The sequence below is a fragment of the Bos mutus genome, chromosome 17, assembly GCF_027580195.1.
Source record: "Bos mutus isolate GX-2022 chromosome 17, NWIPB_WYAK_1.1, whole genome shotgun sequence".
Classification (NCBI taxonomy): Eukaryota; Metazoa; Chordata; class Mammalia; order Artiodactyla; family Bovidae; genus Bos; species Bos mutus.
The window spans coordinates 48512227-48584315 of record NC_091633.1 but is presented as its reverse complement, the minus strand read 5'-3'; positions in this window follow the sequence as shown (position 1 = coordinate 48584315).

The following is a 72089-nucleotide window of genomic DNA, read 5'->3' as shown; positions in this document are numbered from 1 at the left end:
TTGAACATCCCTCTTGCTTTCACCTTCTATCTCTGGTTTCCAGTAATTGCTTCCTCATCTTGCTTCTTTGGGCCCAGTGTTAGTTATAGCTCTCAAACCATCTTTTTCTAGCCCAGTGGTACTATAACCCTCTTGATTGTTTGCCTACATGTTTACCTAATTTCAATATGTCAAATTCATTATTTTATTAAAGTGCTCTCAACTCTACAGTTGCTTATTCAATGATTAACTTCTTAGGCTTTTAATTGATATAAATATATTAAAATATAATTGCTTTTATTATGTTGCACTATCTTTGCTATTTTAATATATGGAATAGATTTATTATCCTTGGGTACATCACCATATGATGTTTCCTGTACATAGATAATATGTATCATACTACGTATTTTATGCAATGAGTTTTATTTCTTCCTTGGTAAGTGGCAAAAGTGGTGTGAACTTTTTTCATGGCCAAATAAATTTAGTACTGTGTTTATAGGACTTCTCTGTAGCTCAGATGGTAAAGAATCTGCCTTCAATGCAGGAGACCTGTGTTTGATCCCTAGGCCCCTGGAGAGGGGAATGGCAACCAACTCCAATATTCTTGCCTGGAGAATTCCAAGGACAGAGGAGCCTGGTGGGCCATAGTCTGTGGGGTTGAAAAGAGTCAGACACGACTGGGTGACTAACACTGCAACTACTACTACTGTGTTTATGTAGTTTCAAAAATTGTGTAATTCTGTGCAGGTAGAAAATGCTATGTATTTGTAATCACTCATACAATAAATAGCATTTCTATAAGAAATATGTAAGAAAGCTGAAGCCCAAGAAGTTTAGGGCTGAAACTTCTGAAATCACAGAGCTAAAATGGATATAAATCTATATAATAATGTCCTTCTCATGTACGTGTTTTCTGTTTTCTTTGAAGTCCTGTGCAATCCTTGATGTTTTCAGAATCTCCTATAATATTGTTTAATTAATTTCTTTCAAAATATTCTTGCAAGTTTGTTTTCATAATTTCTGGAATCATTCACTACCTATGACTTGAATGCTTATTCTTGCACTGCTGACTTGCCAGAAGAGTGCTTAACTAAGACTTCCCCTTTTATTCCTTTCTCTGTTAAAAAATGTGCTACAGAATTAATGTGATCAAGTCTATGCATACAATCCTTCATTGAATTGACACTTTCATTTTCCTCTGACTACCTCTTATTTTATATTCATGTGCTAAAATGATGCTTATCTTTGATTTCAATATTCAAAGATCTGATCTCCTGAAAATGATGCTGTCACTTGTTACTGAGGCACCTCTGATATTGACTTTTTGAAACCTTTTAGTGCAAAATCAATCAGCTCAAAAATACTGCTACTCAGGAAATACAGACTTTTATTTTAATGTTAAAATTTTAAAGTGTGGTGGAAACAACTTAAGTTGTAGAAATAGTTACTTATTTTAAACCATCAAATTTAGTCAGAATTATAATTATTCTATTTCACATAGTTGAAAAAGTAATCCACTTATAAATTTACTATCACATATATCTTTTAATATTTTAATATATATAAATAAATGGATAAAAATGCTATATTCCTCTAATAAGTATTCATATTTGAAAATATTAGTTTATCATTGATAATAGTACAAAAATTATTAATTCATAATTATAAACCACAATAATAAAAGCAAAATAACACTGATTTATTTTAACTTTTAAAAATATTTGCTATCTAGTCCAAGGAGTCTGCTTCACATGGTTTTGAAGGAAAATCAGTGCAGCCCACACACCCCATGTTAGCAGTATTTTGGGACAGTTATTAGAAGAGAACACATGTAGACAATAAAGAACAAATTCACAGCCAGGTCTCTATGTAGGAGCTGATTTTCCTGAATCTCTCCTGAGACAAAGGACAGAATTAGTTGGCCTTTTAAGCATTTCAAAGTCCTTTGGTTTGTGCTTGTGTTGGAGCAGGTGAAGGAGCAGTCCTGTTACCTTTGAAGGCATATTCTCAAGATTAAAAAAAATAATAATAATTTTTGTCTACTATTTGCTTTAACACAATGTAGTGGTCTGTAGTAACATTTTCTTTAAGTCAGTTTATCTTCATCAAAGAAAGTTTTACCTGTGTTCAGTAGTTAACTCACATAGCTAATACATTAGTTGTTGTCTAGTTGAAAAGTCGTGTCCGATTCTTTGCATCCCCATGGACTGTAGTCCATCAGGCCCTTTAGTCCATGAGATTCTCTAGGCAAGAATACTGGAGCAGGTGGCCATTTCCTTCTCCAGGGGATCTTCCTGACCAGGGATCAATCCCATGACTGCTGCATTGGCAGAAGATTCTTTACCCCTGAGCCAGCAGGGAAGCTCCAGTGCATTAGTATTTCTGATAAAATTGTGATCATTATAACTTCTTGAACAGAATTCAGAATGGATGTGACTAAAGAAAGACATTTCAGAGAACTTTGGTTTATGTCTTCAACAAAGTGCACATTTGAGATGAGTCATCTTGTTTTTGAAATAAAACATGTCTTAAACTCATCAAGTGTAAAATTTTGAGATAAAATTATTTGATTATAGTTTCTACTTTTATTTCTAATGTAAGAATAAAACAAAATTGGGAAAGAAGTAAAAAAAGAGTTTCTAATTGTGCTAGTGTTTAATGATATTTAAGAATGATTTGACTTCCATTATAAAAAAATATATAAGGCTTTTTATTATTGTATGTTTATCTGTTCTCAGTGTGTGTCTGTGGGTGGAATGGGTGATACCATAATGAGATACAAATACTTAATTTATTAACTTAATTCAGATAACAATATCTAAAATACACCCCAACTATAATGGGGACATGCTTAGATTAATATATGTATAGTAACCAAAAAACTCCATGTTCTTTCATCTCTCTGGATGCTTTTATCTGCACTGAAATGCTAATTCTGAAGTTTTAGGAAAAACAGAAAATATGGAAACTCTCAAATTCTCATGAATTTTCACATGAGAAAAATCATTATTTTTACTAAAGATGTCTTTTTTTTCTGTTAAGGGCTGGGCTCCAGTGGAACTTACAATCTAAACTGAAAATAAAATGCATTAGACATTCAGAATATTATTACAATTTCTTTATAACCTCCTTTGTTCATTTTTTGCTTACACAAGTGTTATTTTGAGCATCATTTGTATCTCATGTGCTATGCTAGATGCCAGGAAAATAAAGAAAAAGATATTTTTTGTTTTGCTCCAATGGCAGGAAATGGTTATATACCACCTATTAGAATATCTTGTGATATATTTCACAGTAGAAAATAATGAAGTAAATGAAACAGATAAGAACAAGAAAAGGCTTTCTAAATGAGAAGTCATGCCTGGTGGTGAGAAATTGGATGATCCTTTTCTAAGAACTCAGAGGGCTTATCATTTTTAGAAGGCAAACCTCAAGAGAAGTTATGTGAGAAGAGGCAGAAAAGAAAGGTAGAGGCCTGAAAAATCTCATGGTCTTGAATGACAAGCTGAGTCGTGTTCTTTGTCCTGCGGAAAAAGAGGGCTCTATGAAGGATCTGTGGAGAAGGAACTGGCAACCCACTCCAGTGTTCTTGCCTGGAGAATCCCAGGGATGGGGAAGCCTGGTGGGCTGCCGTCTATGGAGTCGCACAGAGTCGAACACGACTGAAGCGATTTAGCAGCAGCAGCAGCATGAAGGATCTGAAACACAGAAGAAGCATCATCAGGTTACTGTTTTGGAAAGACTAATCAGAAGGCAGCATAAGGAATAAAACTGGCGTTGAAGTCATAGTAGATATAGACAACATAGAAGGTATAACAAAAATTGAAGCTGGTGATAATGAGAAAGGAATGAACTAGAGTAGAGAACAGACATAAGCATTGACTGTTTGAGCTCTGGGTTAAAAAATAATAATTCAGGATGTTGGCCAGATTTCATTTCTGGGTAACGATGCATTCAAAAGGAGAATGAGTATAAAAAGGATCTTATTTTGGGGATTTTTGGGATCCTGAGAAATGAATCTAATTTTGTGTACACTGCAGTGCCTGTAAGCAATTGAATGCCAAGTAAAGATCATGAGAAAGTTTTCTCAAGGATAATCTACTTTTTCAGAGTGAGGGAAAAGGACTAGACCATGAAAACTCAGATTTATTGTGGCTGACATAAGAAGGTATTTAAATAGGTATTAAAAGTCTGTAAAGCTGTCATGTCTATTCCCAGGGACCACATAGGAGAATAATGCTTAGTAAGAGGCTCTTCTTCATTTGACTTTAACTCCAATATGTTGCAAGATAAATTTTTCTGATGCAAGCTCTGCTCGTGTTGCACTTTGGTTAAGAGAAACTTTTAATTTTTTTTATGCCATGTGAAATACAGAGTTTTGACACTCCAGGCTATATCATGGCTTTCAAACCTTATCTCCTTCTAGTTTTTTCCACATACCATATGCTACTGCACAAATGAAAAATAAGCTATTCCCCGAATAATCAGTTAATCTTCTCTCCCTGATCTTTTGCCTTTGATTTAAAATTCAGTCTTTATAAATCAACCATTTAAATCTTCCTTGAATGTGATTTCCTTCTTGGAAATGCCTTAGTTTTTCCCAGTTGCACTTGTTCACTCCTTGCTTTAACACCACTTGGGTGTTGTTTCTCCCTGATTACTTATATGTCATAAGATGTGTGCTATGGTTATTTTTGTGCATTTACTCTGTGTCTTTACCATTATATCAAAGTCTCTTTTGGAGAAGAATGCGTGTTTTTATCCATTTTGGCTTTCCCTTCAACACTTTTATCATACTATATCCTCAATAAATATTTGAAGTATTGAATTAAATATAACATAGCTTATATTTAATTGAAAAAATAAACTTTGAATGCATATTCAATATCACCTAATTTAAATAATGTAATATCTTGAGCTGGAAATATTCACTTTATACATAAAGATGTGAGAACCATTTTTACACAATTATTTTGCCATCTCTGTATCATATTTATCTGTTTAAGTAAGATCCTTTAGTGATAAGAGTTATTGGCATTTGAAAATTGAGAATGAAGTTTTTCATAGTGAGAAGTGAAAATACTTATTCTATTCATACATTGCACATCACATTATAGGTATCAATATGTACATAGAATATATGTTTTATTAAGTAGTGAAGTTAAACTGGAAACTATTTATTTTGGAGAATAGATCACCAAAACTTGATGCAATTAGAAAAACACATACACCATAATCAAACAGAACAACTTTAGATTCCTTGAGTTAGGAGAATGAGTGTAAGATTTTTACTTCTTTGAGTGATAGCATCCTCATGAATAAATGCATCATATCTTGCAAAAAAACTGTGAGGGGGGAAAACACTATAATGTGGCAATAAATAAGTAACATTGGTATGTTAATAATATCATTATTATTATTAATTCCACTATTATTTCATTACTATTACTAATTCCATTATTAATTACTACCACTGTTGCTACCACAGTTGTACTGACATTGACATTGAAGTCGCTTAGTCGTGTCTGACTCTTTGTGACCCCATGGATTGTAGCCTACCAGGCTCCTCCGTCCATGGAATTTTCCAGGCAAGAGTACTGGAGTGGGTTGCCATTTCCTTCTCCAGGACATCTTCCCGACCCAGGGATCGAACCCATGTCTCCCACATGGTAGGCAGACGCTTTACTGTCTGAGCCACCAGGCATATATTAATACATTTGTACATATATATTCAAATTTAAGGGTCACAAGAAAAATGCTTATCTTTGAAAATAGGATGATAAATGAAAAGTGACTAGCAAACTGATCAATATATGTCAAATATGTATTTAGAACATAATCATGGCCTGTTTTTTTGGTTTTTTTTTTTGCATTTCAAGGTATTCCTTAACTATATTAATGCATAATTATCAGAAATTAGTAAAATTATTGCAGAAGAGCACTTGGCTTTTAAAAAGTATATATTTTAAGAAAATGCGTCATTTTAAATGAAAAGGATAATACTATAGCATCACAAATTGAAAGGAAATTAAGCAATCCAAAACACAGTGAAATCATCTTATAAAATTTAAACATTATTCATTATAAGACAGTTCCTATTAGCTAGGGTGATGTTTGGTTTGAAATTTCTAAGTGGAAAACCTAAGATAACACATCCTTAGGAAATCCAAAGTACCATCTATGCCTCTGTAAATTATACATTGTGTATCCAGCTCCAAGAAACTGCAGTTCTGTCTCAAAAGATTCCTCCCATAAGGAATGTTTGAAGCCCGAAAGCAGAGTTACGCTGAGATAATGTCAGTTTAAGTCCAAACATTTTAAAATGATTCTTAAAGAATTAATTTTTTTATAGTGCTTTACTTTCATTCTGGTCTTCAAGAATTTTAGAAAAGATCAAATTGCTTTACTTAAAATATTACAAAGTTTTACTTTGTCTTGCCATTTTACCTTTATTTATTTATTTATTTGCCCTTTCTAATCCACAGAGTAAAACCTGTTCTATCTTGTTAATTCAACAATACAGGAAAGATCCCCTCAAAGCCCTCTTCTCTTCACTCTTAGTTATATTGTTTATCTTTGAGAAAGCTCATAGGTGTTATTGTTCAACTGAAGAAAATTTATCAGCTAACATTTATAAAACACTTTAATAGTACTAAAGTATTAAATATAGACAAATGCTAGGTAACTTTAGGTATTATTATTTCTTGATTTTTCTTCAAAATTAAATAAAGAATGAATATATATATGTAACAAATCGTCACCATATGTCACTATATGAAGTCTAGATAAAACCAAAATTTTAAGGAAAATTAAATTTTAAAATATCTTTGTGTCTCTATATAGCTCACATTTTCTTCTGAATTTTGCTATAGTAAAATAAAGTAGAGATGTTGTTGTTGTTGTTTTCTGAATTAAGTTTAATGTTTATTTTGAGTTATAAAAATATATAAGATTATTATATGCTCAACTACTTTAACACCAATTAAATGCCTGTTAAAGTTTGTAGATATATGATTATATTTTGTAGGTGTTTATTATTTTAGGATTTGTAACTTCTTTGAGCATCACAACAATCTTGTCATATAAGCAGGGCAGATGCATGATGGTTTTCTAAATGAGCAAAATGTGTCCTGTCAAGGTAAAATTTGAAGGAGACAACATGTATGACAAAGCAGAAAGCTCAGAGCCTATGTGTAGCAAAATTTCAGGACATCTTAGAATTAATTTCACCTATGGTCTCAGTGTAGCATTTGGCCTTTAAGTTTCCTATATCTTTATTTTTTTTTTTTTCTATCATATAATGTACCCCACTCCAGTACTCTTGCCTGGAAAAGCCCATGGACGGAGGAGCCTGGTGGGCTGCTGTCTATGGGGTCACACAGAGTCGGACACGACTGAGTAACTTCACTTTCACATTTTACTTTCATGCATTGGAGAAGGAAATGGCAACCCACTCCAGTGTTCTTGCCTGGAGAATTCCAGGGACGGGGGAGCCTGGTGGGCTGCCGTCTATAGGGTCACACAGAGTTGGACATGACTAAAGTGACTTAGCAGCAGCAGCATAATGTAGTTTTGGAAACTGTCAGGAGGAATAAAGATGGATGTAGATAAGTAATCAGATTTGCAAGTAAATTGAAAATGTGGCCTACACTAATGAATTTATGGAAAAATATATATTTATTTCCTTATGAAGAGGTTTTAAAACATTGAAATTACATATCAGAAATGACAGACATTCTTTACCTCTTAAACTGTTGTTGACATAGTCAGGAGATTGACATGAAATAAGTAGGTTAACAGCCAACATTGTTACAGTCATTACTGTAGAATGTAAATAAAATACCTCAGTTGATCTCATTCCTCGGTTCCTATGGAGATTCTGAAAGGATAGACTTCTAGTTGCTACAGCTTCTTCCCAGTTATGCAGTTGGCATATTTTAAGGATGATGTAAGTTACAGATGTACACATTCCTTTTCATTTTAATTTCTTACTCAAGCTGATTTTTTGTTTAAAAAAAAATAATGAAAGTCATAAGTGTGTTTTTTAGCACCTTTATTTTTTTCTATTTTCTATATTTGTTCAAGTCATGTAGTCGGGGCCTCTCAACTTTCTCAAATCAGAGCACACATGGAAAATGATGGCCGCACCTTGTGCTGGAGGAAACTGAGAAGGTTTTTGGAGGCTGGAGGAAACTGAACTGGGGCATAGCCCTCCCAGGGTTCCAGCGGCTCTCCCCAGGCTGATTAAGAGAAAATATCTCAGGATATTTCAAACCCATTAAAAAGCACCAGTTCAGAGTTGTGAATTGATCTAAAGATGTAGGATTTGGAAATTTCAAAACAGAGGTTTATATCTAGGCATAGTCACTTACCATGTGTATCAGTCAGTTCAGTCAATCAGTCGTGTCCGATTCTTTGCGACCCCATAGACTGGACCATGCCAGGCCTCCCTGTCCATCACCAACTCCTGGGGTTTACTCAAACTCATGTCCATTGAGTCAGTGGTGCCATCCAACCGTCTCTTCCTCTGTCGTCCCCTTCTCCTCCTGCCTTCAATCTTTCCCAGCATCAGGATCTTTTCAAATGAGTCAGTTCTTCCCATTAGGTGGCCAAGTATTGGAGTTTCACCTTCAGCATCAGTCCTTCCAATGAATATTCAGGACTGATTTCCTTTAGGATTGACTGGTTTGGTCTCCTTTTGCAGTCCAAGGGACTCTCAAGAGTCTTCTCCAGCACCTAGTTCAAAAGCATCAATTCTTCTGCCCTCAGCTTTCTTTATAGTCCACCTCTCACATCCATACATGACTACTGGAAAAACCATAGCTTTGATTAGATGGACCTTTGTTGGCAAAGTAATGTCTCTTCTTTTTAATATGCTGTCTGCTGCTGCTGCTGCTGCATCGCTTCAGTCGTGTACGACTCTGTGCGACCCCAGAGACAGCAGCCCACCAGGCTCCCCCGTCCCTGGGATTCTCCAGGTAAGAACACTGGAGTGGGTTGCCATTTCCTTCTCCAATGCATGAAAGTGAAAAGTGAAAGTGAAGTCGCTCAGTCATATCCGACTCTTCGCAACCCCCTGGACTGCAGCCTACCAGGCTCTTCAGTCTATGTCGGTCATAACTTTTCTTCCAAGAAGCAAGCGTCTTTTAATTTCATAGCTGTAGTCACCATCTTTGGTGATTTTGGAGCCGCAAAAAATAAAATCTGACACTGTTTCCAGTGTTTCCCCATCTATTTCCCATGAAGTGATGGACCCAGATGCCATGACCTTAATTTTCTGAATGTTGAGTTTTAAGCCAAATTTTTCACTCTCCTCTTTCAACTTCCATCAAGAGGCTCTTTAGTTCTTCTTCACTTTCTGCCATAAGGGTGGTGTCATCTGCATATCAGGTTATTGATCTCTCTCCCGGCAATCTTGATTCCAGCTTGTGCTTCATCCAGCCCATTGTTTCTCATGATATACTCCAAATATAAGTTAAATAAGCCTGATGACAATATACAGCCTTGATGTACTCCTTTTCCTATTTGGAACCAGTCTGTTGTTCCATGTCTGGTTCTAACTGTTGCTTCCTGACCTGCATACAGATTTCTCAAGAGGCAGGTCAGGTGGTCTGGTATTCCCATCCCTTTAAGAATTTTCCACAGTTTGTGGTGATCCACAGTCAAAGGCTTTGACATAGTCAATAAAACAGTGGTAGATATTTTTCTGGAACTCTCTTGCTTTTTTGATGATTCTACGAACCCCTCCCCAATCCATTTCTGGGCCCCAAAGTGGAGGATGGGCCTGTGAGATCTCGGCTGCTAAGAGAAAATGAGACATGGGAAAAAATGCAACCAGAGTCAAAGCTCAAACATCATTTTCTTCAACGCTTGACTCTGGTGTAATTTTTAATGTGGCTCTGGTTACACAGTGTGAGTGTGGCGACTATGCAGCGTGGGAGTGACTGTGAGAAGATACCCCACGTCCAAGGGCAGAGAAGCCCCAGCAAGACAGTAGGAGGGGTGAATATGCATTTAGAGTCACATGCCATACCCGCCAGAAATGCTCAGAGGCCTCAAACAAACCTTGTCTGCACCAGGACCCAGAGACCCCACAGAGACTGAGACAGAACTGTGCTTGAGTGTCTCCCATGGAGATATGGGTCAGCAGTGGACTGCCACAGGGGCAGGGGCTCTGGGTGCAACAGACTTGAGTATGGTATAAGCCCTCTTGGAGGAGGTCCCCATTAACCCCACCATAGAGCCACCAGAACTTACACAGGACTGGGCAACAAACTATTGGTGGGCACAAAAAGAACCTTGTGCACACCAAGACGCAGGAGAAAAGACCAATGACCCCACAAGAGACTGACGCAGACTTGCCTGAGTGTCCAGAAGTCTCTAGCGGAGGTGTGGGTTGGCAGTGGCCTGCTGCAGGGCTGGGGGCACTGAGTGTAGCAGTGCATGCATGGGACTTTTTGAAGGAGGTCACCATTATCTTCATTACCTGCACCATAGTTTGGCCCCAGATAAATAACAGGGAAGGAACACAGCCCCACCCATCAAAAGAAGATTGAATTTAAGATTTACTGAACATGGCCCCACACATCAGAACAAGACCCAGTTTCCACCTCAGTCAGTCTCTCCCATCAGGAAGCTTCCATAAGCCTCTTACCCTTCTTCATCAGAGGGCAGACAGACTGAAAACCAGAATCACAGGAAACTAACTAGTCTGATCACATGGACCACAGCCTTGTCAAAGTCAACGAAACTATGAGCCATGCTGTGTAGGGCCACCCAAGACAGAAGGGTCATGGTGGAGAGTTGTGACAAGGCCTGGTCCACTGAAGAAGGGAATGGCAAACCATTTCAGTATTCTTGCCTTGAGAACCCCATGAACAGTATGAACAGTACTATCTGTATGACCTTAAACAAATAACTAACTTCTCTGACTCCCAGTTCTTACATCTATAAAATGGAAGTGATGTGGATAACTGTTTGCAAGGGTGGCAGTTCTGATGGTTTGATCAGAATGTGCATTCCTTAGCAAATTACTTGACAAGTCTGAAGCCCATGATTCGTTTGGCTTTACCTTGGGGCTTCCCTGGTGGCTCAGCAGGTAAAGCATCTGCCTGCAGTGTGGGAGACCCGGGTTTGATTCTTGGGTCAAGAAGATCCCCTAGAGAAGGAAATGGCAACCCAATCCAATACTTTTGCCTGGAAAATCCCATGGATGGAGGAGCCTGCTAGGCTATGTCCATGGGGTCCGCAAATATTTGGACACGACTGAGCAACTTCACTTTCACTTTCTTTAACCGCCCTACCCCATGTAGATCTGTTTGGAACAGATTGAGAAAACAATGCTATGCATCTATGGAGAACTCTAGGCCAGGAATGAGCTAAGTCATGAAAACAGTAGATGAAGCACAAAAGGGAAGCAAGTATGTTTCATCAAGGCCCAAATGAAATCTGTTTCTTCAATAAGAACAAGTTATTCCTCTGCTTTTCATTCAGGCTGATCCCAATTTGATGCTCCTGCATTTGGTTCTAAAGTTTCTGCTCTAGGCTTCTGTCAGCTCTTAACTTTATTTGGCAACTGAAAATCAAATCTCTTTCCTCTGGCAATAGAGCTTCCCCACTGATCTGTCTTTGATACTTTGATAATGTTGCCTTTGATAATTTTAAATAAGGAAAGTATTATTTTCTATAATTTATTCAGTCATCTATACCCTCAGTTTATAATCAACAATGGCCTTGAATGTTTGTAAAGATTTGCTCGGTGAGCTCTATGATATTTGTAAAGTGAAGGGCAAATGCACAGGAAATGGAGAAGAGGAGAATTATAGAGCTCAAGGAAGTTATCTAATTTTATCAGTTCATTCACAAACAAGATACTGTGTCTTATAGGGTAATTATTTACTAAGATCATGTGACTATTGAATGGCAGAACAAGGCCTGAAAACCAGATCTCTCATCTCAGTGAGCAGTGCCTTTTCTCCTGTTCTGTGCTTGTCTCCCTATTGGTAAGTTTTGTCCCAAAGGAAGTTTAGAAAATCAAGTTGGCTTTACAAGGTCTGTCATCAAAGGGCCACATACCTCTGGACTATAGAACAATCATAGAATGGAGGATAGTATCCTTACAGCATATTCTCTGAATTTGCAAAGTAGAACAGAGGAAAACACACATTCTCTTTGCAATTGTAACATCACAAGTTCATAACATTTTTATTGAGATATAATTGACATTGTTTACATCTATTTCTGCTTCATTGACTATGCCAAAGCCTTTGACTGTGTGGATCACAATAAACTGTGGAAAATTCTGAAAGAGATGGGAATACCAGACCACCTGATCTGCCTCTTGAGAAATTTGTATGCAGGTCAGGAAGCAACAGTTAGAACTGGACATGGAACAACAGACTGGTTCCAAATAGGAAAAGGAGTACGTCAAGGCTGTATATTGTCACCCTGCTTATTTAACTTATATGCAGAGTACATCATGAGAAACGCTGGACTGGAAGAAGCACAAGCTGAAATCAAGATTGCTGGGGAAATATCAATAACCTCAGATATGCAGATGACACCACCCTTATGGCAGAAAGTGAAGAGGACTAAAAATCCTCTTGATGAAAGTGAAAATGGAGAGTGAAAAATTTGGCTTAAAACTCAACATTCAGAAAACAAAGATAATGGCATCTGGTCCCATCACTTCATGGGAAATAGATGGGGAAACAGTGGAAACAGTGTTAGATTTTATATTTTGGGGCTCTAAAATCACTGCAGCCATGAAATTAGAATACATTTATTCCTTGGAAGGAAAGTTATGACCAACTTAGATAGCATATTCAAAAGCAGAGACATTATTTTGCCAACAAAAGTCCGTCTAGTCAAGGCTATGATTTTTCCAGTGGTCATGTATGGATGTGAGAGTTGGATTGTAAAGAAAGCTGAGCGCTGAAGAATTGATGCTTTTGAACTATGGTTTTGGAGAAGACTCTTGAGAGTCCTGTGGACTGCAAGGAGGTCCAACCAGTCCATTCTGAAGGAAATCAGCCCTGGGATTTCTTTGGAAGGAATGATGCTGAAGCTGAAACTCCAGTACTTTGGCCACCTCATGCGAAGAGTTGACTTATTGGAAAAGACTCTGATGCTGGGAGGGATTGTGGGCGGGAGAAGAAGGGGACGACAGAGGATGAGATGGCTGGATGGCATCACTGACTCGATGGACGTGAGTCTGGGTGAACTCAGGGATTCTGTGATGGACAGGGAGGCCTGGCGTGCTGAGATTCATGGGGTTGCAAAGAGTTGGACACGACTGAGCGACTGAACTGAACTGAACTGAACTGATGTTTTGGGTGTAAAACATGTTGATTTGAAATATATATTGCAGTATATAAATGAGTACTACTTTCCGTTCAGTTCAGTCACTTAGTCATGTCCAATTCTTTGTGACCCCATGAACCACAGCATGCCAGGCCTTCCTGTCCATCACCAACTCCTGGAGTTTACCCAAACTCGTGTCCACCGAGTCGGTGATACCATCCAGCCATCTCATCCTCTGTCGTCCCCTTCTCCTCCCACCCCCAAACCCTCCCAGCATCAGAGGCTTTTCCAATGAGTCAACTCTTTGCATGAGGTGGCCAAAGTATTGGAGTTTCAGCTTCAGCATCAGTCCTTTAGATGAACACCCAGGACTGATGTCCATAGGATGGGCTGGTTGGATCTCCTTGCAGTCCAAGGGACTCTCAGGAGTCTTCTCCAACACCACAGTTCAAAAGCATCAATTCTTCAGCACTCAGCTTTCTTTACAGTCCAACTCTCACATCCATACATGACCACTGAAAAAATCATAGCCTTGACTAGACGGACCTTTGTTGGCAAAGTAATGTCTCTGCTTTTGAATATGCTATCTAAGTTGGTCATAACTTTCCTTCCAAGGAATAAATGTATTCTAATTTCATGGCTGCAGTGATTTTAGAGCCCCAAAATATAAAATCTAACACTGTTTCCACTGTTTCCCCATCTATTTCCCATGAAGTGATGGGACCAGATGCCATGATCTTCGTTATCTGAATGTTGAGCTTTAAGCCAACTTTTTCACTCTCCTCTTTCACTTTCATCAAGAGGCTTTTTAGTTCCTCTTCACTTTCTGCCATAAGGGTGGTGTCATCTGCATATCTGAGGTTATTGAAATTTCTCCTGGCAACCTTTATTAACACCTGTATTATGCCATACAATTATTTCTTTTTTTATGCTAAGAACAATTAAGACCTGTTTTCTTAGCAACTTGAAGTTTATAATAGATAATTGTTGAGTATAACCTCTATGCTGTGCATTAGGTAACCAGGACTAATTTATCTCTTAGTTGCAAGCTTGTACCCTAAAATAACATTTCCCCCAATATTTCATATAGTATCAGCAATGTGAATGGAATACATGGTACCTGTTTTTAAGGGTTATATCATAATTCAAGTAGGAAAAGGAAAGAATGGTGTAAGAAATACCTTAGGTAGGTCTACCATTAATTTGTGTCATTCATTTGTTATTTACTATGTCACTCACTGTATTAAACTGTTTGCACAAACCTCATCCAATAATCACAACATTCCAAACAGGAGATTTTAATGTTGATCTCATTTTAATAATGAATAAACTGAGTCAAGATGGAGAGGTGAGAAGAGAGACTCCATTTTATACAGATGTAAGCAGTTAAAGTCAGACTTTGGACCCATGACTGTCTGACTCCAAGTATAAAGCTCCTATTCCTCTGTATACTGTGTCACCAACGTTGAAATATTTTAAAAAAGCCTCAGAGAAGAATCAATTTGAAGGTTGCATTTTATTCTTTTCTAAAAAATATATCATGTATTTTTCCACAGTCATTTTTATACATTGATGTATATTTCTTTTGTCCCTTGAGTGAGCCATAACATTCTGAATCCTTGTTGAATAACCTTCACAGTTATTTCAGACAAGTAGTAACACTACTCAGCCACTCAGTCTAGACATAAGATCTATATGTGCCACACTTTCCTCAGTCTCCCTATCTATTGGGTCATCTTTATCCTCTCAGTTCCTAAAGTGGGTCTGTATAATTCATTTATCAATGCACTGAGTTACAAATTACTTATCAGTGATCAAGACTGACACTTTATGATGCAAATTTATCAGAAACGTATAAACAATAACATTTTCTACACTAGCAGAACCTGTGCTTGAAAGTAATTTGTAATAATTTTTATTTCTTTAAGTTATAATTTACTTTCAACAGAAAAAAAGATTTTAAAAAATCAGTTGAATCTCATATTAAAATAAAATACACTAATATGGAAACCATGTTTATTTCTTGTTAGTAGATTACCAGAGATATTACTTTATGCTGTGTTAATCTTTGTATTTTCTAATCATATATTATTAATTTTATATTACATTTATCACCAGAAAAAAACGCTTTAATATTTTTAACTTTCAGTACACTTCCCTTCAAAATTGAACTTTTACTCTCTTATCCTCTTCATCCTTCCTCTCTTCCTTTTCTTTTTCCTTTTCTTCTGTTTTTCTGTGAAAAACTTTGTCTTGATCTTGGCTAATGAATAGAGGGAGCCATAAAAAAATACATGATAGACTCATGTGACCATAAGAATATGAAAAAAAGTACAACCCTAAAATCAAAGTAGTAATTCTGTACTGCCATATTGGTATAGCATCAATTAAGCCTTTTCAAATATCCATGTTGAAATGATAGTCAAGCACATAAATTACCAAGTGAAGAACATCTTTTTTTTTCTAAAAGAATCACCATGGTAGAATTATAACATGTATTACACTATTTAAAATGTCTCCAAGTTCTTAAGTAGACATTTTATTTGGAAATACACTCTAAGGAACAGAAATGCATGAAATGGGATCACTAGATAAAGTAATTATGGAGCAAAATATCAAAGGAAAGGAGCTGCTTGTGAAGTGGCATGAAACTGATGAAATCGCAAGCACCCTAAGATTATAAGTGACCAAGCGACGATAGTTTTAAAGTCTTAACAATGAGTGACAAATAGACTTTCTTTGCTGAGACACTTCTATTCAGATGGGAAACAAAAAGGGGTTCCAATCCAACCAAACAATAAGAATGACTAAAATATAATATGAGAGAATATATTAAGATAAAGGACAATAACATTGAGAACAAATCTGTAAAATGAAGTGAATTGTAAGATTTCCAATCTATATAGTAAATTAACCCTGTAGAGTCAGGTCATTTTGCAGTATATTTCAAAGGTAATACATATTTTACTTGAGTGACCAGATTTTACAAATTACATAGGGTAAATTAACCAGATAATTGTGAGTAATAGATTTTAATACCTCTAAGAAATAAAATGATTGTTAAAAGGTTTTAAATGCATTTAGTCATCTTGCTTCTCTTTTGATACTTCAGTTGGCTACGACTGCCAGAGAAAAAGAAGCAAAAAAAAAAAAAAAGAAGAAGATAATATGCTTATTCTGTAGGGTTGGTATCTTGAGTGGCAGTAACAATCTGAAAAAAAAATCATAAAGTTTATTTTTCCTTTATGAATAGCTCCATGGGGTCGCTAGGAATCGGACACGATTGAGCGACTTCACTTTCACTTTTCGCTTTCATGCATTGGAGAAGGAAATGGCAACCCACTCCAGTGTTCTTGCCTGGAGAATCCCAGGGATGGGGGAGCCTGGTGGGCTGCCGTCTATGGGGTCGCACAGAGTCGGACACGACTGAAGCGACTTAGCAGCAGCAAAGACAAAGACTTGGTTTACTGATAGCAATATGGATTTTCATATCTAATGGATGATTCAAATTTTAAATTTCCAAAAAGTGTTTTTCCACATTGATAAATGGTGTGACTGTGCATCTGGTTCTTAAAAATAGAAACCTGGAAGTGATTCCTGACACTTTTTTCTCCCTTACTTCTTCCTCTAATGCAATTAGATTCTTCACAAATTTTCTATGGCTAAATCATAAATTCCACCTTTCTTATACAAGAAAGTAATAATGCTTGGAGACCTGTGGTGATAGCCTTCTAATGTGTCTCATTATATATATATTCCTATTTTTCACATGAAAAAAAATTAAACTATAGGATGTTCCTGGTCAGTCACATCCAGCTGTTTGCGACCTGATGGACTGTAGACAGCCAGGCTCCTCTGATCATGGGATTTCCCAGGCAAGAATACTGGAGTGGGTTGCTGTGCTCCCCTCCAGGAGATGTTCCCGACCCAGGGATTGAACCCACATCTCTTGCATCTCCTACATTGGCAGGCAGATTTTTTACCACTGTGCTATCGAGGACTTAAAATACTTCAATGTGTTTCCTTTGTGCACAGAAAATGTGAACGCACTGCAGTGGCAGACATGTCCTTGTCTGAACTGACCCCTTCCTAGGCCTGCATCTCATCTTGAACCCAACTCCTTTTCTCTCTCTGTGGACAGCCATACTGTCCTCTTCTCAGTGTTGAAAACTGGCCAGTCTCTTTCTGGCCTTGGGCCTCTGTGCCACACTGTTTCCTCTGTTTCAGAATTTCTCTTTCTTCCACTCCCTCCACACCTACTTACTCCCCACATACTATCTGACTCCTCAAATGACTTTCCCTTTGCCCACTTTGTGTTGCTGAAAATAGCAACGGTGGATAACAGTGTAAATAGAATGTTATTGTCTTGAAAAGAAATGATTTTTTGATACATATTACCACATGGTGAACTTTGGAAACATTATGCTAAGTAAATTAAGCCAGACTGAAAAGGACAAATGTCATATGACTCCACTTAGATGAGATACATAGAAACTGAATATAGTAAGAGTTACCAAGGGCTGGGGAGGAGAGGAAGGAGAGGTAATTTTTCATGGATACAGTCTCAGTTTGGACTATGGAAAAGTTCTTGGTGATGGTTGCATAACTGTGAATATATTTAATGCCATTGAATTGTACACTTGCTAAACATACATTTATGTATGTTTGATTGTTGTTTATTAAGTTGTGTCTGACTCTTCTGTGACCCTATAGGCTGCAGCCCACCACGAACCTCCGTCCACGGAATTTTCCCAACCACAATACTGGAGTGGGTTGCCATTTCCTTCTCTAGGGGATTTTCCCGACCCAGGGATCCAACTCACTTCTCCTGCATTGGCAGGTGGACCAAGCCACCATGTTTTACCACAATTTAAAAACTCTATAAAATCACAAACACTTGTAATTTTCTCTCTCAGTAATCTTTACCCTTATTAAATCTATCATGGGGAGGGAGGAGGAAGGAGGGTTCAGGATGGGGAACAGATGTATACCTGTGGCGGATTCATTTCGATATATGGCAAAACCAATACAATATTGTAAAGTTAAAAAATAAAATTAAAATAAAATAAATAAATAAAATAAAATATTTGGTTTATCATTATGGTGGTGGTTTAGTTGATAGGTCATGTATGACTCTTGCAACCCCCTGGACTGTAGCCTCTCAGGCTCCTCTGTCCATGATGACTCTTCAGGCAAGAATACTGGAGTGGGTTCCCATTTCCCTCTCCAGGGCATCTTCCTGACCCAGGAATCAAACCCTGGTCTCTTGCATTGCAGGCAGATTTTTTACTGAATGATCTATGAGGGATCTTCATTTATTCATTCAGTCAGTAAATTTTTCCTAAATAAACCTGTAAGTCACATGAGAACAGTATTTTCTGAGTTGTCACCTGTTTTAAATTTCCCACTGTCTACTTTGTGCTAAGCTCAATGACTAGCATCAGTACTTACTGAATGAGTATCTGATAAACAAATGGATAAAATGTACATCTGTGATATAACATAAGGTATTTTTAAATAAACATTTTACTTTAGGGTACTTTTAGACTTGTAAAATATCCCCACGTAGTCCTCACACACTTTTCCCTACTGTTAATGGGAAATATATCACCATGGTATATTTTTCAAACTAAGAAAAGCAACTTTGGTATATTTATATTAAACTCCAGACTTTATTAGAATTTCATTTTTCACTTTTTCACTAACATCTTGCTCCGTTCCAGGGTCAAACTAGGAAGATGGTACTTTTAATGATACTGATGCAGAGTGATAATTTTCGGGGTTACCATAGTAGTTGTCCTGAATAATGTTATAACATCATGAGGGAAAGAAATACAACTATACATCATATCATAACATGAATATATCTTCCTTCACTACTCTATTATGGAATTTTTGTTAAATTAACTAGACAATTAATTTTGTTAATTGTATAAATTATATAATATTATATTCTTCTTTACTTCTGAATTGGTATTTGATTGTTTATTTATAGAAAGAAAAAAACTTTCTTTTAACAATTTCCCCCGAAAAAATTCCACCTGTGGAATTATAATTTAGCATATAACACTAACTTTTTTCTATAATTTTTTTAATGTATTTCTTTTGTGCTCACAAATTTTAAGAATCCCCTAAACTCTGGACATATGTAAAACAAGGATATACTCTATTTCACAGTACTTTTATCCTCTTCTCCATTGTGTACAATTTAAATATTTGCATTTTGATATCCAGGCACCACATGCTCTGATTCTCTCAGATTGGCAAATGCTCATTCGAGCAAACAGGTGCAGGAGGATCAAGCAGCAGTAAGATGTCACACAAAACCAAGAACAGTTTCCAACAGCTGGACACGAGTTCAAAGACATCTGAGGGATCAAATGGACTTGATATATGTTAGAGACAAATGTCAATGTCAGGTTTCTTCTAAGAAAAAAACAAAGCGTTCTCTCAAACATTTTCATCTTTAAACAAAAAGCCAGTACCAGTTGGATATTTTATATGTTTGTTCAAACATTTTTTTTTCTTTTTAATTTATTTTTTTATTGAAGGATAATTGCTTTACAGAATTTTGCCATTTTCTGTCAAACCTCAACATGAATTAGCCATAGGTACACGTATATCCCTCCCCCCCTTTTGAACCTCTCTTCCATCTCCCACCCCATCCCACCCCTCTAGACTGATATAGAGCTCCTGTTTTACTTTCCTGAGCCATACAGCAAATTACCATTGGCCATCTATTTTACATATGGTAATGTAAGTTTCCATGTTACTCTTTCCACACATCTCACCCTGTCTTCCCCTCTCCGCATGTCCATAACTCTATGTCTGTTTCTCCACTGCTGCCCTGTAAATAGATTCTTCAGTACTATTTTTCTAGAATCCATATATATACGTTAGAACACAATATTTTTCTTTCTCTTTCTGATTCACTTCACTCTGTGTAATAGGTTCTAAGTTCATCCACCTCATCAGAACTGACTAAAATGTGTTCCCTTTTATGGCTGAGTAATAGTCTATTGTGTTTATGTACCACAACTTCTTTATCCATTCATCTGTTGATGGACATCTGGGTTGATTCCATATTCTAGCTATTGTAAATAGTGCTGTAATGAACAACGGGATACATGTGTCTTATTTAATTTTTGTTTCCTCAGCGTATATGGCAAGGAGTGGGATTGTTGGGTCATATGGTGGTTTTATTCTTAGTTTTTTAAGGAATCTCCATACCATTTTCCATAGTGTCTTTATCAGTTTACATTCCAAACAGTGCAAGAGCTTTCCCTTTTCTCCATACCCTCTCCAGCATGTATTGTTTGTAGACATTTTGATGATGTCCATTCTGACTGGTGTGAGGTGATATCTCATTGTAGTTTTGATTTGCATTTCTCTAATAATGAGCTATGTTGAGCATCTTTTCATTTGTTTGTTAGCCATCTGTATATCTTTTCTGGAGAAATGTCTGTTTAGGTCTTTTTCCGACTTTTTGATTGGGTTGTTTGTTTTTCTGGTATTAAGTTGTATGAGCTGCTTGTATATGTTGGAAATTAATCCTTTTTCAGTTATTTCATTTACTATTATTTTCTCCCATTCTGAAGGTTGTCTTTTCACCTTGCTTATAGCTTCCTTTTCTACCCAAAATCTTTTCTTTAATCAGGTCCTACTTGTTTACTTTTTATTTCCATTACTCTAAGAGGTGGATCATAGAGGATCTTGCTTTGATTTATGTCATCAAGTGTTCTGCCTGTGTTTTCCTCTAAGAGTTCTATAGTTTCTAGTCTTACATTTAGGTCTTTAACCCATGTTGAGTTTATCTTTGTGTATGCTGTTAGGAAGTGTTCTAATTTCATTCTTTTACATGTAGCTGTCCAGTTTTCCCAGAACCATTTATTGCAACCATTTATTATCTTTGCCCCATTGTATATTCTTGCCTCCTTTGTCAATAATATGGTACCCATAGGTGGTTGGGTTTATTTCTGGGCTTTCTATCTTGTTCCATTGGTCTATATTTCTATTTTTGTACCAGTACCATACTGTCTTGATGACTATAGCTTTGTAGTATAATCTGAAGACAGGAAGGTTGATTCCTCAGGCTCCATTCTTTCTCAAAACTGCTTTGGCTGTTTGGGATCTTTTGTGTTTCCATATGTATTGTGAAATTTTTTGTTCTAGTTCTGTGAAAAATGCCATTGGTAATTTGATAGGGATCACATTGAATCTGTAGATTGCATTTGGTAGTAGAGTCATTTTTACAATATTGATTCTTCCTACCCAGGAACATGTATTATCTCTCCATCTGTTTATGTCATTTTCATTCATTAGTGTCTTATAATTTTCTGTGTACAGGTCTATTGTCTCCTTCAGTTCAGTTCAGTTCAGTCGCTATTGTCTCCTTAGGTAAGTGTACTACTAGATATTTAATTATTTTTGTTGCAATGGTGAATGGGATTGATTCCTTAATTTTTCTTTCAGATTTTTCATTGTTAGTATATAGAAATGCAAGTGATTTTGTATCCTGCAGTTTTGCTAAATTCACTGATTAGTTCTAGTAATTTTCCATACTAAATACTATATTTAGGGTTTTCTATGTACAGTATCATGTCATTTGCAAACAGGGAGAGCTTTAATTCTTCTTTTCCAATCTGGATTCTTTTTAATTCTTTTTCTTCTCTGATTGCTGTAGCTAGAACTATGAACTATGTTGACTATGTTCCAGAACTATGTTGAATATGTTCCAGAAATATGTTGACTAATAGTGGCGAAGTGGATACACTTTTCTTGTTCCTGATCATAGGGGGAAAGTTTTCAGTTTTTCACCATTGAGAATCATATATGGTCTTTTAAGGTAGGTTCCTTCTATGCCTATTTTTTGAAGAGTTTTAATCATAAATGGGTGTTGAATTTTGTCAAAGGATTTTTTCTGCATCTATTTAGTTGATCATATGGTTTTTATCTTTCAGTTTGTTAATATGGTGTATCACATTGATTGATTTTCATATATTGAAGAATCCTTGCATTCCTGGAATAAACCCAACTTGATCATGGTGTATGAGCACTTTGATGTGTTGCTGAATTCTATTTGCTAAAATTTTGTTGAGGATTTTTGAATCTATGTTCATATTGACCAGTAGTTTTCTTTTTTTGTGTTGTCTTTGTCTGATTTTGGTATCAGGGTGATGGTGGCCTCATACAATGAATTAAAAAGTGTGCCTTCCTCTGCAATTTTTTGAGAGTTTTAGAAGGATAGGCATTAGTTCTTCTCTAAATGTTTGATAGCATGCTCCTGTGAAGCCATCTGGTCCTGAGCTTTTGTTTTGGGGGGAGATTTTTTATCACAGCTTCAATTTCAGTGCTTGTAATTGGGTTGTTCATAATTTCTAATCCTTCGTGGTTCAGTCTTGGAAGATTGAACTTTTCTAAGAAGCTGTCTGTTTCTTCCAGGTTTCCATTTTATTGCCATATAGTTGTTCATAATAGTCTTATATAAACCCTTGTATTTCTGCATCATCTATTGCAACCTCTCCGTTTTCATTCTAATGTTGTTGATGTGATTCTTCTACCTTTTTCTCTTGAGGAGTCTGGCTAAAGGCTTGTCAATTTTGCGTATCTTCTCAAAGAACCAGCTTTTAGTTTTATTAATCTTTGCTACTGTTTCTTTCTTTCTTTTTTTTTTTTTCCATTTATTTCTACTCGGATCTTTATGATTTGCTTCCTTCTACTAATTCTGTGTTTTTGTTTTTTTCTTCTTCCAGTTATTTTAGGTGTAAAATTAGGTTGTCTATTCGATGTTTTGAGCTTTCTTCAGCATTGCCTTTCTTTGAGATTGGAGGAAAACTGACCTTTTCCAGTCCTGTGGCCACTGCTGAGTTTTCCAAATTTGCTGGCATATCGAGTGCAGCACTTTCACAGATCATCTTTCAGGATTTGAAATAGCTCAACTGGAATTCCATCACCTCCACTAGCTTTGTTCCTAGTGATGCTTTCTAAGGCCCACTTGACTTCACATTCCAGGATGTCTGGCTTTAGGTGAATGATCATACCATCATGATTATCTGGGTCATGAAGCTCTTTTTTGTACAGTTATGTGTATTCTTGCCACCTCTTCTTAATATCTTCTGTTTCTGTTAGGTCCTTGCCGTCTCTGTCCTTTATTGACCCAATCTTTGCATGAAATGTTCCCTTGGCATCTCGAATTTTCTTGAAGAGATCTCTAGTTTTTCCCATTCTGTTGTTTTCCTCTATTTCTTTGCATTGATCACTGAGGAAGGCTTTCTTATCTCTCCTTGCTATACTTTGAACTCTGCATTTAAATGGGAATATCTTTCCTTTTCTCTTTTGCTTTTCACTTCTCTTCTTTTCACAGCTATTTGTAAGGCTTCCTCAGACAGCCATTTTGCTTTTTTGCATTTCTTTTCCATGGGGATGGTCTTGATCCCTGTCTCCTGTACAATGTCACGAACCCCATCCATAGTTCATCAGGCACTCTAGCAGATCTAGTCCCTTAAATCTATTTCTCACTGCCACTGTAGAATCATAAGGGATTTGATTTAGATCATACCTGAATGGTCTAGTGGTTTTCCCTACTTTCTTCAATTTTAGTCTGAATTTGGCTCATGATCTGAGCCACAGTCAGCTCCTGGTCTTGTTTTGCTGACTGTATAGAGCTTCTCCATCTTTGGCTGCAAAGAATATAATCAACCTGATTTTGGTGTTGACCGTCTGTTGATGTCCATGTGTAGAATCTTCTCTTGTGTTTTTGGAAGAGGGTGTTTTCTATGACCAGTTCATTCTCTTGGCAAAACTGTCTTAGCCTTTGCCCTGCTTCATTCCATACTCCAAGGCCAAATTTGCCTGTTACTCCAGGTGTTTCTTGACTTCCTACTTTTGCATTCCAGTCCCCTATAATGAAAAGGACATCTTTTTGGGGTGTTAGTTCTAAAAAGTCTTGTAGGTCTTCATAGAACCATTCAACTTCAGCTTCTTCAGTATTACTGGTTGGGGCATAGGCTTGGATTACTGTGATATTGAATGGTTTGCCTTAGAAACGAACGGAGATCATTCTGTCATTTTTGAGATTGCATCCAAGTACTGCATTTTGGACTCTTTTGTTGACCATGATGGCTGTTCCATTTCTTCTAAGGGATTCCTGCCCACAGTAGTAGATATAACGGTCATCTGAGTTAAATTCACCCATTCCAGTCCATTTTAGTTTGCTGATTCCTAGAATGTCGACGTTCACTTTTGCCATCTCCTGTTTGACCACTTCCAATTTGCCTTGATTCATGGACCTGACATTCCAGGTTCCTATGCAATATTGCTCTTTACAGCATCGGACCTTGCTTCTATCACCAGTCACATCCACAGCTGGATATTGTTTTTGCTTTGGCTCCATCCCTTCATTCTTTTTGGAGTTATTTCTCCACTGATCTCCTGTAGTATATTGGGCACCTACTGACCTGGGGCGTTCCTCTTTCAGTATCCTGTCATTTTGCCTTTTCATACTGTTCATGGGGTTCTGAAGGCAAGAATACTGAAGTGGTTTGCTGTTCCCTTCTCCAGTGGACCACGTTCTGTCAGACCTCTCCACCATGACCCATCCATCTTGGGTGGCCCCACACGGTATGGCTTAGTTTCATTGAGTTAGACAAGGCTGTGGTCCGTGTGGTCAGATTGGCTAGCTTTCTGTGATTTTGATTTCAGTGTGTCTGCCCTCTGCCAAAGAATGCTCAAACTACCACACAATTGCACTCATCTCGCACGCTAGTAAAGTAATGCTCAAAATTCTTCAAGCCAGGCTTAAGCAATACGTGAACCATGAACTTCCAGAAGTTCAAGCTGGTTTTATACAAGGCAGAGGAACCAGAGATCAAATTGCCAATATCTTCTGGATCATCAAAAAAGCAAGAGAGTTCCAGAAAAGCATCTATTTCTGTTTTATTGACTATGCCAAAGTCTTTGACTGTGTGAATCACAATCAACTGTGGAAAATTCTGAAAGAGATGGGAATACCAGACCACCTGACCTGCCTCTTGAGAAACCTATGTGCAAGTCAGGAAGCAACAGTTAGAACTGGACATGGAACAACAGACCAGTTCCAAATAGGAAAAGGAGTACGTCAAGGCCGTATATTGTCACCCTGCTTATTTAACCTATGTGCAGAGTACATCATGAGAAATTCTGGGCTGGAAGAAACACAAGCTGCAATCAAGCTTTCTGGAAGAAATATCAATAACCTCAGGTTCTAACATTTAATCTATTTACATTTAAACTAATTATTGATATATATGGTCCTATTGCCATTTTCTTAATTGTTTGGGGTTGATTTCATAGATCTTTTTTCTTCTCTTGTATTTCTTGACTGTGTAAGTCCCTTTAACATTTGTTGTAAACCTGTTTGGTGGTACTGAATTCTCTTAACTTTTGCTTGTCTGAAAAGCTTATTTCTCCATCAATTTTGAATGAGATCCTTGCTGGGGACAGTAATCTTGGTTATAGATTTTTGCCTTTCAGTGCTTTAAATATATCCTGTCATTCCCTTCTGACCTGCAGTTTCTGCTGAAAGATCATCTGTTGAGCATATGGAGTTTCCCTTGTATGTTACTTGTTGTTTATCCCTTGCTGCTTTTAACATTCTTTCTTTGTGTTTTGTCTTTGTTAGTTTGATTAGTGTGTGTCTTGGCGCGTTTCCCCTTGGGTTTATTCTGTATGGGACTCTTTGTGCCTCTTGGACTTGGTCGACTATTTCCTTTTCCATGTTGTGGAAATTTTCAACTATAATCTCTTCAAAAATTTTCTCATACCCTTTATCTTTCTCTTCTTCTCTGGGACCCCTATAATTCAAATGTCCATGCATTTGATATTGCCCCAGAGGTCTCTGAGACTACCCTCAGCTCTTTTCATTCTTTTTACTTTATTCTGATCTTCAGAAGTTATTTCCACCATTTTATCTTCCAGCTCACTGATTCATTCTTCTGCTTCAGATATTCCGCTTTTGATTCCTTCTAGAGTATTTTTAATTTCAGTAATCGTGTTGTTTGTTTCTGTATGTTTACTATTTTACTCTTCTAGGTCTTTGTTAGTTGATTCTTGCATTTTCTCTATTTTGTTCTCAAAGTTTTTGATCATCTTTACTATCATTATTCTGAATTCTTTTTCAGGTAGTTTGCACACTTCCTCTTCATTTATTTGGACCTCTGTGTTTCTCTTTTATTCCTTCATTTGTGTAGTATTTCTCTGCCTTTTCATTATTATTTTTTTAAACATATTGTGTTTGAAGTCTCCTCTTCCCAGGCTTCAAGGTTAAATTCTTTCTTTCTTTTGGTTTCTGCCCTCCTAAGGTTGGGCCAACGGCTTGTGTAAGCTTGTATAGGGTGAGATTTGTGCAGAGTTTTTGTTTGTTTTTCCTCCGATGGGCAAGGCTGAGTGAGGTTGTAATCCTGTCTGCTGATGATTTAGTTTGTATTTTTGTTTTGTTTTTTGTTTAGATGAGACATCTTGCACAGGGTGCTACTGCTGGTCGGGTGATGCTGGGTCTTGTATTCAAGTGGTTTCCTTTGTTTGAGTTCTCACTATTTGATACTCCCTAGGGTTATTTCTCTGGTAACCTAGGGTCTTAGAGTCAGTGTTCCCACTCCAAAAGCTCAGGGCTTGATATCTGGTCAGGAACGAAAATTCCACAAGTGGTTTGTTATGGCATTAAGTGAGATTAAAGCAAATATCCAAAACTAAGAAACCAAAAATGAACCCCAGAAAAATGGCAGTTACAAAATCAGGCAAATAATAATTAAAATAATGAAATATACATATATACATATACACCCATGAGCAAAGTCAAAACAATCCAACAAAAATAAAGTACAATAGATTGACCCAGTGAACAAAAGAAACCAAAAATTATATCTACCAGAGCAAAACTAACTAAAGTACAAACTCAAAAGCAAAACTAAAGCAAGGTAACAGTTGGGAAATATGGCAATGAAAATAAAACTAACAAATATGTTGAGAGGAAAGGAAAGAAAGAAAAGAAAAAATAGATATGCAAAGTTAAATGGAGGTAAATAAAGAAGGTTTATATACATTAAATATTAACCGCAAGGGAAAAGAACAGTAAGAAAAACAAGTAAAGGAATAAATGTGGGAAAAAATAATAGTAGGTTTAAAATATTAAAAAATTTTAAAAAGAGAGAGGAAAACACACACACACACACACACACGCACACACACACACACACACACACACTCCACAGAACTGCAAAAGCCCAACATAGATGCAGAGGTTTATAACAACAATAAAAAATGTGACTGAGAAAAAGAAAAAAAAATCTCAAAAGCTTAATTAGATTTCATAGTGCCATAAAATCAACAACTACAACAGAGAGGTGGGTAAGGGGGAAAAAATCCAAAAGAATCTACAGAATAAGTCAAAACATAAGAATAAATGTTTTTCTTGAGTCACTGCTGTCAGAGTCCTCTCCCTCTCTGGGAGTCACAGTCCACCTCACCTGCCTGTGATGCCCTCCAACACTGTGCTGATCTCTGGACCTGCTGTGAGGGCAGCTCAGATTCTAGTCTGGTGCTACTCATGTATATTCTTGCCTCCAATGTCCACAGCTATCAGAACTAGTCTGTTTTCTTTTGTGGGATCTCTCAATGACATTTTAAGTATTCCATAGACACAGAGTCCACCTAGGTGATCATGTGGATTTAATCTGAAGCTTGTACAGCTGGTGGGAAGATTTTGAGTCTTCTTCCTTTGCCATACTGCCCTGGGTTTCAATTGTGGTTTTAGTTCCACTTCTGCATGTGGGTCGTGCACTGGGGTTTGCTCCTGAGGCTGCCCTGGAGGACTTGGGTTTGGTCTTGTGAGGGCCAGGTGTGGAGGTGGTGCAGCTACTTGGGTCACAGGGGTTCTGGCAGCACCAGGTACTCAGGGGAGTTGGCAGCTAGGGCAGCAGGAACTATAGTGCTCTAGAAGGGTATGGCAAACAGTATTGGCCAATATGCTCCAGTATTCTTGCCTGGAGAACCCCTCCCTGACAGAGAAGCCACAGTCCACATGGTCGCAAAGAGCTGGACACTATCGAAGTGACCCTGCTCAAGACTTTTTTGCCTGAGGCAGCCCTGCCCCAGTGAGAGTTGAGTGTGAAGGTGGCACAGCTACTTGGCTTGCAGGGATCCTGGCAGCACCAAGTATGCAGGGACACAGACTGCCTCTGCCACAGGAGTTAGGCCCTTTCAGTTTTGTTTTGTTTTTCCCCCAAGCCTCCTATAGCTGGAAATCAGGCCTCTTTGGCCAGGCTTTCTTTGTAGCTCCCCCCATTCAGGCACTTAGAGGGCTCTCTTGCCTGGGGTCCTACTCTGTTGTTTAGCGCATCAGGCATGTAGAGGGGTCCCCCTGGATGGGGTCCTACTCTGTAGATCTGTGCATCAGTCACTTAAAGGGGCATCCTGGATGGGATCCTGCTGTGTTGTTCAGTGCGTCAGGTGTTTGATGGGCCAGCCTCTCTATTGTTCACCTGCCGATGCTGGTGTATGGGGAGAGAGAGGCTATAGTGATGGTTCCACCCCCTATGCATGACTCAGCAGTATCGCCTTACTTCCATGGCTGCCCGGCTTTCCTCCACAGGCATTCTCCACCACAATCTCCTCCCTCACATCCCTTCGATCTGTCTCTCCACAGTCAATCCCTTGCCCTGGGATGGCTCCACAATCCTTAAACTCCAGTTCCTAGCCACTGTGCCTTCCAGAGGACTTGCGTCCCTGTCCAGGGTATGTGTGACTGTGGCAAGGGCTGTCTGATTCTCATTCCATTTAGGCTGCCACAGATCAGCTGTTCCACTCTCAGCCTTAAATGTTCCTCCTCTGACTCAGACCATTGCCCCAATGTGGGGATTGTACCCTGCTTCTGTTCCCCCACCCATCGAGGGCAGGTCCAGTCCTACTAACACTATCTGTTTTTCCCCCTTGTTCCTTTATCCTACCAAGTTTTGCGTGGTGCTGTATATTCTTTCAGAGAAGGTGATGACACCCCACTCCAGTACTCTTGCCTGGAAAATCCCAAGGACGGAGGAGCCTGGTAGGCTGCACTCCATGGGGTCACGAAGAGTCAGACACCACTGAGTGACTTCACTTTCACTTTCATGCATTGGAGAAGGAAATGGCAACCCACTCCAGTGTTCTTGCCTGGAGAATCCCAGGGACGGGTAAGCCTGGTGGGCTGCCGTCTATGGGTTTGCACAGAGTCGGACACGACTGAAGCGACTTAGCAGCAGCAGCAGCAGTATATTATTTTCCTCTGCTCAGGTACTCCTGTCTATTCTCAGCTGGTGTTCTGCATTCACTTGTGTCTGAAGGTGTATTCCTGATGTATCCATGGAGAGAGACGTACTCCATGTCCACCTACTCCTCCACCATCTTGTTCTCTCCAGTCAAACTTTTTAATACAAAAGTGATTTTTAAAACATTTCAGGGGTTTTGCCTAGAGAGAACAAGTCAACACCAGCAATGCAGAACTTACGTTTAAGTTCCATTTTACTTATATATTTGTTGATACACTAAGATTTTATTTACTTAAAAGAAGCAAAACTTTCTAGTTTGAAAAGAAGAAATGTTATTGTAATGGGAATAGGAAGGACTTACTGCTTTATTAGCTTTTATGGATTTAAAGCAAAATTTGTTGTTTTCTGGTTGCTAAGCCCTGTGCAACTCTTTTGTGACTGCATAAACTGTAGCCCTCCAGGCTCCTCTCTCCATGGGATTTCTTAGGCAAGAATACTGGACTGGGTTGCCATTTCCTTCTCCAGGGGATCTTCCTTACTGAGGGATAGAAACCATGTTTCCTGCATTGGCAGGCAGATTCCTTACTGCTGAGCCACCAGGGAAGCCCTTTAAACAAAACAACAATGTTTAATCTAAACTTTATTCAATTTTTATTTCCCATTTCTCTTTAGATTCTCTAGATTCTTGGCTTGATATATTTAAAAGTATAATTTTTTCTTTAAAGAAATTATCAATGCATCCTAAGTGAAATACAGAATGACTAAAAATAACTCATTATACTGTACAAATTGTATTGTAGGGCATACTTTAAAAATTATTTCCTGCTTAATTTGAAAATTAAAGAAATACTTCTCTAGGTAACAAAAATTATAGTAAAAAGAAGATATTTGGAGTTTTAAAGTGTTTGCAAATGGAGAAGAATTAAGTGCATTTAAATAAAATAATTCTTATGCATGTTTTAAAATACAACTGTTTAAAATATATATTTATTCTGCAAAAATTGTTGCAATGTATTCTGAAAACATATCACAATATCAAAGTAAATATACAAAAAAAAAAAGGTTGGAAAAAATAAAAGTATTTACATAAAAAATTTTAATATTAACATCTAATAATTCCATTTGTTCCACATGTTATTTGAAATTATTATACTGAATTTTAGTTTTGAAAGCACTGGGAAACATCAACATAATATTTAAGAATGTATATGTTGGAGAAGAGATTGGCAAACCACTTCAGTATTCTTGCCTTGAGAACCCCATGAACAGTATGAAAAGGCAAAATGATAGGATACTGAAAGAGGAACTCCCCAGGTTGGTACATGCCCAATATGCTACAGGAGATCAGTGGAGAAATAACCCCAGAAAGAATGAAGAAATGGAGCCAAAGCAAAAACAATACCCGGTTGTGGATGTGACTGGTGATAGAAGCAAGGTCCTATGCTATAAAGGCAAAATGGAACTGGTCAAACAGGAGATGGCAAGAGTGAACATCAACATTCTAGGAATCAGCGAACTAAATAGGACGGGAATGGGTGAATTTAACTCAGATGACCATTATATCTACTAAGGTGGGCACGAATCCCTTAGAAGAAATGTAGTAGCTATCATGGTCAACAAAAGAGTCCAAAATGGAGTACTTGGATGGAATCTCAAAAACGATAGAATGACCTCTGTTCATTTCCAAGGCAAACCATTCAATATAACGGTGATCCAAGCCTATGGCCCAACCAGTAATGCTGAAGAAGCTGAAATTGAATGGTTCTATAAAGAACTACAAGACCTTTTAGAACTAACACCCCCCAAAAATGTCCTTTTCATTATAGGGGACTGGAATGCAAAAGTAGGAAGTAAAGAAACACCTGAGGTAACAGGCAAATTTGGCCTTGGAGTATGGAATGAAGCAGGGCAAAGGCTAATAGGGTTTTGCCAAGAAAATTTACTGGTCATAGCAAACACCCTCTTCCAAAAACACAAGAGAAAACTCTACACAAGGACATCAACAGGCGGTCAACACCAAAATCAGGTTGATTATATACTTTGCAGCCAAAGATGCAGAAGGTCTATCTGTTCAGTTCAGTTCAGTTCAGTCGCTCGGTCTTGGCCGACTCTTTGCGACCCCAAGAATCGCAGCACGCCAGGCTTCCCTGTCCATCACCAACACCCAGAGTTCACTCAAACTCACATCCATTGAGTCGGTGATGCCATCCAACCATCTCATCCTCTGTCGTCCCCTTCTTCTCCTGCCACCAATCCCTCCCAGCATCAGGGTCTTTTCCAATGAGTCAACTCTTCGCATGAGGTGGCCAAAGCACTAGAGTTTCAGCTTTAGCATCATTCCTTCCAAAGAACACCCAGGACTGATCTCCTTTAGAATGGACTGATGGATCTCCTTGCAGTCCAAGGGACTCTCAAGAGTCTTCTCCAACACCACAGTTCAAAAGCATCAATTCTTGGGTGCTCTGCCTTCTTCCCCGTCCAACTCTCACATCCATACATGACCACTGGAAAAACCATAGCCTTGATTGATGGACCTTTGTTGGCAAGGTAATGTCTCTGTTTTTGAATATGCTATCTAGGTTGGTCTTAACTTTCCTTCCAAGGAGTAAGCGTCTTTTAATTTCATGGCTGCAGTCACCATCTGCAGTGATTTTGGAGCCCCCCAAAATAAAGTCTGACATTGTTTCCACTGTTTCCCCATCTATTTCCCATGAAGTGATGGGTCCAGATGCCATGATCTTCATTTTCTGAATGTTGAGCTTTAAGCTAACTTTTTCACTTTCCTCTTTCACTTTCATCAAGAGGCTTTTGAGTTCCTCTTCACTTTCTGCCATAAGGGTGGTGTCCTCTGCATATCTGAGGTTATTGATATTTCTCCCAGCAATCTTGATTCCAGCTTGTGTTTCTTCCAACCCAGCGTTTCTCCTGATGCACGCTGCATATAAGTTAAATAAGCAGGGTGACAATATACAGTCTTGACGTACTCCTTTTCCTATTTGGAACTACAGTCAGCAAACACAAGACCGGGAGCTGACTGTGGCTCAGATCATGAACACCTTATTGCCAAATTCAGACTTAAATTGAAGAAAGTAGGGAAAACCACTAGACCATTCAGGTATGACCTAAATCAAATCCCTTATGATTATACAATGGAAATGAGAAATAGATTTAAGGGACTAGATCTGATAGATAGTATGCCTGATGAACTATGGTCAGAGATTTGTGACATTGCACAGGAGACAGGGATCAAGACCATCCCCATGGAAAAGAAATGCAAAAAAGCAAAATGGTTGTCTGAGGAGGCCTTACAAATATCTGTGAAAAGAAGAGAAGTGAAAAGCACAGGAGAAAAGGACAGATATTCCCATTGAAGGCAGAGTTCCTAAGAATAGCAAGGACAGATAAAGCCTTCCTCAGCAATCAATGCAAAGAAATGGAGGAAAACAACAGAATGGGAAAGACTAGAGATATCTTCCAGAGAGGGCAATGGCACCCCACTCCAGTACTCTTACTTGGAAAATCCCATGGATGGAGGAGCCTGGTAGGCTGCAGTCCATGGGGTCGCTAAGAGTAAAACATGACTGAGTGACTTCACTTTCACTTTTCACTTTCATGCATTGGAGAAGGAAATGGCAACCCACTCCAGTGTTCTTGCCTGGAGAATCCCAGGGACTGGGAAGCCTGGTGGGCTGCCATCTATGGGGTCGCACAGAGTAGGACATGACTGAAGTGACTTAGCATAGCATAGAGATCTCTTCAAGAAAATTAGGTACCAAGGGAATATTTCATGCAAAGATGGGCTCGATAAAGGACAGAAACGGTGTGGACTTAACAGAAGTAGAAGATATTAAGAAGAGGTGGCAAGAATACACAGAAGAACTGTACAAAAAAGATCTTCATGACCCAAATAATCGCCATGGTGTGATCACTCACCTAGAGCCAGACATCCTTGAATGTGAAGTCAAGTGCACTTTAGAAAGCAACACTACGAACAAAGCTAGTGGAGGTGATGGAATTCCAGTGGAGCTATTTCAAATCCTGAAAGATGATGCTGTGAAAGTGCTGCACTCAATATGCCAGCAAATTTGGAAAACTCAGCAGTGGCCACAGGACTGGAAAAGGTCAGTTTTCATTCCAATCCCAAAGAAAGGCAATGACAAAGAATACTCAAACTGCCACACAATTGCAGTCATCTCACACGCTAGTAAATTAATGGTCAAAATTTCCAAGCCAGGCTTCAGCAATATGTGAACCATGAACTTACTGATGCTCAAGCTGGTTTTAGAAAAGGCAGAGGAACCAGAGATCAAATTGCCAAAATCTGCTGGATCATTGGAAAAGCAAGAGAGTTCCAGAAAAACATCTATTTCTCCTCTATTGACTATGCCCATGCCTTTGACTGTGTGGATCACAATAAACTGTGGAAAATTCTGAAAAAGATGGGAATACCAGACCATCTGACCTGCCTCTTGAGAAGCCTATATGCAGATCAGGAAGCAACAATTAGAATTGGACATGGAACAACAGACTGGTGCCAAATAGGAAAAGGAGTACGTCAAGGCTGTATATTATCACCCTGATTATTTAACATCTATGCAGAGTACATCATGTGAAACTCTGGGCTGGAAGTAGCACAAGCTGTAATCAAGATTGCTGGGAGAAATATCAATAACCTCAGATATGCAGATGACACCACCCTTATGGCAGAAAGTGAAGAGGAACTAAAAAGCCTCTTGATGAAAGTGAAAGAGGAGAGTGAAAAAGTTGGCTTAAAGCTCAACATTCAGAAAACTAAGGTCATGGCATCCGGTCCCATCACTTCATGGGAAATAGATGGGGAAATAGTGGAAACGGTGTCAGACTTTATTTTTTGGGGGCTCCAAAATCACTGCAGATGGTGACTGCAGCCATGAAATTAAAAGACGCTTACACCTTGGAAGGAAATTTAGGATGAGCCTTTATTGCATATTCAAAAGCAGAGATATTACTTTGGTAACAAAGATCCATCCAGTCACGGCTATGGTTTTTCCACTGGTCATGTATGGATTTGAAAGTTGGACTGTGAAGAAAGCTGAGGGCCAAAGAATTGATGCTTTTGAACTGTGGTGTTGGAGAAGACTCTTGAGAGTTCCTTGGACTGCAAGGAGATCCAACCAGTCCATCCTAAAGGAGATGTGTCCTGGGCATTCATTGAGAGGACTGATGTTGAAGCTGAATCTCCAATACTTTGGGCACCTGATGGGAAGAGCTGACTCATTTGAAAAGACCCAGATGGTGGGAGGAATTGGGAGCAGGAGGTGAAGGGGACAATAGAGGATGAGATGGCTGGATGGCATCACTGACTCAATGGACATGAGTTTGAGTGAACTCTGGGAGTTGGTGATGGACAGGGAGGCCTGTTGTGTTGCATTTCACGGGTCGGACACGACTGAGTGACTGAACTGAACTGACCTGAACTGATATCGGGCAAGAATATGGATTCAAATATTACTCTTACACATAATACCTACTTGAATTTTGGTAACTTTCTGAATTTTTCTGATCCTCTCTTCTACAATATGGACATAGTAAAATACCCATATGATTACTCTACGATTTATACAAATAAGTATCTTGCATAGTCTGGCCAATAGTAAACCTTAAATATATTTTAGGAATTTTACAGTGATATTTTCTTTACTCTATATTTGATATTTGATCTTTACTCTAACAAAGCTACCAAACAAAGTTGTTATTCCTCAACTGTGTGTATCCAAGTAAACTTACATGTAAATTTCTAAAATGTATCATTAGGAATTTTAAATAGTTTTAATATTTAATTTTATGTCCAAAGTAAGATAATATAAAGAGGTACACTAAGATAGGGCTTCTATCATAGCTCAGATGGTAAAGAATCCTCCTGCAATGCAGGAGACCCCAGTTCAATTCCTGGGTGAGGAAGATCACCTGCAGAAGCGATAGGCTACCCACTCCAGTATTCTTGGGTTTCCCTGGTAACTCAGTTGGTAAAGAATCTGCCTGCAATGGGGGAGACCTGGGTTTGATCCCTGAGTTGGGAAGTTCCCCTGTAGGAGGGCATGGCAACCCACTCCAGTATTCTTCCCTGAGAATCCCTATGGACAGAGGACCTGGCAGGCTACAGTCCTCGGGGTTGCAGAGAGTCAGACATGGCTGATCCACTAGGCACAGCACAGTAATCTAGAGAGGAACCTTTTGTCTATATGAGTGACTCAATCAACTATTATCACCAAAGATTCAATTGCAAAAACTGCATAAATCCTGCCCCCAATTGCCTTCAGCCTGTTCTAAATGCTAAGAGATTATTCCTTTTCTTAAAGTACATCACTGCTATTGTTAGCTATATTCAGCTCAGTCCTCCCTTTTCTAATAGGCCAAATGCATTAATTTCTGGAGCTACTTAAAGGAAGGAATAATTATTCTCTACTTCTTTTGTGATAAGTGTCAATTTTTTCCAGCGCTTACAGGATAAATAAGTCCTGCTGCATCAACAGGTTTTTCTACTCAGGGTCTCTTCCTCTGACCTCAGGAAGAATCTGGGAAATCATGCTCTAGTTTCCTCTGTGTTTTTCTTGGATACAAATGTCCTCATCTAATATTCTGTTAAAATTGCTATGATTTTATAGCTTGGAGGCATATAAAGAAAATATACACTGTAAATTTAAGTAATGAAGAATAACTGAAGATTCTTTTATTTTCAGTATTGACTGTAAAATAGTTTTATTCTGTGTAGTTTTTCACTGTCATTAGCTAAATTTATGTAACCAGCTCTTGTACTGATATAGTTCTATTCTCTCTTTGCAATCTATAATATCCTAGGATGGATATCATTTTTTTCAAGTCCTCAAGTAGTTCTAATAATATCTATAGGTACAATACATGAAGCTATCTAATAACAATCTAGGCATATATTTGCTTATTACATAAGACATAATGACCTATTTATTTTTTTATTAAATGTTATGTTAGTAACAAAATCAACATCCTTCATAACTGTATGAAATACTATTTCTAAAATCATTTTTAAAGATTTCCTTCTAAGTGTATCATAAAGTACATTTGTTTTACGGGTATGATAGTATTAATCCTTTAGCTATGGTTCCAAAACTTTAGCTGAACTTTTTTTAACATAGCTAAAATAAGCTATATTTTATTGCTACTGTTAAACTGATTTATTGTTTTAAATGTTATTTTTCATTAACCAGAGCTACAATATTCAGCGGGTTAGTCAACAAAACATATATTATTTACTCTGTGAATGTGGAAATAATATAAGCTAATATGAAGAAGTATATATTAAAAAGACAAATGTGACTGTTTTATATTGAAATAATTCTAGATACTACTCAATGCTTCAGTGTTTCTATGTAAATAATTAAGAGAAATGGCCTTTATAACAACAATGCAAGTCAGTGACTGATATTAAATTATCAAACAAAAGTAAAATTTGATTCCACATACTTTATTTCCTAAGAATGCAAATATACTTTGCACAAACTTTAAAAGGAAGTTTATATTTTAAAAATTCTGAATTAAAGAAAATATTCTTTTGTATAAATGTACTCTTTAATTCCATTTCTTATTTTCTTTTGCTTTGATCTCAGAGGTGACAGAATATTTTTTTATTCTGTTGGTGATATCATTTTATGTGAGTGATTCTAATTTGACTTCAAAATTTCATGTTTGCATTTATCAAGAAAGTGTCATTTAATGCTAGACAGAATAATAGATGTGATCCTCTTATATTTTTGTGGAAAGAGTTATACAGACCATTACTTGCCATAGTGACTGCATTTTATTCTGTTTAGAACATGTGAGAGAAAATGTATACTTCTTAGTATTTATAAAATAAAAGGTAAAGACTATAGGACAGAGACTTTTATTTAATTTCATGTTTTGAAGATTTTATTGTAAAACAATTTGGCTCATAGATCCAGAATATTTGTAGATTGCCATTTAGATTTCTAGCTTTCCCATGATAAAATACATATGATTTTGAAATATAAGAAAAGTTATCCGAGTGATTTTCCATATTTTTTTGTGATTCGCTCTACAAACCAAAGACTCCATGATTGCAATCCCATTATTCTGTTCTTTTGTTATAAAATGGCTATTTATAGCATAATTTTTAAGAATTTAGGCTACTGGGTCTTGAAGTTCTGGATTGAGCTTTACTTAATATTTTGATCATGTCAGACTACACTGGGCAATAGTCAAGTTAGCTCTCATAATAGCCAGAAGAAATGCCTCTAATCTAATTGGTCACAGGGCAGCTATCAGCAAAACCAATTTCTTTATAATTAAAAGGTGCTCCCGGGCACTGTAAAACCTTGGAAGTAGCCCAGGATTTGGGGGAAGAAGGAGGTTTTTTTTTTTTTTTTAGACAGCAACCACATGGAAGCAATTTCTGAAACACACTGATAAGTTTTGCTTTTGAATTTACATTAAAGCGCTCAATGGTTGGTACCTGTGAGAGCAGCTCACACTTCTAAACTGACTCATGTCCTGTAGAGATTAAGGACAGAGGCCTCTAGAAGATTAGCATGTCACTTGGCTTAAGTGGCATACAATCCATTTTATTGACATGGACTCCATCCTGCAAAACAAGCGCTTTTTGACTGAAACATAATGAAAATTTGGTGTGCCTTTATAGGCCAGCATATGATACGTTTTTCCACATTAGTGCTAGCTAATGTACGCAGTGTCTGTAAATGAAACCAGCAGTCCTCATTATGGATGGTGTGGAGGCATTTGCCTTAGAATACTAATTCAGTGGAATATACCCAAGGAGCTTTACATTACCTTTTAATTTTGCCCAAGTCTTGCTATGGTCCAAAGTTATTAAGCTATATTCATTGAATTCGGCAGGCTATTACTTTGCATTGTTACGATTCCTATTGCATCTTGGCATTCAATTGTGAGGCCAAACAAGCTTTGATTTGATTTCTAATTGTTTGTTTTCAGCAACCTGAACCTGGATTTGTCACTTCTGTGGGGAGCAAAAAGAACATCAGTGGATAAATAAAGAGTTTTCTCTTTTTATACTTTTAATGCCATTCTGACACAAACTATGGTTTGGATTCCACTTCTGTTAAGATAGGGCTGCATACGAGATGTGAAACATTACTGAATTTAAAATGTGCAACTACATTGGAGAGCTGACATTTTATAATGTTTTTGCCAGCTATCTGGACTCCATTATTATGAGGAAATAAGCCTGTGATCACACCTTGGAAAATAATTCCACCATGCTTTCTCTTTTGTTTTTGATCTACTACATAAAAATACTGCATATTCTGAGGTTGAAACAGACAAAATGGTGGCCTACCATGGCATTATGTGAAGATTTCATTAGAGAAAACATATGACACAGCATGAAAACCATCATTTCCACAAACTACATCCTCTATTTTTAAAAATTTGGAAATACATCATTAGAGACAGAGGGTAAGGAAAAAATAACATGTTGTACCACATTTATGTTAATCACTTTGTCACTGTAAGTTAAAACTTACATTACAATAACATGTTATTAAAACTGGGTCAAACATTTGCTAGAAAGGTTCTTTTTCAAGGATGTATTATTTTTTGCAATTCAATAATAATTTTCTGGTAATTTCTCATAATGAAACATATACTTTGTGTTTTGTTTTGTTTGTTTTCTCCTTCACTTCATTTGTTACATCAAACATGGAAGTTTATCCTCAAGGCTATTGAACATCTGAATACTTACAAGCAATTGCCACTGATTTAGTTGCTTCTGGTTTAGTTTCATCTATATATTCCCTCGGAGAAGGCAATGGCACCCCACTCCAGTACTCTTGCCTGGAAAATCCCATGGACAGAGGAGCCTGGTAGGCTGCAGTCCATGGGGTTGCGAAGAGTCGGTCACGACTGAGCGACTTCACTTTCACTTTTCATTTTCATGCATTGGAGAAGGAAATGGCAACCCACTCCAGTATTCTTGCCTGGAGAACCCCAGGGACGGGAGAGCCTGGTGGGCTGCCATCTCTGGGGTCACACAGAGTCAGACATGATATATTCCCCAGTGGTTCAGTCAGTAAAGAATCTGCCTGCAATTCAGGAGACCTGGGTTCAAGCCCTGGGTTGAGAAGATCCCCTGGAGGAGAACATGGCAACCCACTCCAGTATTCTAGCCTGGAGAATCCCCATGGACAGAGGATCCTGGCCTGCTGCAGTCCATGGGATCACAGAGTCAGATAGGACTGAATGACTAAGTACAGCACAGCATTAGAACCAAGGGCTTCCCAGGTGGCGCTAGTGGCAAAGAACCTTCCTGCCAATGCAGGACACATAAGATATGCAGGCTCAATCCCTGGGTCGGGAACATCCCCAGAAGGAGGGCATGGCAACCTATTCCTGTATTCTTCTCTGGAGAATCCCATGAACAGAGGAGCCTGGTGGGCTACAGTCCATAGGATCTCAAAGAATCAGACACAACTGAAGTGACTTAACAGACATGCATTAAAACCAAAGCTGGTGAGTGGAACAACTAAATCTGGACAGGGGAGAACAAACTAGCTTACTTGAAATGAACCCTCTGTGTTTGAAGGCCTTTCAATTTACCCCATTTGCAATAAACTCTAGAGAGCATAGGTGGCTACCTTCCTTGATTTTTCTTGGGATTTATCCAGATTTAGCTCATTTCAGAACTTTCATTTGATGCAGCTCATAAGAAATTTATCCTACAAGATTCATGGTCATTTGTGCATGTTTTCATTCAGTTCAGTGAACTAGTATACAGTTCTAGTACAATGTAATCAGAAGGGATATCACTGGACCACAGAGGATTCTGAGTTTTTCTGTAAGCTCTATTACAGGACAAATGCCACTTAACACCTCGACTCAGTTTCCCTCTCCATTCAATTGACTGGCTTTGTTATATAACATTTTCTGATAATAATTTCCCCTCACTTCCTGTCTCAAATGAAATCAGAGATACATTGAGTATAAGGATCAATAAGTATCATTATATGGATCAATTCATTATTTAGGCTAAGTTCATTAAACATCAAATCATTTAGCATCCTTGAAAGTTATCTGAGAAGTTCGCTCCAGTAATTTCATAAACCATAAATTATATAGTTAGAAGAATCTAAGACCACAATGCCTCTATGGCATTTTTAGGTCTAACTTTTAGAGGATACTTTCTTGTCTTTTGGAAGAAAATGATACAATGTTGCAAAAAGGGCACAAAGAAAGAGTTTGGAAGTGATTTAAACTCTTTAAGTCCCAGTTCCCTACCTGCAATGAATTGGATACACATATCACAGGGTGTTGTAAGGGTTGAATAATATGATATGCTAAAAGTTTAGGGCACAGCAGAACTTTTTGTTTCTCATTTTTTAACCTTTCCATACAAATATTTTCTTTCAAATTAAGGAGAAATATGGGAAATACTCTGGAACTCAAAAAGTTTGAGTACTGGTCTTACTTGAGAAGCTTTCAGAGAAATGATTAGGAAATACAGTATTTTCCCTCTCATATCAGTATTCATGTATGCTAGAATGAATCCATAGATCCATGAATCCATGTATCTATGAATCCATAGATTCATGGATACCATTTGTTGTGTTTAAGAAAAAAATTTTGATCCTGTAATATATTCCAAATATCATCATCCCCTGATTACCCCCCACCCAACCACTTCCTTCCAAAAAAGAAAATTCCTCCAGGCATTCACATGATTTTGCCAAATAATGGGAGAGGAAGATGGAGACAGGAGGAATAGGGAATTATCAGATGATGAGAAACTTCTGTCATTGTTCCCTTAAGTGATACAGTATTCTATACCTATTACAAGTTGAGTTGTAAATGCTGGTAAAAATGCATGTCCAAGATGCATATTTGAAGAAAAACCTTGCAAAATGCTTTTTATATGCACTGAAAAATTATGCAACACTCCTACATAGTAGCTTGGTAACAAGAATAAATTCTTGATAGACATAATATCTATCTTCTCAGAGAGAAGCTGAGGAGGGAAGCATTTACTTTTGCCCTTATATTCTTATATGTTAAAATTCTGAGCATTACTTTTCAGTTCAGTTCAGTTGCTCAGTCATGTCCAACTTTTTGCGAACCCATGAACCGCAACACACCAGGCCTCCCTGTCCATCACCAACTCTAGGAGTCCACCCAAACCCATGTCCATCGAGTTGGTGATGCCATCCAACCATCTCATCCTCTGTCATCCCCTTCTCCTCCTTCCCTCAATATTTCCCAGAATCAGGGTCTTTTCAAATGAGTCAGCTCTTCACATCAGGTGGCCAAAGTATTGAAGTTTCAGCTTCAACATCAGTCCTTACAAAGAACACTCAGGACTAACCGCCTTTAAGATGGACTGGTTGGATCTCCTTGCAGTCCAAGGGACTTTCAAGAGTCATCTCCAACACCACAGTTCAAAAGCATCAATACTTTGGCACTCAGCTTTCTTTATATAATTTCACAAAAGTAGAGGAAGCTTTATCACAGGAAAGGATTTTTCTTAACCTTATGGTTGTTTGGGTGGAAAGAAAGAAAGTGAAGTCTCTTAGTCATGTCTGACTCTGTGACCCTATGAACTTTAGCCTGCGAGGCTCCTCCATCAATGGGATTTTGCACTCAAGAAATCTGCGATGAGTTGCCATTTCCTTCTCCAGGGGATCTTCCTGACCCAGAGATCGAACCGCAGTCTTCTGTACTGCAGGCAGACTTTACCGTCTGAGCCACTAGGGAAGCCCTTTGAGTGGAGGGGTGGTCTTAAAGTGGTTGGAGGTACAGGTGTGGACTTGAGCCCTGATAACTTCTCCTTCACCCAAGATCTGGAAGTTGCTATATGAGGCAAGAGGAATAATTTTGTTCTTTATTCTTACAACAGAGTGAAAACTCAGGGAAGAGAAATAGCAGAATCTGTAAAGACCTTCTGCTGCTGCTGCTAAGTTGCTTCAGTCGTGTCGGACTCTGTAAAGACCTAGTAAGACAGAAAAAAGCTATCGGGAATTTAGAGTGATGGTAAAATCTCACAAACCTAGAATAGCCAATCAATACATAGTGAAAAATAAGTTTGAATGGCTACAAGACAAACCCTACTCTGTTATCTCTATTTTTTTTTTAATCTAAGTTTTTCATGGTATGGGGACCATCTCTCATCTATCTCTTTATATGTCTAATTAAGTATACATTGACATCAGTGAAAATAATTGTCTGGGATGACAAGCCACAAAATAAAAACAACATGTAATTAAGAGATCTGAGGTCACTGTGTATATCACAGGAACATGATTCTCTATATCAGAGAAATCCAGGAAAGTCAGTGAAATTCTCCAAGAGATGCAACTTTAGAGGTTTCACAGGGAAGAGAGGACACTTCTGTTTATGAGTTTCATTAAAAAACTAATAAAATTTAAGGTTCCATTTAAAAAAAAAAAAATTGGATACAAGTACCATGAACATGAAAAACAAACTGAACAATGATAAAGTATATAAATCTATTTTAAAAGCAGAAAATCACTCTAGGATCAAGAGGTGAATAAGCCTTTCTTGTAGGTAAAGAAAAAAAATTTAGGACCTAAAGGGTGTGGTTTTACAAAATGGAATAAGAATGCAAAATCATTATGGATTTTGGTACAGGGTAAAAATTTGGACCGTCTGTTGGACTTTAGTTTCCAAAGCTTTAGTAAGTTTATTTTTCCTTAGGAAACAAACTGTGTTTTGTATATTGTTTGAGAAGCAGCATTCATTTTTGAGAATGAGGACAAAGATAGGCCGTTGGCCCACCTGTATAAATTCCAGTCCAAAATCACAGCAGAATGGAAAATGTGCTATAAGTATTCTTAAATGTTTCTTAATTCAAAAAGTGCTTTCTTTAAGAAAGAAATGAGAAAGCTTAGTTAGTTAATATAGAAGGATAAAATGTTGATCTTGGAGAGACCAAATATATAACATCAATCATTTCTGAATTAAAATACAATGGAGATAGACTATTAAGAGTTGAATAGATAAAGACAAAACTGGACCTTTATTGCTAATAAGGTTAAGTGTTTAGATTGTGACTTAATTTGAGCACAAAAGATCTTCTAGACCCAGATAATCACGATGGTGTGATCACTCACCTAGAGACAGACATCTTGGAATGTGAAGTCAAGTTGGCCTTAGGAAGCATCTCTATGAACAAAGCTAGAGGAGGTGATGGAATTCCAGTTGAGCTATCTAAATCCTAAAAGATGATGCTATGAAAGTGATGCACTCAATATGCCAGCAAATTTAGAAAACTCAGTAGTGGCCACAGGACTGGAAAAGGTCACTTTTCATTTCAATCTCAAAGAAAGGCAATGCCAAAGAATGTTCAAACTAACGCACAATTGCACTCATCTCACATGCTAGTAAAGTAATGCTCAAAATTCTCCATGCCAGGCTTCAGTGATACATAAAATGTGAACTTCCAGATGTTCAAGCTGGTTTTAGAAAAGGCAGAGGAACCAGAGATCAAATTGCCAACATCCGCTGGATCAAGGAAAAAGCAAGAGAGTTCCAGAAAAGCATCTATTTCTACTTTATTGACTATGCCAAAGCCTTTGACTGTGTAGATCACAATAAAATGTGGAAAATTATGAAAGAGATGGGAATACCAGGCCACCTGACCCACCTCTTGAGACACCTATGGACAGGTCAGGAAGCAACAGTTAGAACTGGACATGGAACAACAGACTGGTTCCAAATAAGAAAAGGAGTGCATCAAGGCTGTATATTGTCACCCTGCTTATTTAATTTATAAGCAGAGTACATCATGAGTAACGCAGGGCTGGAGGAAGCACAAGCTAGAATCAAGATTGCTGGGAGAAATATCAATAACCTCAAATATGCAGATGACACCACCCTTATGGCAGAAAGTGAAGAAGAACTAAAGAGCCTCTTAATGAAAGTGAAAGAGGGGAGAGTGAAAAAGTAGGCTTAAAGCTCAACATTCAGAAAACGAAGATCATGGCATCTGGTCCCATCAGTTCAGTTCAGTCACTCAGTCGTGTCCGACTTTTTGCGACCCCATGAATCCCAGCACGCCAAGATTCCCCATCCATCACCAACTCCCAGAGTTCACTCAAACTCACGTTCATCGAGTCATTGATGCCATCCAGCCATCTCATCCTCTGTCATCACCTTCTCCTCCTGACCCCAATCCCTCCCAGCATCAGGGTCTTTTCCAATGACTCAACTCTTCGCATGAGGTGGCCAAAGTACTGGAGTTTCAGCTTCAGCACCATTCCTTCCAAAGAAATCCCAGGGCTGATCTCCTTCAGAATGGACTGGTTGGATCTCCTTACAGTCCAGGGGACTCTCAAGAGTCTTCTCCAACACCACAGTTCAAAAGCATCAATTCTTCAGCGCTCAGCTTTCTTCACAGTCCCACTCTCACATCCATACATGACCACTGGAAAAACCATAGCCTTGACTAGATGGAACCTTGTTAGCAAAGTAATGTCTCTGCTTTTCAATATGCCATCTAGGTTGGTCACATCTTTTCTTCCAAGGAGGAAGTGTCTTTTAATTTCATGGCTGCAGTCACCATCTGCACTGATTTTGGAGCCCCCAAAAATGAAGTCTGACACTGTTTCCATTGTTTCCCCATCTATTTCCCATGAAGTGATGGGGCCAGATGCCATGATCTTCATTTACTGAATGTTGAGTTTTAAGCCAACTTTTTCACTCTCCTCTTTCACTTTGATCAAGAGTCTTTTTAGTTCCTCTTCACTTTCTGCCATAAGGGTGGTGTCATCTGCATATCTGAGGTTACTGATATTTCTCCCAGCAATATTGATTACAGCTTGTGCTTCTTCCAGCCCAGCGTTTCTCGTGATGTACTCTGTATATAAGTTAAGTAAGCAAGGTGACAATATACAGCTTTGATGTACTCCTTTTCCTATTTGGCAACAGTCTGTTGTTCCATGTCCAGTTCTAACTGTTGCTTCCTGACCTGCATACAAATTTCTCAAGAGGCAGGTCAGGTGGTCTGGTATTCCCGTCTCTTTCAGAATTTTCCACAGTTTATTGTGATCCACACAGTCAAAGGCTTTGGCATAGTCAGTAAAGCAGAAATAGATGTTTTTCTGGAACTCTCTTGCTTTTTCGATGATCCAGTAGATGTTGGCAATTTGGTCTCTGGTACCTCTGCCATTTCTAAAACCAGCTTGAACATCTGGAAGTTTACAGTTCACATATTGCTGAAGCCTGGCGTGGAGAAGTTTTACCATTACTTTACTAGCATGTGAGATGAGTGCAATTGTGCGGTAGTTTGAGCATTCTTTGGTATTGCCTTTCTTTGAGATTGGAATGAAAACTGACCTTTTCCAGTCCTGTGGCCACTGCTGAGTTTTCCAAATTTGATGGCATACTGAGTGCCACACTTTCACACCATCATCTCTCAGGATTTGAAATAACTCAACTGGAATTCCATCACCTCCACTAGCTTTGTTCGTAGTGATGCTTTCTAAGGCCCACTTGACTTCACATTCCAGGATGTCTGGCTCTAGGTGAATGATCACACCATTGTGATTATCTGTGTCATGAAATCTTTTTTGTACAGTTCTTCTGTGTATTCTTTCCACCTCTTCTTAGTATCTTCTGCTTCTGTTAGGTCCATACCATTTCTGTCCTTTATCAAGCCCATCTTTGCATGAAATGTTCCCTTGGTATCTCTAGTTTTCTTGAAAAGATGTCTAGTCTTTCCCATTCTGTTGTTTTCCTCTATTTCTTTGCATTGATCACTGAGGAAGGCTTTCTTAACTCTCCTTGCTCTTCTCTGGGACTCTGCATTCAGATGCTTATAACTTTCCTTTTCACCTTTGCTTTTCACTTCTCTTCTTTTCACAGATATTTGTAAGGCCTCCCCAGACAGCCATTTTGCTTTTTCAGATTTCTTTTCCATGGGCATGGTCTTGATCCCTGTCTCCTGTACAATGTCACGAACCTCAGTCCATAGTTCATCAGGCACTCTATCTATCAGATCTAGTCCCTTAAATCTATTTCTCACTTCCACTGTATAATCATAAGGGATTTGATTTAGGTCATACCTGAATGGTCTAGTGGTTTTCCCTACTTTCTTCCATTTCAGTCTGAATTTGGCAATAAGGAGTTCATGATCTGAAGCACAGTCAGCTCTTGGTGTGTTTTTGTTGACTGTATAGAGCTTCTCCATCTTTGGCTGCAAAGAATATAATCAATCTGATTTCGGTGTTGACCATCTTCCATGGCAAAAAAATGGGGAAACACTGTCAGACTTTATTTTTTTGTGCTCCTAAATCACTGCAGATGATGGTTGCAGCCATGAAATTAAAAGATGCTTAGTTCTTGGAAGGAAAGTTATGATCAACATAGACAGCATATTAAAAGGCAGAGAAATTACTTTGCCAACAAAGGTCTGTCTAGTCAAGGCTATGGTTTTTCCAGTAGTCAGGTATGGATGTGAGAGTTGGACTGAACTATCTTCATAGAATCGATGCTTTTGAACTGTGGTGTTGGAAAAGACTCTTGAGAGTACCTTGGACAACAAGGAGATCCAACCAGTCCATCCTAAAGGAAATCAGTCCTGAATATTCATTGGAGGGACTGATGCTGGAGCTGAAACTCCGATACTTTGGCCACCTTATGTGAAGAGCTGGCTCATTTGAAAAGACCCTGATGCTGGGAAAGATTGAGGGCAGGAGGAGAAGAGGACGACAGAGGATGAGATGGTTGGATGGCATCCCGACTCAGTGGACATGGTTTGGGTAGACTCCGGCAGTTGGTGCAGACAGGCAGGCCTGGCGTGCTGTGGTTCATGGGGTCAGAAAGAGTCAGATACGCCTGAGGAACTGAACTGAACTGGGCTGGATTCAATATGGAATCCCAGTTCCTATCTTGATATATCTCACAAAGGAGCATGTTTAGTTTTAAGAATTTACATATCTCCTCATGAGCACTGTGTTACCCATTATGGATTATGGGAAAGTCTCTCTTATGGTTAAGGAATTGATTCTACCAGATGAGATATGTGCATCAATAATTGTGACCTAAAGATCAGGTAGCTCACTCCACCTAGATGAGAAGAAAATGAATGCTTAAGAAACCAGAGGGTTAGCCTAAAATATTGGTATTTAAAGAAGAAAATGAATACTGCATGGATAAATGTGAGAATATTCAAGTCATTGCTAAGCACACAATAGTTTTAAGGAAATGTATTTTAATTCCTCACACTCAACTTCCATACCTACTCCATTTTAACACTGATCTACTTGAAAATGCTATTTTTAAAACATACCTTCTTCATTTTACAAAAGAAAAGCATAACAGGCTTTCATCCAAAATTTCACTAAAAAGGCGTTGTTTAGGATCTGAAGTGTCCATGGTACCACCCAAATAACAAAGACACTGAGAAGGCAATATACTGAAGAACATCTAAAGGAATTATACCTAAAGTAGAAATAACAAGCCATGGGGTTTGTGTGTCTCCTGCTTCACAAGACCAATATAAACAATTTTCCAAAGTGCTTGTAGCAACCTGTCCCTTAGCTAGCAGTTTATAAGAGTTTTTGTATTTCAACATCCTTGCCAACAAATGTGGTGCATGTGCAGTGTTAGCTCATTGTGTTTTTAATTTGTATTTTTCCTGATAACTAATATAATTAGACATTTTCCCACCTGAGACATTTGAATTTTTATTTTCAGTAAAATGATTTGTGAGGTCTTTTCTCTACTTTGATACTGGAATATTCAGCTTTTTCTTACTCCTTTAGCATGCTCTTTGTATTTTCTAAATATTTGAATTCGCTAAGTATGTTTCAAATATCTTTATGTTCAGAGATATTGATGTTTATTTTTTATGAGTCTTTTGAAGAAAAGTACTTAATGTATCAGTTTTATCCATTAAGCTATCTGAAATTAATTTTGGTATAAGTAAGGTGTGGTAATTTTAAAAACCCATGTGAACAAATAATCCATCAATATTTAGTGCATAGTCTATCCAATCCACTGATTAGCAGTAACATCTCTGTTTAAACCATCTTCGATAAGTATGTGGGCCTGCTTCTTAGATTTTTATTCTGTTTCCCTGTTTTATTTGCCTTTCTTGTACAATTTTCATGCAATCTCTGACATCTATACCTTTTCAATAAGTTGCTACATTTGGAACTGGAATGGCCTATTCCTTCTTTCTCTTTAGGAAATCTTTCATCATTCTTAATGTTTTCCTCTTCCAAAAGAGCATTGTTTTTCTCTTTTATTGTTTATTGTTTGCTCTTTTATTAATAAACAAATTAATTGTTTATTCCAATTAATTTTGGAATAAAGTCATCAAATGGGAAAAGTATACTGTTGTGATTATAATTAGAATCATATTAAATCCATACCCCAATTTAGAGACAACTGTCTTTTTAATATGATTTTTAACCTATGATACAACTGTTTTTTCAAACCATTGTGTCTTTCAGTAAATAGTCTAATTTTCTGTAAAAGATCTTAGAGTACTTTTGTTCAACTTATTCATAATTTATTTTGTTTTTGATACTACTCTAAATATCTTTTGAGATCATGTATTATAATTGTTTCTTGTTGGTAAATAGAAGTCATTTGATTATAATATATTAACTTTGTGTGTGACAACTAGGTTATTGACATTGATACAATCTACTGGTCTTATTCAGCTTTCCCTTATTTTGCTTGTATTGGTTTGTTTGCATATATGTGTTTCTAGTTCCATGTAATTTTATTACACCTGTAAGCTTTTGTGTCTACCACTACAGTTAAGATGCAGAACAGTTTCATTACCATAATGATCCTTCTTGTTATTTTTTTTTTTATAATTAGATTCATCTCCCTTCATCCCTTACCCCAATTTCTAACCTCTGGAAATCAAAAATACATTCTTTATTTCTATAATTTAACATTCAAAGAAAGTTAAGTAAATTAAGTTTTACAGTACGTAATCTTTTAATACTGACTTTTTTCACACAACATAACTCCCTGGAGGCTCAAGGATTTTACATAATACTTCAATAGTTTGTTCTTTTTTATGTCTGGGTAGTATTCCATGGTATGGATGAACCACATTGTGTCTGGGCTAATTTCAGTGTTTGTCTGAAATAAAGTTACAATATACATCTATAAAAAGGTTTTATGTGAACAGAAATTTCCATTTCTCTGGGTTAAATGCTCAAGAGTACCAGTGCTATATCATATGGTAATCGCACATTTAGTTTAATTTTTTACAAAACAGAAACAGCCAAATTGTTTTTCAAAGTGGCTCTACCATTTTATTTTTCCCACCAATAGTACATGAATGACCCCCACTTTCTGTCCAGGTAGTTTGCAATGCTGCTGCTGCTGCTAAGTCACTTCAGTCATGTCCGACTCTGTGCGACCCCATAGACGGCAGCACATCAGGCTCCCCCGTCCCTGGGATTCTCCAGGCCAAGAACACTGGAGTGGGTTGCCATTTCCTTCTCCAATGCATGAAAGTGAAAAGTGAAGGTGAAGTCGCTCAGTCATGTCCGACCCTCAGCGACCCCATGGACTGCAGCCTATCAGGCTCCTCCACCCATGGGATTTTCCAGGCAGGAGTACTGGAGTGGGGTGCCATTGCCTTCTCCTGTAGTTTGCAATAGTTGCTCTAGAATGTTAGCTCTGGGGAAAGTCAGCCATTCTAAATGACTGCTCTGAAACTGACATGCTACAAAACACTCCAAGCCCATGGAGAAGTCTTGAAAGAGAGACAGCATGTGTAGAGACAGAAAAGTATCAGAGTGCCAGGACTATAAGAGAAGGTGCCATGCCATTTCCTGTGGAACAGATAAGTCAAGCTCTTCTTGAAACCCTGACTCACAAAATTAAGAACATAATAAAATTACAGTATTAAGACATTAAGTTTTTGGAGAAGGATGCAAATGGTAGACAGTTCAGAAAAATTATGTATAATTTTTATAGGCATTATAATTCTAAGGGATAATCTTTGATATTAACATTCTTGTTTTACTAAAGTACTTTTAACCATGAAAAGCAAAGTATTTCAATGTTAAATGTAAAAGTGGAAAAATGATATGAACACACAAGTCAAGAAACATAAAAGACTAATAAACATGAGTATAATGAATTATACAGCTTTGCTATTAATAGAAATTAAAACAAAAAATCCCAAAGACCATCCCCAAGAAAAAGAAATGCAAAAGGCAAAATGATTGTTTGAGGAGGCCTTACAAATAGCTGGGAAAAGAAGACAAGCTAAAGGCAAAGGAGAAAGGAAAGCTATACCCATCTGAATGCAGAGTTCCAAAGAATAGCAAAGAGAGATAAGAAAGCCTTCCTCAGTGATCAATGGAAAGAAATAGAGGAAAACAATAGAATGGGGAAAAAAAAGAGATCTCTTCAAGAAAATTAGAGATGCCATGTGAACATTTCATGCAAAGGTGAGCACAATAAAGGACAAAAATGGTATGGACCTAGCAGACGCAGAATATATTAAGAAAAGGTGGCAAGAATACACAGAAGAACTATATAAAAAAGATCTTCATTACCCAGGTAACCATGATAGTGTGATCACTCACCTAGAGCCAGACATCCTGGAATGCAAAGTCAAGTCAGCCTTAGGAACCATCAGTATAAACAAAGCTAGTGGAGGTGATGGAATTCCAAGTCCTAAAAGATGATGCTGTGAAAGTGCTGTACTCAATATGCTAGCAAATTTGGAAAACTCAGCAGTGGCCACAGGGCTGGAAAAGGTCAGTTTTCATTCCAATCCCAAAGAAATGCAATGCCAAAGAATGTTCAAACTACCCACAACTGCGCTCATCTCACATGCTAGCAAATAATGCTCAAAATTCTCCAAGCCAGGCTTCAACAGTACATGACCTATGAACTCCCTGATGTTAAAGCTGTATTTACAAAAGGCAGAGGAACCAGAGATCCGTCAAATTGCCAACATCCACTGAATCATCGAAAGAGCAAGAGAGTTCCAGAAAAACATCTGCTTCTGCATTATTGACTATGCCAAAGCCTTTGAGTGTGTGGATCACAACAAAATGTGTAAAATTCTTAAAGAGAGGGGGATACCAGACCACCTTACCTGCCTCCTGAGAAATCTGTATGCAGGTCAAGAAGCAACAGTTAAAACCAGACATGGAAAAATGCGCTGGTTCCAGACTGGGAAAGGAGTATGTCCAGGCTATACATTGTCATCCTGCTTATTTAACTTATGTGCAGAGTACATCATGCGAAATTCCAGGCTGGATGAAGCACAAGCTGGAATCAAGATTTCTGGGAGAAATATCAATAACCTCAGATATGCAGATTATACCACCCTCATGGCAGAAAGTAAAGAGGAACTGGAGAGCTGCTTGATGAAAGTGAAAGAGAAGAGTAAAAAAGTTGGCTTAAAGCTCAATATTCAAAAAACTAAGATCATGGCATCTGATCCCATCACCTCATGGCAAATAGATGGGGAAACAATGGAAACAGTGACAAACTTTATTTTCTTGGGCTCACAAATCACTGCAGATGATGACTACAGCCATGACATTAAAAGACAGTTGCTCCTTGGAAGAAAAGCTGTGACCAACCTAGACCTAGCATATTAAACCTAGCATATTAAAAAGCAGAGACATTACTTTGCCAACAAAGATCCGTCTAGTCAAAGCTATGATTTTTCCAGTAGTCATGTGTGGATGTGAGAGCTGGACCACAAACAGAGCTGAGCACTGAATAACTGATGCTTTTGAACTGTGGTGTTGGAGAAAACTCTTGAGAGTCCCTTGGACTGAAAGGAGATCAAACCACTCAATTTTAAAGGAAATCAGTCCTGAATTTTCATTGGAAGGACTGATACTAAAGCTCCCATACTTTGGCCACCTGATGTGAAGAACTGACTCATTGTAAAGATCCTGATGCTGTGAAAGATTGAAGGCATGAGGAGAAGCGGACAACAGAGGATGAGATGGTTTGATGGCATCACCAACTCAAAGGACATGAGTTTGAGCAAGCTCTGGGAGATGGTGATTGACAGGGAAGACTGGAGTGCTGAAGTATATGTAATATTTTGTGAATTCTACATTCTACACTTACAATAAATTATATATTTTGACATCTAAATGCAAATTTTACTACATTGTCTACATGTTAATTTTAAGCCATCAGCAATAATCATTACCAGAATAATAAATTATTAAATGTTTGAGATTCTTAGGCTGATATGAATGGGCTGAATATTTTAAGGAAAAGAAAAGTAAATGCTATGAAAATTTATTAGAATTGTTAAAACATGTAGAATTTCCTCTCATTCTGGCACCATAAGAGAATAAATTATCAGGAGATAAATGTTATAACCCTTTTCTCTGGTAACTTCATCAGGAATTAATTACCTAGAAAATAGTTTTCTGTTTAATACTGAAGAGTCTAAAAAAGTTCATCATCCTCCCCCTCTCCCCAAAGAGAATTCTGTATATTATTCTTCTTAGATTCTTTAATATAGTACTTCTGTTTCTTCCTGTGTATGTAGAAACAGATAAAATACAATACGCTTAACATCAACAGAAATATTGTTGTAACCTTTGCATATTTTCCATTGAGTTTTGAGCAAAAATGTTTTTATAGATATGTATCATTAATACTACCTTTTTATAGGCCTCTGTGACCAATATAGCAGCTGCAGCTTAAAAGAATTAGCACAGAAAAGAGAAAATGTTATCTCTTAAAATTTTGTTTTCCTTACTCGACCATAAATGTTTGTTAATGATTTTTTTATTACCTATTTTTCTTTTCTTTTCCTCTCTCTACTCTTCTCCTCATGGTATTCTGTGTTTACAGCACCTAATGTGTGAAAAAGAAAAGATAAAGGCTTGTATTTATTTACATAGCCCTTATACATTTATTAAGTGTTTCTTATTTTCCCATTATAAAACAGGACATCAACAGCAAAAGAACATTTAGTTCTATTTGGTAACATTGGTGGAATAAGACTTTCCTCCTTAATTCTGTCTTTTATTCTTTCATGTCAGAAATATTTATTACAAAATCTAGCATGGATAAAACACTCAACTAAATGTTGGGTGCATGATTCTGAAGAATAAAAAATTAATTTCATACCCCAATTAGAGATCATATCCTCATAGAGAAAATTGGCTTGAAATAAATATTTTTTTTTACATTCATTAAGAGTAAAAATAAATCTGATCAATGAAAAACTAATCTCTGTCAGTTAAAGGATTCTCAGTGCCTATAAGGTAGAAACAAGCCAGATGCTGAATAGAAAATATCTGTTTTTCAGACTAGACCCTAACACAGTTCTCTATTTCTTTTTTATTCTCAATGAGCATAGAAGTTGATATCCTGTAAAATGTCCTTAATAAGTACCTAAAATAAATTCATTGCTCTCAGGTTAAATTAATCGAGATTTCTTTTTTAGTCATCTAAAGGAAAGTATGGGTTCCTTAATAGTCAACACAATTCTTAGGTAAAAATTTTCTGAGGACATTGGTTGAAAGTATTTAGAGTTTTACTCATTAATTATAACATATGTTATTAATATATTATACAACCAAATAAGGCATATGGTTTAACACCCAACAGCTTGTAGCATATATGTTGTTTGGATTCTTTTAAAGGCAGTATCTTTCTGGTAAGAAAAATCTCCAGTATTATCTACCACACACACAAAAATAAATAAATAAAATAAAATCAGTGTAATCTCAACATATAAGTAGTGAGCTCTTACTGAAGTCATGTGGCAATTAAAACAAAAATAACAGATCAATACTTCAAAATAAATAGTTTCTCCTGTGAAAGTGTATATTCTGGTGCTATATTTGATTCTACTGCTGTTGTGATTGCTGTAACTCTTCAGAAACACTCATTTTAAATTCTCTTAGCTAACATTTATTAGTATTCAAAATGACTAGGCAGTGTCCTAAATTCTGTACTAATGTAAATTCATTCCATTTATAAGAGAAGCCTATGATTTAGGTGCTACTGTTATCCACACTTTAAGAAGAGACCAGATCTCAGAGAGGATACATACCTCGGTCAAGGTCTCTAGCTGGGAGAGCTGGGATTTGCTCCATGACATCTAGCTCCGGATTCTGGATATTTAATTATGAAGCTATGTCTTTCTATACAAACCTAGGGAACATTTTAAGTATGTTATCATTGGTGACAATTTTTTTGAGGATGATTTTGCTACTTGGAAAGAGCCAAATATAATTTAAAATTACATCTGGTAAAAAAACCTGGATATTCATGCTTGGCAACGACAGCCATTTGAAAACTCAATTTTTAAGAATGAGATGAATTTTTACATAGCCTGTAAACAGCTCCTATAACAATTCTAAAATAAGTAAAGTCAAAAAGAGTATTTAAGGAAAATTATTTTATAGTGGCACAGAGAAACTATTGCTAAAGTGAAAACCCACACTTAGACATAGAGTTTAAGTTCACTCTTTGTATACTCCTTTCTGGCACAGTGCCTACATTTTTAGTTTTGAATGTTTAATTGTTTAATAAATTACTTGTGTGTATCTTGCTTAGAACATTTCCTTGGCAAATTGTATTGTGAGGAAATATATAACTTGAAAATTTTATATAATTTCAGTATACAAAAAAGTAATATGAATTAATTTTCCATATTTAAATGTTACCATAAAAAAAGCATTTTTACATATCTAACCAGGTCTTTATAAAAATTATCCCTGAATAATAAGGAATAGTGAGATCATTTCAATTAAGATTCCTCCTGTAATAAAAAGAAAACAGCATGTTCAAACACAGTAATTTAGGATATTTTAATAAAGGGGTTATTTTCAAATGTTTAGGCAGTGTTAAAAGAAAACAAGAAGGTTTGAGACTTATAGTGGAAACCCCTCATCATTTCCAGGCCTCTTAGAGAAGATAAGAACTAACTGAGAGATAGTAGACATAACTATAGGAAGAAGCCATTTAGCAAGAACTGCAGCCTGAAATGTGGCCTTTGCTAACTTAAGCTCTGGATGGAGACAGTAAGCTGAGAAAATAAATAACTTAATGTCTTTCCTTCCTCTCACTCCTATTTCCTGTTGGTGCTTTCCGTTGGCTAAATTCAACTTCTTGCAGTCAGAGTAAAGGAGTTCTGCTGATGGAATGCACAGTGGTTCACATGCTCAGACACAGACCAAGTTGGAAAAGGGTAGAAAGTTGGTACAACAGGTCTCTTAAGTTGGGTTAAAGGTAAACTTCTTCTATGATATGAATGGATTGCCTCAGAGTTGCTTTCAAACTGTGTTTTGTTGTGGGATAATAAGTATGATGTCATATTAATTTCTGTGAAACAGGATTATTTTCATGTTACCCTTATAAAACAACCAGAAAAAGCAGTTTATTTTTTCCCCTCTGATTCATTTCCTTTATTCTATCTTGAATCTACTCAAGTTAGAAATTTCTCCCATTAATCCATTGAAATTGGGCCTGTCCATGTTGACAGCCTCCTCCACATTGCTAAATTCAACATTAGGCTTTCAATATTTGACCCAGTTGACTGGAAAAGGTCAGTTTTCATTCCAATCCCAAAGAAAGGCAATGCCAAAGAATGCTCAAACTACCTCAAAATTGCACTCATCTCACACGCTAGTAAAGTAATGCTCAAAATTCTCCAAGCCAGGCTTCAGCAATACGTGAACCGAGAACTTCCAGATGTTCAAGCTGGTTTTAGAAAAGGCAGAGGAACCAGAGATCAAATTGCCTTCTGGATGATGATCTTCTGGATCATCAAAAAAGCAAAAGAGTTCAAGAAAAACATCTTTTTCTGCTTTATTGACTATACCAAAGCCTTTGACTGTGTGGATCACAATAAACTGTGGAAAATTCTGAAAGAGATGGGAATACCAGACCACCTGACCTGCCTCTTGAGCAACCTATATGCAGGTCAGGAAGCAACAGTTAGAACTGGACATGGAAAAACAGACTGGTTCAAAATAGGAAAAGGAGTACGTCAAGGCTGTATATTGTCCTGCTTATTTAACTTATATGCAGAGTACATCATGAAAAATGCTGGGCTGGAAGAAGCACAAGCTGGAATCAAGATTGCCAGGGGAAATATCAATAACCTCAGATATGCAGATGATACCACTCTTATGGCAGAAAGTGAAGAGGAACTAAAAAGCCTCTTGATGAAAGTGAAAGAGGAGAGTGAAAAAGTTAGCTTAAAGCTCAACATTCAGAAAATGAAGATCATGGCATCAGGTCCCATCACTTCATGGGAAATAGATGACGAAACAGTGGAAACAGTGTCAGACTTTTTTTTTTTTCGGGGGGGGGGGCTCCAAAATCACTGCGGATGGTGTTTGCAGCCATGAAATTAAAAGACACTTACTCCTTAGAAGGAAAGTTATGACCAACCTAGATAGCATATTCAAATGAAGAGATATTACTTTGCCAACAAAAGTCCGTCTAGTCAAGGCTATGGTTTTTCCAGTGGTCATGTGTTGGGGGCCAGAGTGAGGTACTCCGCCCGTGACAAAGGTCATGAGGAAGGAGGCTCGACATACGCAAAGGCGGGATCGAGCCTCAGGAGTCCCCCTGGAAATCCTCGAGCGTCTACCCCCATAACCAGAGCCTGCCTACTTTACTACTTTGTGCTCTCACCTACATCTCTGACTTTACGGGGGGCTGTCCCCCACCACCTCTTTCGGAGAAGGAGTTAACCTAGAGCTCCAGTCAATAAAAACTCTTGGGTGTGACAAGAGTGTTTTAACCTACAAACTCCTCTGAAGGTTCTCTAGCCTGCCTGACAGGCTCGTCCAGCCACATGTGATCGCTCACAGCCTCCCAACCGTGAGAGGCACAAGATGCTTTAAACCTTCTAAAAACAGGTTCCTTAGAAAAGTTAGAAAACTATTAGTATAAGTATAATGGGCTAATTAGAAATTGTGTTGGTGAAGGGTTTTTCATTTGTTGAGCCAATGTTTGTTGCTAAGTCTCCATATCCCCTGCCCTTACACACATTAATGAATATATAGAAGAAATAAGTATTAACCTTTGATATTAATCACGTTAGACCTTAGGCTAAGTAAATTCTTTCCTTAACTAAAACCCACTACACCCTCACCCTGTAGGAAAGTAACTTTACTTGGGTGGCGTCTGTTTTGAGAATAATCAGCCCTGGAGAAATAAGTGTCCTGATTGACTGACCGCTGTCACAAGGAGAGGGTCGTAAATTGTCAGCAGGCCCCCCCTGGCCAGAAGATGATGTAACACCCCTAAGACCTCTGTATACATTTGTATGAAGCACCTGACTTTAATAAAGGTCAGGACTGCTGTCCCCACGTGACTTTTGTATAACATCTCAGTGTATAAAAACAGACTCTGGAAAATAAAGAATGGGGATCAGTTTCTCGAAATACTGGTCTCCCCATGTCGCTCTCTCACTCACTCTGGCTGAGTCTCCATCTGGAGCGCGGAACCCACCATGCTTACTAATTATGCCTGGGCTTCTAAGATCCGACCGGGGAGGCCTCAGTGTCTCCTCTCCTTCAGGAGAACGGAAGGACGCCTGCGGCCTACGTAAGTGGTGCAAATTTCTTGTCTTGAAGTTTTATTGGTCTCCCGCGTAAACCAAGCTACTCAGCCTCTTTTCTCCACTGAATTTTCCTACTGAGCTATCCTTATTCTATTACTCTTTATATCTCTAATTAATATCTAATTGAAACTATCGTATCCTGACCCTCGCCTATGCCGTCTCTCCTTCGAATACCCTGGATCAGCCGGGGCTGGTCCCCGGCAGTCATGTATGGATGTGAGAGTTGGACTGTGAAGAAAGATGAGTGCTGAAGAATTGATGCTTTTGAACTGTGGTGTTGGAGAAGACTCTTGAGAGTCCCTTGGACTGCAAGGAGATCCAACCAGTCCATTCTGAAGGACATCAGCCCTGGGATTTCTTTGGAAGGAATGATGCTAACGCTGAAACTCCAGTACTCTGGCCACCTCATGCGAAGAGTTGACTCATTGGAAAAGACTCTAATGCTGGGAGGGATTGGGGGCAGGAAGAAAAGGGGACGACAGAGGATGAGATGGCTGGATGGCATCACAGACTCCTTGGACATGAGTTTGAGTGAATTCTGGGAATTGGTCATGGCCAAGGAGGCCTGGCATGCTGCAATTCATGGGGTTGCAAAGAGTCTGACATGACTGAGCTACTGAATTGAACTGAACTGATCACTCAGGTAACCAGTCCATGCCACATCCTTTTCATCTCACTTGTGAAAATTATGCACATAAAGTTGACTATTTTATTTGAGTATCATCCTTTGAATGTTGATATAATTTATAAAAATATTCTTTCATTTTTGATACTGATATTTTGTATCTTGTCATTTCATGATCAATCTAACCAGAATTTTATTGTATTTTTAAACTTTTTTCAAAAGAGCAACTTTTGGCTTCATTGATTTATTTTATATTTTTTGTTGCTTTTTATTTTATTGATTTCTGTTCTTATCTGCATTATTTTCTACTTTGCTTTTGCCTAAAAAAAGTCTTTAAGGTGGAAACTTATACCAGATATAACCTAACTATGCCCAAATAGAGACTGCTACCTGTTTTTTGTGAATTAAATATTATTGGACCTTAGAAACATGGTCATTTATTTATGTATTATCTGTATCTGTTTTTATATAGACTGTGTAATTCTTTTAAAATAGTTATTATAATTATTTTACCCTATTAATTAACTTGGTTAGATTCCACCTCTGAACTTTCTCCATGCTATAGGTGACAACAGATTAATTCTTCACACAGTTCTTTCAGCTTCCAGTTGATGGTTTTATTTGGGCTACTGGAGTCTTCTCAATGTATGTGAAGTGGGCATGCCTGTATTGGGAGTAATTTTTAATGTAGATTTATGGGTTTAATCCTTTTGAGTCTCCCTCTCTTAAAGGATTCTCCCTCTATCTTCACATCTGATCTTCCAGATCTGAAATCTGTCTCCTAGCACTTCATATGCCAGTAAGCCTCTTCTTGTGCTGTCTGAACTGTGTGAAGAGTAAGCAGTACCTTCTAATAGACAGCAGCAAGCTCAAAATATTATTTTTGCACTTTCTGCCCTTCAGGAATAAAACCCTTCTAGGTCATCTATCTTGTCATCACTGTCCACCCTTTGGAATACTTTAAAAAAATGATTTGGTGACATATTATAATTATCTGTGGGAGGGTTAGTTCAATCAAGATATCCTGCCAGGACTAGAAGGGAGAATTATCTACCCTACAATTTTTTCTACTTACTTTTGATATTCTCTATGGAGGACAGTATAAATTATGCACATATTATTCCATCTTCAAAGAAAAGTGTGGTACTTAGTCTAAAGCAATATCATCTAACCTTAATCTACTACAGAGTTCCCACCTCCAGAAATCTTATTTGAGAAGATTTTAAAAACAGTTCTGCTAGGCTGATTAATGGACCTAAAATCTGTGTGATTTGTGCAGAATTGCTTGATACTGAAAATAAGAATATAACCTTAAAAAAATGTACTCTTTTCCCGCTCAACAGAGGGAAACGTGAGCAGTTTTCTTGGAAGAAAGATTCCTGATCCCAAACCCATAATGCCTCTAGTTATCTTAGCAATGGGATAAAGGTAAAAGTACAAGAGGATTATTGAAATTCAAATATTGAAGAAATAATATATTCAACTTCTGTAAATACATCCAACTTGTATCTTTATTTGTTTGATAGATAAGAAGTGATGTATTAGAATATAACACTTGTGAGGCTTACAAGTGGGTGGGGTAGAAGGTGCAGTGCCTCAGTTACTTAGGGGTCTACAGTTTTAAAATCAAAAGAAAAGTAGAGAGGGAGAACAGACCACCTTCTTCCATATTCTTGAGTAGATGACACACTTCCACCATCAGCTCCTTCTCCAGGTTGGGCAGAGGAGTTTTCTTGTACATACATGGTAAAGCCAGGACTGTCATGGTATATGGAAAAATTATTTCACATCTTAGTACAATGAAAGTCTTTAAGTTTGAAATGTCACCTTTCCAGTAATTATTGTTTCTTACGTGTGCAGAGAGCATGACCAAGAGGTCATTAACTTACTGAGTTCATTGGGCAAGATGTAGTGAGCCACAACTCTTTTACTGTTTTGGAGCATGTCTCATGCTTCTACTGCCTGGGTTTCATTGGTACGCAAGCCTGCTTAGTTTGATGGTTAAGCAAACTGGTTTCTTGAGTAATGATTAAATTACAGGGGTCTCCTTTACTCCTGTATTTTTATTTACTTACAATTCTATAGTGTAACTCATAACCTACATTGTCCTTTTAATCTGTCCCTAACAGTAGCATGTATCAATACTTCATTACTTTTTAAACTTTTTTTTAATTACTTATTTTAATTGGAGGCTAATTACTTTACAATATTTTGCAAAACATTGACATGAATCAGCCATCGGTGTACATGTGTCCCCCATCCTGAACTCCCGTCCCATCTCCCTCCCCATACCATCCCTCAGGGTTGTCCCAGTACACCAGCTTTGAGTGCCCTGTTTCATGCATCGAACTTGGACTGGTGATCTATTTTGCATATGGTAGTATACATGTTTCAATGCTATTCTCTCAAATCATCCCACCCTCACCTTCTCCCACAGAATCCAAAGTCTATTCTTTATATCTGTGTCTCTTTTGCCATCTCACATATAGGATCATCATTACCATCTTTCTAAATTCCATATATATGCATTAATATACTGTATTGGTGTTTTTCTTTCTGACTTACTTCACTCTCCAGGTTCATCCACCTCATTAGAATTGATTCAAAGGTGTTCTTTTTAATAGCTGAGTAATAGTCCATTGTGTACATGTACTGCAGCTTTCTTAACCATTCGTCTTGCGATGGACATCTAGGTTGCTTCCACATTCTGGCTATTGTAAACAGTGCTGCAATGAACATTGGGATACACGTGTCTCTTTTAATTCTGGTTTCCTTGGTGTGTATGCCCAACAGTGGAATTGCTGGGTCATGTGGCAGTTCTATTTCCAGTTATTTAAGGAATCTTCACAGTGTTCTTCATAGTGGCTGTACTAGTTTGCATTCCCACCAACAGTGTAAGAGGGTTCCTTTTTCTCTGCACCTTCTCCAGCATTTATTGTTTGTAGACTTTTAGATAGCAGCCATTCTGACTGGCGTGAAGTGGTACCTCATTGTGGTTTTGATTTCATTTCTCTGATAATGAGTGATGTTGAGCATCTTTTCATGTGTTTGTTAGCCATCTGTATGTCTTCTTTGGAGAAATGTCTGTTTAATTTTTTGGCCCATCTTTTGATTGGGTCATTTATTTTTCTGGAATTGAACTGCAGGAGCTGCTAGTATGTTTTTGAGATTAATTCTTTGTCAGTTGCTTCATTTGCTATTGTTTTCTCACATTCTGAAGGCTGTCTTTTTCACCTTGCTTATAGTTTCCTTCGTTGTGCAAAAGCTTTTAAGTTTAATTAGGTCTCATTTGCTTATTTTTTATTTTATTTCCATTACTCTGGGAGGTGGATTATAGAGGATCCTGCTGTGATTTATGTCAGAGAGTGTTTTGCCTATGTTTTTCTCTAGGAGTTTTATAGTTTCTAATCTTACATTTAGATCTTTAATCCATTTGAGTTTATTTTTGGGTATGGTGTTAGAAAGTGTTCTAATTTCATTCTTTTACACGTGGTTGACCAGTTTTCCCAGCATCACTTGTTAAAGAGATTGTCTTTTCTGTATTGTATATTCTTGCCTCCTTTGTCAAAGACAAGGTGTCCATAGGTGTGTGGATTTATCTCTGGGCTTTCTATTTTCTTCCTTTGATCTATTTTTCTGTCTTTGTGCCAGTGCCACACTGTCTTGATGACTGTAGCTTTGAAGTATAGTCTGAAGTCAGGCAGGTTGATTCCTCCAGTTCCATTCTTCTTTGTCAAGATTGCTTTCGCTATTCAAGGTTTATTTTATTTCCATACAAATTGTGAAATTTTTTGTTCTAGTTCTGTACAAAATACCATTGGTAGCTTTCTAGGGATTGCATTGAATCTATAGATTGCTTTGATCTCATTTTCACTATATTGATTTCACTGTACTCATTTTCACTATGCTGGTTTTCACTATATTGATTTTTCCAATCCATGAACATGGTATATTTCTCCATCTATTTGTGTCCTCTTTGATTTCTTTCATCACTGTTTTATAGTGTTTTTCTTTCATCAGTGTTTTTCTATATATAGGTCTTTTGTTTCTTTAGGTAGATTTATTTTTAAATATTTTATTCTTTTCATCACAATGGTGAATGAGATTGTTTCCTTAAATTCTCTTTCTGTTTTCTCATTGCTAGTGTATAGAAATGCAAGGGATTTCTGTGTATTAATTTTATATCCTGCAAATTTACTACATCAGTTGATTAGCTCTAGTAATTTTCTGGTGGTGTCTTTAGGGTTTTCTATGTAGAGGATCATGTCAACTGCAAACAGTGAGAGTTTTGCTTCTTCTTTTCCAAACATGATTATTTTTATTTCTTTTTCTTCTCTGATTCCTGTGGCTAAACTTCCAAAACTATGTTGACTAGTAGTCATGAAAGTGGGCAACCTTGTCTCATTCCTGACTTTAGGGGAAATGCTTTCAATTTTTCCCCATTGAGGATGATGTTTGTTGTGGGTTTATTATATATGGCTTTTATTATGTTGAGGTATGTTCCTTCTATGCCTGCTTTATGGAGGGTTTTTTTTTTTATCATAAATGGATTTTGAAGTTTGTGAAAGGCATTCTCAGCATCTATTGAGATAATTGTATGATTATTATCTTTCAGTTTGTTAATATGATGTATTAATTGATGTAAATAGATTGATTTGGGAATATTGAAGAATCCTTGCATCCCTGGGATATACCCACTTGGTCATGATGTATGATTTTTTTAATATGTTGCTGGATTCTGTATCCTAGAATTTTGTTCAGGATTTTTGCATCTATGTTCATCAGTGATATTGGCCTGTAGTTTTCTTTTTTTGTGGCATTTTTGTCTGGTTTTGTTATTAGGGTGATGGTGGCCTCATAGAATGAGTTTGGAGGTTTACCTTCCTCTGCAATTTTCTGGAAGAGTTTGAGTAGGATAGATGTTCAGTAAAGTTCAGTCGCTCAGTCGTGTCCGACTCTTTGTGACCCCATGAATCGCAGCACGCCAGGCCTCCCTGTCCATCACCAACTCCCAGAGTTCACCCAGACTCACATCCATCGAGTCACTGTTGCCATCCAGCCATCTCATCCTCTGTCGCCCCCTTCTCCTCTTGCCCCCAATCCCTCCCAGCATCAGAGTCTTTTCCAATGAGTCAACTCTTCGCATGAGGTGGCAAAAGTATTGGAGTTTCAGCTTCAGCATCAGTCCTTCCAATGAAAACAAAGGACTGATCTCCTTTAGGATGGACTGGTTGGGTCTCCTTACAGTCCAAGGGACTCTCAAGAGTCTTCTCCAACACCACAGTTCAAAAGCATCAATTCTTCAGCGCTCATCTTTCTTCACAGTCCAACTCTCACATCCATACATGACCACTGGAAAAACCATAGCCTTGACTAGATGGACCTTTGTTGGCCAAGTAATGTCTCTGCTTTTGAATATGCTATCTAGGTTGGTCATAACTTTCCTTCCAAGGAGTAAGTGTCTTTTAATTTCATGGCTGCAGTCACCATCTGCAGTGATTTTGGAGCCAAAAGAATAAAGTCTGGCACTGTTTCCACTGTTTTCCCATGTATTTCCCATGAACTGATGGGACCAGATGCCATGATCTTCGTTTTCTGAATGTTGAGCTTTAAGCCAACTTCTCACTCTCCACTTTCACTTTCATCAAGAGGCTTTTTAGTTCCTTCTCATTTTCTGCCATAAGGGTGGTGTCCTCTGCATATCTGAGATTATTGATATTTCTCCCAGCAGTCTTGATTCCAGCTTGTGCTTCTTCCAGCCCAGCGTTTCTCATGATGTACTCTGCATATAAGTTAAATAAGCAGGGTGACAACATACAGCCTGGACGTACTCCTTTTCCTATTTTGAACCAGTCTGTTGTTCCATGTCCAGTTCTAACTGTTGCTTCCTGACCTGCATATAGGTTTCCTAAGAGGAAGGTCACATGGTCTGGTATTCCCATCTCTTTCATATTTTTCTACAGTTTATTGTGATCCACACAGTCAAAGGCTTTGGCATAGTCAATAAAGCAGAAATAGATGTTTTTCTGGAACTCTCTTGCTTTTTCCATGGTAGGTGTTAACTCTTCTCTAAATTTTTGGTAGAATTCAACTGTGAAGCAATCTGGTCCTGGGCTTTTTTTGTTGGGAGATTTTTGATTACAGTTTTGATTACTGTGCTTATGATGGGTCTGTTAATATTTTATATTTCTTCCTGGTTCAGTTTTGGAAGGTTATATTTTCCTAAGAATTTGTCCATTTCTTCCAAGTTGTCCATTTTATTGTCATATAATTGCTGATAGTAGTCTCGTATGATTCTTTGTATTTATGTGTTGTTTGTGTGGTTTCTCCGTTTTCGTTTCTAGTTTTGTTGATTTGATTCTTCTCCCTTTTTTTCTTGATGAGTCTGCCTTATTGTTTGTCTATTTTATTTATCTTCTCAAAGAACCAGCTTTTAGCTTTGTTGATTTTGGTATGGTCTCCTTTGTTTCTTTTTTATTTCAATTCAGTTCAGTCACTTAGTCGTGTCTGACTCTTTCTGACCCCACGAACCACAGTACACCAGGCTTCCCTGTCCATCACCACTCCCAGAGTCCATGCAAACCCATGTCCATTGAGGCGATGATGCCATCCAACCATCTCACCCTCTGTCATCCCCTTCTCCTCCTGCCCTCAATCTTCCCCAGCATCAGGGTCTTTTCCAGTGAGTCAGCTTTTCACATCAGGTGGCCAAAGTATTGGAGTTTCAGCTTTAGCATCAGTCCTTCCAATGAACACCCAGGACTGATTTCCTTTAGAATGGACTTGTTGGATCTCCTTGCAGTCCAAGGGACTCTCAAGAGTCTTCTCCAACAATGCAGTTCAAAAGCATCAATTCTTCAGTGCTCAGCTTTCTTTATAGTCCAACTCTCACATCCATACATGACTACTGGAAAAATCATAACCTTGACTAGACGGAGCTTTATTGGCAAAGTAACGTCTCCACTTTTAAATATGCTTTCTACGTTGGTCATAACTTTCCTTCCAAGGAGTAAGCATCTTTTAATTTCATGGCTGCAATCACCATCTGCATAGTTTTGGAGCCCCCAAAAATAAAGTCAGCCACTGTTTCCACCGTTTCCCCATCTATTTGCCATGAAGTGATGGGACTGGATGCCATGATCTTCATTTTCTGAATGTTGAGCTTTAAGCCAACTTTTTCACTCTCCTCTTTCACTTTCATCAAGAGGCTTTTTAGTTCCTCTTCATTTTCTGCCTTAAGGGTGGTGTCATCTGCATATCTGAGGTTATTGATTTTTCTCCTGGCAACCTTGATTCCAGCTTGTGCTTCCTCCAGCTCAGCGTTTCTCATGATGTACTCTGCATATAAGTTAAGTAAGCAGGGCTTTTTCATTTATTTCTGCCCTAATTTTTATGATCTCTTTCCTACTAACCCTGGGATTCTTCATTTCTTCTTTTTCTAGTTGCTTTAGGTGTAAAGTTATTTATTTGATTTTTGTCATGTTTCTTGAGGTAAGATTCTATCGCTATGAACCCTCCCCTTACCATTGCTTTTACTGAATCCCATAGGTTTTGGGTTGTCATGTTTTTATTTTCATTTGTTTCTATGCAAAAAACTAAGATCATGGCATCTGGTCCCTTCACTTCATGGCAATTTGATGGGGAAACAGTGGAAACAGTGTCAGACTTTTTTTTTTTTTGGCAGCTCCAAAATCACTGCAGATGGTGATTGCTGCCATGAAATTAAAAGATGCTTACTCCTTGAAAGGAAAGTTATGACCAACCTAGATAGCATATTCAAAGCAGAGACATTACTTTGCCAAAAAAGGTCCATCTAGTCAAGGCTATGGTTTTTCCAGTGGTCATGTATGGATGTGAGAGTTGGACTGTGAAGAAAGCTGAGCACCGAAGAATTGGTGCTTTTGAACTGTGGTGTTGGATAAGACTCTTGAGAGTCCCCTGGTCTGCAAGGAGATCCAACCAGTCCATTCTGAAGGAGATCAGCCATGAGTATTCTTTGGAAGGACTGATGCTAAGGCTGAAACCAATACTTTGGCCACCTCATGCGAAGAACTGACTCATTGGGAAAGACTCTGATTCTGGGAGGGATTGAGGGCAGGAGGAGAAGGTGATGACAGAGGATGAGATGGCTGGATGGCATCACAGACTTGATGGACATGAGTTTGGGTGAACTCCGGGAGTCCATGATGGACAGGGAGGCCTGTCGTGCTGCGATTCATGGGGTCACAATGAGTTGGACATGACTGAGCGACTGAACTGAACTGATGCAAATTTTGATTTCTTTTTTGATATCTTATGTGATTTGTTGGTTATTCAGAAGTATGTTGTTTAGCTTCCATATGTTTGTATTTTTAATAGATTTTTTCCTGTAATTGACATCTAATCTCACTGCCATTGTGATCCAAAAAGATGCTTGAAATGATTTTATTTTATTTTTATTTTTTGAATTTACCAAGGCTAGATTTATGGCCCAGGATGTGCTCTATCCTGGAGAATGTTCCGTGAGCACTTAAGAAAAAGGTGAAATGCATTGTTTTGGGATGAAATATACTATAGATATAAATTAGATCTAACTGCTCCATTGTATCATTTAAAGTTTGTGTTTCCTTGCTAATTTTCTGTTTAGTTGATCGATCCATAGGTGTGAGTGGAGTATTAAAGTCTCCAACCATTATTGTGTTACTGTTAAATTCCCTTTCATACTTGTTAGCATTTTCCTTACATATTGCGTTGCTCCTATGTTGGGTGCATATATATTTATAATTGTTATCTCTTTCTTGGATTGATCCTTTGATTATTATGTAGTGTCCTTCTTTTTCTCTTTTCATGGACTTTATTTCAAAGTCATTTTATCTGATACAAGTATTGCTACTTCTGCTTTCTTTTGGTCTGCATTTGCATGAAATATCTCTTTCCAGCCCTTTACCTTCAGTCTGTATGTGTCCCTTGGTTTGAGGTGAGTCTCTTGTAGATAGCATATATATGGGTCTTGTTCTTGTATCCATTTAGCCAGTCTTTATCTTTTGGTTGGGGCATTCAACCCATTTACACATAAGGTAATTGTGATAAGTATGATCCCATTGCCATTTACTTTGTTGTTTGGGGTTTGAGTTTATACAGCTTTCCTGTGTTTCATGTCTAGAGAAGACCCTTTGACATTTGTTGAAGAGCTGGATTGGTGGTGCTGAATTCCCTCAGCTTTTGCTTGTCTGTAAAGCTTTTGATTTCTCCTTCGTATTTGAATGAAATCCTTGCTGGGTATAGTAATCTGGTTGTAGGTTTTTCTCTTTCATCACTTTAAGTATGTCCTGCCATTTCCTTCTGGCCTGAAGAGTTTCTGTTGAAAGATCAGCTGTTATCCTTATGGGAATCCTTGTGTGTTATTTGTTGCTTTTCCCTTACTGCTTTTAATATTTGCTCTTTGTTAATTTGATTAATATGTGTATTGGGGTGTTTTACCTTGGGGTTTTCCTGCTTGGGACTCTCTGGGTTTCTTTGACTTGAGTGGCTATTTCCTTCCTCATTTTAGGGAAGTTTTCAACTATTATCTCCTCAAGTATTTTCTCATGGCCTTTATTTTTGTCTTCTTCTTCTAGGACTCCTATGTTTAAAATGTTGGGGCATTTAACATTGTCCCAGAGGTCTCTGAGGTTGTCCTCATTTTTAATTCTTTTTTTCCTCTCTGCTTTATTTCCACCATTCTATCTTCCACCTCACTTATCCTATCTTCTGCCTCAGTTATTCCACTGTTGGTTCCCTCCAGAGTGCTTTTGATCTTAGTTATTGCATTATTTATTATTAACTGACTCTTTTTTACTTCTTCCAGGTCCTTGTTAAACATTATTTGCATCTTCTCAATCCTTGTCTCTAGTCTATTTATCTGTAACTCCATTTTGTTTTCAAGATTTTAGATCATCTTTACTATCATTATTCTGAATTATTTTTCAGGTAGACTCCCTATCTCCTCCTCTTTGGTTTGGTTTGGTGGGCATTTATCATATTCCTTTACCTGCTGAATATTTCTCTGCCTTTTTATCTTGTTTAGATTGCTGTGTTTGGGGTGGCCTTTCTGTAGGCTGGAAGTTTGTGATTCCTCTTTATTATGGAGCTTGCTCCCTGTGGGTGGGTTGGACTAGTGGCTTGTCAAGGTTTCCTGGTTAGGGAACCTTGCATCTGTGTTCTGGTGGGTAGTGCTGGATCTCTTCTCTCTGGAGTTCAATGAACTGTCAAATAGTGATTTTGGGCATGTCTATGGGTTTGTCGTGGCTTTGGGAAGCCTGTATTTTAATGCTCAGGGATGTGTTCCTTTGTTGCTGGAGAATTAGCATGGTATGTCTTGCTCTGAAACTTGTTGGCTCTTGGGTGGAGCTTGGTTTCAGTGTAGGTATGGAGGCTTTGGGATGAGCTTTTGTCTATTAGTGTTCCCTGGAATCAGGAGTTATCTGGTGTTCTCAGGTTTTGGATTTGAGCCTCCTGCCTCTGGCTTCCAGTCTTATTCTTACAGTAACCTCAAGACTTCTCCATCCATACAGCACAGGTGATAAAACATTTAAGTTAATGGTGAAAAGATTCTCCACAGTGAGGGACACCCATAGAGGTTCACAGAATTACATGGAGAAGAGAAGAGGGAGGAGGGAGATGAAGAGGGAGGAGGGAGATAGAGGTGACCAGGAAGAGAAGGGGGGAAGACAAAAGGGAAGAGATCAATCTAGCCAGTAATCAGTTCCCTAAGTGTTCTCCACAGGCTGGAACACACAGAGATTCACAGAGTTAAGTAGAGAAGAAAACGGGGAGGGAGGAGATAGAGGTGAGCTGGGGGAGAAAAGGGAGAGTCAGAAAGGGAGAGAGCAGTCTAGCTTGTAGTCACACCCCTAAGTGAAAATGGATACTGAAGATTAGATTCTTAATGGTACAAAATTGATAACAAATACCAAAAAGCAAAGATTTTAAATCTAGAGTAGAGGTTAGACTCTCAAAAATACAATATTAAAAATACAAAAGAAAATCAATCACAAAATTTATAATATATATATATGAAATTTGCTTTAAAAATAGGGTCTTTATTTTTTGCAAGGTAATAGTAGGTTATAAAAATAAAAATTTAAAGAATAATAAAGAACTTAAAAATTTTTTTAAAATTAAAAATGATAATAGTAAAAATATATCTAGGAATTTCTCCGGAGCTGTTGTGGGCAGTGTGGGGTCCGTTCAGTTTGTTCAGTTTCAGATAGTTCCTTGTTCCAGCTTGTACTTCTTCTCAAAGTTTATAGGCCCCTTCCAATGCTTTGTCAGTGTTAACTACAAGGTTTTAATCTGTTTTACCTGTCTGTCCTAGAGTGGTTCCCCCTTCTTTGTTTATTTTGGCTTTCTCTGTTTGTAACTCTCTTCAGTTTCTAATTTCCACCCTGACACAAGGGGGCGAAAGTGGTCACTTATTTAGGCTCACGTGTTGTGGGGAGGGAGGAAAACTGCAAACAAATATCACTGGCATGTGTGGGGAGGGCTCGCAGTGAATGGACCACACTGGGTTTGCCCCAACTCACAGCAGCATGTGCTTTCCAGTTCTACACTGCTCAGGCTCCAGGTTGCTCTGCAGGGTTACTGTCCAAAGTGAGCCCTGCATTTCGTGTACTACCCAGGTCTACGCTGCACAGGTTCAGGTTCAGGTACTCCATAAGGCCACAGACTAGTTTGGGAGTGCATTTTGTGCCCTTCCCAGGCCCAAGCAGCTCAGGCAACTAAGTACTTGGCGAACACACTGTCCCAGGTGGGTCGTGCATTTAATCACCTCCCCCCGTCCCAGCTGCTCCGTTTCCTGAGTGTGCCACGAGAGCACCATCTCAGGTGTGCTGTGTGTCTCCTCTGGGGAGCCGATCTCAAGCTGCGATGACATCTCCTTCCCTCCTGGCAGATATCAACCATCCAGAATCCCAGGAAGATATGGTTACCAACTGGGAGCCTGCTCACAGTTTGGTGGAGGATGCTGGTCTCTGGGGCCGAGATTGCCCCTTGCCTTCTGGCTCTGGCTTTCGTGTACCTCAGCCTGCAGTGGTGGCGAGGGGCCTATATGCAGCTGGCTAGCTCTCCTTTGGTATTTGCTCAATCCTTTGTTCTGTGAGAGGGCCAGGCTGCACCTTAGGTTGAGAGCCTTTTGTGGGAAAGTTTCTCTCTCTCTCTTTTTTTTTCTCTCTTGCTGTCCCACAGTTTGGGTTGTTATCTCACGTTAACTCCCTCAGATTGTCCCTTGGGCATTCAGGCCCGGTCCTTAGCCTGAGCATGCAGCCGGCGCCTCCCTGTCCAGCCCCCACTCACTGGTGGTGGATGCGAACATCTGGGCTACTTCTCTGCTGGGGTTGTAGTTAGGCGCATATTCTATGGGTGTTTATTTTTTTTTCCCCTCCCAGTTATTTTCCCCTTTGAGATTCCAAAACACCCCACAGATCCATCAGTGAGAGCGTTTGCTGCTGTTTGGAAACTTCTCCTTCATGACTCCCTCCCCAGGACAGGTCTCCATCATTAACTTTTGTCTCTCTTTTTGTCTTTCACATTTTGTCCTACTTCCTTTCGAAGAGAATGGGTTGTCTTTCTGAGTGCCTGGTGTCCTTACCAGTGTTCAGAAGTTGTTTTGTGGAAGTTGCTCAGCATTCAGATATTCTTTTGATGGACTTGTGGGGGAGAAAGTGGTCTCCCCATCCTATTCCTCCACCATCTTGGGACCGCCCCCTGTATCTTCTTTTTAACTAGATAAGTATCATCATTTCTTTAGAGTTAAGATGAATGTACCTTTTTTTTTTTTTTTTTAATACAGAGTGATCTTAAATCATGCCAAGGTATCCAAAGGCACAGAATAGCAAGTCCTAATTAGTAATGTTTCTAATCCTTTAGAATATTTGAATGGTAATTTTCTGTTCAGAGATAATCCTCCTGTTGGGTTCTTTTTTAATTTTATATTGAAGTATAGATGATTTACAATGTTGTGTTAGTTTCAGGTGTATTGTGAAGTGATTCAGTTTTACATACCCCTATATCTATTCTTTGTCAAATTCTTTTCCTGTTTAGTTTATCACAGAGTATTGAGTACAGTCCCTGGTGCTATACAGTAGGCTCTTGTTGATTATTTATTTTATATACAGTAGTAAGTATGTTAAGGATCCCAGCTTCCTACTTTATCCCTCTCCCAGCCCACATTTCCCCTTTAGTAACCATAAGTTTGTTCTCTAAGTCTGAGTCTGTTTTGTAAATGAGTCCATTTGTATCATTGTTTTAGATTCCATATATGACTGATATCAAATGATGATTGTCTTTTTCTGTCTGACTCACTTCATTT